The sequence below is a fragment of the Triticum urartu genome, chromosome 3A (genome assembly GCF_056163025.1).
Source record: "Triticum urartu cultivar PI428250 chromosome 3A, HENAU_Tu73, whole genome shotgun sequence".
Taxonomy (NCBI): Eukaryota; Viridiplantae; Streptophyta; class Magnoliopsida; order Poales; family Poaceae; genus Triticum; species Triticum urartu.
The window spans coordinates 77,931,216-78,003,304 of NC_141875.1; the positions used below are offsets into that span (position 1 = coordinate 77,931,216).

The 72,089-nt window shown below is 46.6% G+C and overlaps 2 protein-coding genes across 2 annotated transcripts; both read left to right on the forward strand.

Annotated features, from left to right (window-relative positions):
• The first annotated feature begins 29,971 nt into the window (after nucleotides 1-29,971).
• RH39 lies at nucleotides 29,972-36,582 on the forward strand. Its single transcript, XM_087546441.1, has 9 exons — nucleotides 29,972-30,598; nucleotides 31,682-31,777; nucleotides 31,869-32,057; nucleotides 32,158-32,298; nucleotides 32,539-32,679; nucleotides 34,000-34,142; nucleotides 35,059-35,188; nucleotides 35,282-35,330; nucleotides 35,842-36,582. The coding sequence occupies exons 1-9, from the start codon at nucleotides 30,137-30,139 to the stop codon at nucleotides 36,411-36,413; spliced, it is 1,923 nt and encodes a 640-aa protein (XP_087402567.1). The 5' UTR covers nucleotides 29,972-30,136; the 3' UTR covers nucleotides 36,414-36,582.
• Nucleotides 36,583-36,962: 380 nt separating this feature from the next.
• LOC125542956 (17.5 kDa class II heat shock protein) lies at nucleotides 36,963-37,806 on the forward strand. Its single transcript, XM_048706184.2, has one exon. The coding sequence runs from the start codon at nucleotides 37,086-37,088 to the stop codon at nucleotides 37,578-37,580; it is 495 nt and encodes a 164-aa protein (XP_048562141.1). The 5' UTR covers nucleotides 36,963-37,085; the 3' UTR covers nucleotides 37,581-37,806.
• Nucleotides 37,807-72,089: the final 34,283 nt, after the last annotated feature.

A 72,089-nucleotide genomic window follows, 5' to 3' on the forward strand; every position in this document is an offset into this window, starting at 1 on the left:
CCGTTCCCGCCCCAGCGCAGCAGGCCCGTGCGAGACTTCGCCGGCGACGATGACGAAGAGCAAGACCTCCGCTCTGGAGCGCTCGAAGAAGGCGGCGGCAGCGGGGAAAGGGAAGAGGTCAGCTCGGGGCGGATCTTCCTCCAGGACCGCTCTGCCAAAAGGTTGGATCCAGGGCGACTGGATGCCGTCGGTGCTCCGGCAAGAGGATCTCGACGACATGGTCGAGGGGGGAGTCATTCCCCACGAAGCTGCGCGTCTTCCGGGGGGAGAGATTGAACCTCAACCCCGCGACAGTGAGTGCGTGCTCCTAGCCACCCACATCGACCGAGGGTTTTCTCTGCCACCCCATCCTTTCTTCCGGAGTTTCCTGAATTTCTTCGGAGCGCAGCTCCACCACTTCACTCCCAACTCCATTGTCTACCTTGCTGCTTTCATCTCCATGTGTGAGGCTTTCTTGGGTTGTCGACCCCATTGGGGACTCTTCAAACACATCTTTACCTGCCGTTCTCAATCGGTCAAGAAGGCTAAGTCGAGTGACGAGAGGACGCAGGTGATCCAGCTGTGCGGGGGCCTGGCGATCCAGACGAGGGGGAAGAGTTGTTTTCCATCTATCACCTTCCCGGAGTCGGTCCGTGGCTGGCAGTCGACCTGGTTCTACTGCAAGGACGAGGCGACCCCCGGACAGTCGACTGGTCTTCCTCCTTTTTCCCTCGACCGAGCCGAGAGGCCTGCCTCTCTGAAAGTCGCGCCGGACGAAAAGGCCCAAGTCAAGGTGCTAGCAGGTCGAGTGGTTGAGCTTGTCCGCGAGGGCGTGACTTGTATGGACCTGCTGGAGGTCTTTCTTCAAAGGCGCATCCAACCGCTCCAGGCCCGCGACCACCCGATGTGGCTGTATTCGGGTCTTGACGACACCACTCGGGTCCACCCGGAGGAGGTCACCGACGAGATGGTGGAGGGGTGGCTGTCGAGCATCACGGGGAACAAAGACAACCCCCGAGGAGCCAGGAGGGTAACCCCACTCGACAACTCGTATGAGGTGGACCAGGTATGTCTTTGTGCTCCTGACTGATATCTTGTCTTCTGTATTGGTCTTTTTTGAATAAGTCGATTGACTTTCGTCTTGTCTATTGTTTTTCAGGCGACCACCGAGATGTACTCGACGCCCAACGGGGCACAGGGGTCGACTGAGGAAGGGGAGGCGAGCGGAGGCGAAAGCGGGGACGACCAAGGCGAGTGGGAGTCCGATGGTGAGGGAGAGGGAGGCGACGACATCTTCTCCAGCGAAGGGGAGGAGGAGGAGGTTGAACCTCCCCGTCCGGAGGGGCGATCCAAGCTCACCCACGATCCAGCGCGGGAACGTGGCAAGGCGACTGCTCCTGTTGGGCAGTCGTCAAAACGCCCTCGGACTTCTTCTCCTCCGCCGACTGGGAGGGCTCCCAAGCATCCACGAGCGACGCCATCCAAGCCGCCCAAGGCTCTGCCCAAGATGAAGATAGCTGTTCCTACCATTTCCGGGTAATAATAAGACTTGCTTTCCTTTGTCGGCCGTGGACGGATCCTTGGTCGATTCACTGAGCCAACTGATTGACTTTCGAGATTCGCAGCGGCGCTACTTCTGAGGTCTCCGCCAGGAACGACGACCAAGAGATGGAGGACGTTGTTACCTCCAACCCTGGTATGATTGCTGACGTCCTGCCTTTGAGTCGACTGAACCTTTACAAAGATCTTCGGAAAAGAGACTCTCCAAACAGCATATCATAACAGACCAAGTGTTGAGTCGACTGAACCTTTACCGCGACTCTGGTCGATTGAATGTTTTCCTTGTAGCTCCTCCTCATGTTATCGACCTCCCGGACGATGAAGACAACGAACCGTTGAGAGTGAGGAGGCACAAGAGGGCGTCGACTGACAAGACCCCCCACCAATCCGCTCCGGCGTCTGAGGCCGAGGCTCGGGATGGTGGTGACGCCACTCGGGCTTCAGTGACCTTCGCCGTTCCTCTGGCGAGTGCGCGGCCCTCGTCGTCGACTGCGGATCCGTCTTCGCTTTTTGCCACATACCCCATCCCTGAGGACCAAGCGGCTGCTGCAAAGGAGGCTATACGCCAGGCGGGGATCATGATGGAGCAAGTGAAGATGGCTCGGGAGGCCAGCCAAGCAGCCTATGACGCGAGTCGACTCAACACTTGGTCTGTTATGATATGCTGTTTGGAGAGTCTCTTTTCCGAAGATCTTTGTATCTGTACACCCACTGGGTGTGTCTGCCAATCCTTGGACAAGTGGGGGCGCGCTAAGTGCACCCACTGGGTGTAGTCCCCGAGACTACGGTGGACTGCTAGCAGTCGACTGTAGTCTTTACATTGTGTTGCTGTAGCTGTATTTCTTCACTCGGTTTGGTCGGGCCAGGTCGACTGCGGGCAGTCGACTTTTTCTCTTCTTTTTTTAAACCAGTGGGGGCACGCTGAGTGCACCCACTGGGTGTAGTCCCCGAGACTACTGTCGAATGTTTTTGATTCGGCTGTGGTCTTAGAAACGTCATAATTGTCTCTGAGTTACTCGGAAGCAACTTATCTTGGACGTCTGTCGACTGATTTTTCTTTTTGCAGAAATCTTGCGAACTTGTAGCTCGCTATACTGAGTTGGAGAATCAGTAGATCCAGCTCAACCTTAACTTGCAGCTTGCTCAGGAGAATTTGAAGAAGGCGCAAGAAGAGGCAAAAGGTATGGCTGGTGAGGTTCTCCATTCTTAACAGGTGGCTTTTCTTTCCTGTCCATTTTTGATGTTGGTTCCACTCGACGTGCCGCAGATAAACTGGAGGAGGCTCTGAAGAAGAAGGATCAAGACCTTGCAGAAGCGCTGAAGGAGGCCTCGAGCAAAACGAAGCTCGCAGAAGAGAAGCTGGCTTCGGTCGGGACTCTTGAAGAGGAGAACTCCAGACTGAAAGCTGCTCTTGAGACAGCTAATCGAGATGCCAGTCGACTGAAGAAGGAGAAGATGGCTCTGCACGACAAGGCGGGCGAGCTGGCGGGGAAGGCGAAAGATCTGGAGGCTTATCTCGGAGGGCTCGCCAAGAAGCTGTTCGTCATGCTCGAAGGTAATTATTCCAACCTGACTGTCTTGTAGTTGCCGAGCCCGCGTACGGCCACTGTCTTATTCTTGAATCATGTTCGCAGAATTCTGCCAGAACTTCGAAGAGGAAACTGGTCGAGTGGAGCCAGGCTTGGATCCCGCCAATTCTCTCGTGAAGGACGAGGCTGCCATGAACGTGCTCCGGCTGGAGTCTCGTGTTACCAGCGTCGTTGATTATCTGGCTCGGCTGAAAGTTGCAATGTCGCGGATCGACACATCACTCTGGCCTGGGACGACGCTTCAGAACGACCTCGAGTCTCTGATGGCTCGACTTAACGAAGTCCCAGGTCGAGTGGCGGAATGGAAGAAATCTTCTGCTAGATGCGGTGCTGATGTCGCTCTGTCTCTGGTCCGCGTCCATTGCAAGAAGGCGCGAGAAGAAAAGCTGGCGGCCATACAAGTTGCAAATACCAGGAAGCACAGCTTTCAAGACTTCATGGAGACCTTCATCGCCGCTGCCACCCGTATTGCTGACGGGATCGACTTGGATGAGTTCGTCGCCCCTTCCAGTCCTCCTCCTGAGGAGTGAAAAACTTTAAATTTACCTCAGAATGCCGAGTGGATTTGTAACCGTTAAACTCTGCCTTAAATTTTCCTCGGGATGCCGAGTGGACTTGTAACAGTTAAACTTTGCCGAGCCGCAGGCTCGAGTACTTTGAGGTCTGGGACCTTTTAGGCTTTATCTGAAATCGATTTCTCGTTGGGCATCTTCAAGGTTTGATTCGTCGAGTGGAACTTGATCTTCACTCGGAATGACCTTGTATTTGCGGCGCAATTCCGAAGAGGGAGTTAGCAGTCGACTCACGGATTGGGTCGAGTCTTGAACTTAGGCGAGCACTGGGCTGCAGCTAAGCCCCCGAGTGGGAGGTTTGCTCTCCACTTGGTAGGATTTTCAAACACTTAGGCGAGTGCCGAACTGCAGCTAAGTCTCTAAGTGAGAGAATTTAGGCGAGTGCCGGACTGCAGCTAAGCCCCCGAGTGGGAGGATCGCTCTCCACTCGGTAGGATTTTTTCAAACTTAGGCGAGTGCCAGACTGCAGCTAAGTCTCTAAGTGAGAGAACTTAGGCGAGTGCTGGACTGCAGCTAAGCCCCCGAGTGGGAGGTTTGCTCTCCACTTGGTAGGAATTTTAAACACTTAGGCGAGCACTGGGTTGCAGCTAAGCCCCCGAGTGGGAGGTTTGCTCTTCACTCAGTAGGATTTTTAAACACTTAGGCGAGCACTGGGCTGCAGCTAAGCCCCCGAGTGGGAGGTTTGCTCTTCACTCGGTAGGATTTTTTCAAACTTAGGCGAGTGCCGGACTGCGGCTAAGTCTCTAAGTGAGAGAGCTTAGGTGAGTGCCGGACTGCAGCTAAGCCCCCGAGTGGGAGGATCGCTCTCCACTCGGTAGGATTTTTTAAACACTTAGGCGAGCACTGGGCTGCAGCTAAGCTCCCGAGTGGGAGGTTTGCTCTTCACTCGGTAGGATTTTTTCAAACTTAGGCGAGTGCCGGACTGCGGCTAAGTCTCTAAGTGAGAGAACTTAGGCGAGTGCTGGACTGCAGCTAAGCCCCCGGGTAGGAGGTTTGCTCTCCACTCGGTAGGATTTTTTCAAACTTAGGCGAGTGCTGGACTGCAGCTAAGTCTCTAAGTGAGAGAACTTAGGCGAGTGCTGGACTGCAGCTACGCCCCCGAGTGGGAGGATCGCTCTCCACTCGGTAGGATTTTTTAAACACTTAGGCGAGCACTGGGCTGCAGCTAAGCCCCCGGGTGAGAGGTTTGTTCTCCACTCGGTAGGATTTTTTCAAACTTAGGCGAAACAGATTCGCAGCTAAGTCACCCACTGGGGGATTTCGTATGTAAACAAAAGTGACAACAATTAATGGAACACTCTTGCCTTTGATAAAAACGAACTGCAGGAACTTTTCTTATTACATCTCGTCCAAGGGAGAGCTCAAGTGTAAAAGGGGCGGAGTAGTTCGCATTCCAAGCTCGTGGCTCGTCGATCTGGCGATCAACATTGTAGAGGTGATACGCTCCATTGTGGAGGACTCTGGTGATGATGAAGGGGCCTTCCCAAGTAGGAGCAAGCTTGTGTGGTTTCTGTTGATCCACTCGGAGGACGAAATCTCCTTCTTGGAAGGCTCGACTCTTCACATTCCGGGCGTGGAATCAACGCAAGTCTTGCTGATAAATGGTCGATCTGATCATGGCCATCTCCCTCTCTTCTTCTAGGAGGTCGACTGCGTCTTGCCGGGCCTGTTCTGCTTCATCTTCGGTGTAGAGCTCAACTCGGGGCGCGTTGTGAAGAAGATCACTTGGCAGAACCGCTTCGGCTCCGTAAACCAGAAAGAATGGAGTTCTTCCAGTCGACCGGTTAGGGGTGGTCCTCAATCCCCACAGAACTGACGGAAGCTCGTCGACCCAAGCACCTGCCGCGTGCTTGAGATCGTGCATCAGTCGAGGCTTTAGTCGTTTGAGAATCAGACCATTTGCTCTTTCGGCTTGTCCATTCGACTGGGGATGGGCGACCGATGCGTAGTCGACTCGAGTGCCTTGAGAGGCGCAAAAAGCTCTGAACTTGTCCGAATCGAAGTTTGACCCATTGTCAGTGATGATGCTATGCGGGACTCCATATCTGAATGTTAGCCCTCTGACGAAACTGATAGCAGTGCAAGCATCAAGATTCTTGATAGGCTTAGCTTCAATCCATTTGGTAAACTTGTCGACTGCCACAAGCACATGAGTGAAACCACTTCTGCCTGTCCTCAGCGGACCAACCATGTCTAGTCCCCAAACAGCAAAGGGTCAGACGAGTGGAATGGTCTTCAGGGCTAATGCAGGCTTGTGTGACATGTTGGAGTAGAACTAGCACCCTCCACACTTATCGACTATCTCTTTTGCCATCTCATTTGCTCTAGGCCAGTAGAATCCCGCTCGGTATGCTTTAGCCACAATGGTCCGAGAGGACGCATGGTGGCCACAGGTCCCCGAGTGGATATCATCAAGGATCATCCGACCTTCTTCTGGTGTTATGCACTTCTGACCGATTCCAGTCGCGCTTTCTCTATACAACTGCCCCTTTATGACTGTGAAGGCCTTGGATCGGCGGACGATCTGTCGAGCCTCTTCTTCGTCCTCTGGGAGCTCTTTCCTTAGGATATACGTGATGTACGGTATCGTCCAGTCGGGAGTGATTGCCAAGACTTCCATGATCAGGTCGACCACAGCAGGAACTTCGACTTCAGTCGGATCTGTGGCACTTTTCGGTTGTGGGGCTTCTTCTGTGAAAGGATCCTCCTGGACTGACGGCGAGCGGATGTGCTCCAGAAACACATTGCTGGGAATGGCTTCTCTCTTGGAGCCTATCTTTGCCAGATCATCAGCTGCTTGATTTTTGAGTCGGGGGATGTGATGAAGCTCTAACCCCTCGAATTTCTTTTCTAGCTTTCTCACTGCATTGCAATAACCAGTCATAGCCGGACTTCTGACGTCCCACTCCTTCATCACCTGATTAACCACCAAATCTGAGTCGCCATAGACCATGAGGCGACGGACGCCGAGTGAAATGGCCATGCGCAACCCATACAGAAGTGCTTCATACTCTGCTTCATTGTTGGGGGAATCGAAGTGAATCTGGAGAACGTATCTGAGCTTATCTCCTCGGGGGGAGACTAGAACTACCCCAGCACCGGAACCATTCAGCATCTTAGATCCATCGAAGAACATGGTCCAGTGCTCCGAGTGAACTTGAGTCGGAAGCTGCTGTTCAATCCACTCGGCGATGAAATCTACGATTGCTTGGGACTTAATAGCCTTCTTTGCTTCAAACTTGATATCTAAGGGAAGGAGTTCAATCGCCCACTTGGCCACTCGACCAGTTGCATCTCTGTTATGCAGAATCTCTGACAGTGGGGCGTCGCTGACGACTGTAATGGAGTGGTCAGAGAAGTAATGTGCAACCTTCTTCGTGGTCATGTAAATCCCATATGCAAGCTTCTGGTAGTGAGGGTATCTTTGTTTTGAAGGGGTCAAAACTTCAGACAGATAATAGACTGGGCGCTGAACTCTGAAGGCCTTTCCTTCTTCTTCCCGCTCGACCGTGAGTACTGTACTGACAACTTGTCCCGTGGACGCAATGTACAGCAGCAGAGGCTCTTTGCTGATTGGGGCAGCAAGCACCGGCTAGGTGGAGAGCAGAGCTTTGAGTTCTGCAAACGCTGCGTTAGCTTCTGGAGTCCACTCGAACTTGTCAGACTTCTTCATCAGTCGGTAAAGAGGCAACGCTTTCTCACCGAGTCGAGAAATGAATCGACTTAGAGCGGCCAAGCAACCTGTGAGCTTCTGGACATCGTGTATACGCACGGGGCGCTTCATCCGGAGTATGGTGCCGACTTTCTCGGGGTTAGCGTCGATTCCTCGTTCGGAAACGAGAAAACCGAGTAACTTTCCACCTGGAACTCCGAATGTGCATTTTGATGGATTGAGCTTGATATCATATCTCCTGAGGTTAGCAAAGGTTTCAGCAAGGTCAGTCAGTAGGTCGGAACCTTTCCGTGACTTAACCACAATATCATCCATGTATGCTTCTATGTTCCGACTGATCTGAGTGAGCAAACACTTCTGAATCATCCTCATGAACGTGGCTCCAACATTCTTGAGGCCGAAGGGCATGGTGACATAACAGAAGCACCCAAATGGGGTGATGAAAGCCGTTTTGATCTCGTTAGGTCCATACAGACGGATCTGATGGTACCCTGAATAAGCATCTAGAAAAGACAAACGCTCACATCCCGCGGTCGAGTCCACTATCTAGTCGATGTGGGGGAGAGGGAAATGATCTTTCGGGCAGGCCCGATTGATATGTTTGAAATCAATGCACATGCGAAGTGACTTGTCCTTCTTGGGGACCATGACGACATTGGCGAGCCACTCGGAGTGGTAAATCTCTCGAATGAACTCCGCTGCTAAGAGCCGAGCCACCTCCTCGCCAATGGCTTTCCTCTTCTGGACGGCAGACCGTCGAAGATGTTCTTTCACAGGCTTGAACTTCGGGTCAACTCGCAGACGGTGCTCAGCCAGCCCCCTGGGAACTCCAGGCATGTCAGAAGGCTTCCATGCGAAGACGTCCCAGTTCTCACGGAGGAACTGGATGAGCGCTTCTCCCTATTTGGAGTCGAGCGTCGTCGAGATGTGAGTCGGAGCAGCGTCGGGGTCGGTCGGGTGAATGTGAGCCGTCTTTGTTTCACCGGTCGACTGAAAAGCTGACTCTGAAGCAGGCTTCTTGGCCCATAGCAATTCACTCGGATCGGCAGTCTTTTGGTACTCTTGTAGCTCGACCACTGCCATCTGAGCATCTGCAATCTTTGAGCCTTTCTGAAAGCACTCTTCTGCCTTCTTCCGATTGCCAGTAACAGTGATTACCCCTTTAGGGCCAGGCATCTTCAGTTTGAGGTACACGTAACATGGTCGAGCCATGAAGCGCGCGTAAGCTGGCCTGCCCAAAATGGCATGATAAGCACTTTGGAAGTCCACAACCTCGAACATCAACTTTTCCTTGCGGTAATTCTTTGAATCACCGAAAACCACATCAAGAGCAATCTGGCTGAGTGATTCGGCTTTCTTGCCAGGAATGACTCCGTGGAAGCTCATGTTACTGGTACTCAGTCTGGACATCGGAATGCCCATTCCTTTCAAAGTTTCGGCGTACAGTATGTTCAGACCACTGCCACCATCCATCAAGACTTTGGTCAGTCGAGTGCCTTCGACAATTGGGTCGACCACCAACGCTTGCCTCCCAGGAGTGGCAATGTGCGTAGGGTGATCAGACTGGTCGAACGTGATGGCAGTCTGAGACCACTTCAGATAACTGGGTGTTGCCGGAGCGACCATATTCACCTCACGGTTGATGACTTTCAGTCGACTTTTGCTCTCGACATCGGCAAAAATCATCAGGGTGGAATTGACTTGGGGGTATCCATCGTCACTGTCTTCCTTGTCCTCAACTCTGTCCGACTCTTTTTCCTTGTCTTTGGGCTGTTTGCCCTGAAACTGCTGGACCAGGAGTCGACACTGTCGAGTGGTATGCTTTGGGTAAATGAAATTACCCTCTTCATCTTTCTTGGTGTGGATGTGGCATGGCAGATCCAAAACATCATTTCCATCTTGATCCTTGACTTTCTTGGGCTTCCAGGGGCCTTTGGGTTTTCCCTTGAAGTTTCCCTGGGCTACGGCCAGGGCCTCCCCAGGAGCGGCTGGCTCGGCCTTCCGCTTCTGTTTCCGACTGGAGTTTCCTCCGGTTTCTTGGGCGACTGCCTTGAGCTTGCCGCTTCGGAGTCGATCTTCGTCTTCACCATTAGCGTACTTGGTGGCAATCTCCATCATCCGATTCAGAGACATCTCTCCAGTTTGGCCGAACTTCAAATTCAACTCTCTGTATTTAACGTCTTCCTGGAAGGCACAAACTGCTTGATGGTCTGGCACATTCTCAACCGAGTGATGCAGTGTGATCCACCTCTGGATGTATTCCCTCAGGGTTTCGTTCGGCTTCTGCACGCAAGACCGCAAGTCTGTAAGGCCTGCAGGTCGCTTGCATGTTCCTTCAAAGGTTGTGACAAACACTCGGGAGAGGTCCTCCCAGGTGTAGATGCTGCTGGGTGCCAACTGATTCAGCCACGCCCTGGCTGAGCCCTCTAACATGAGAGGAAAATGCTTCATGGCCACCTCATCATTGCCGCCGCCAATCTGTACAGCCACTCGGTAATCTTCGAGCCAAGTGTCAGGCTTAGATTCACCGGTGAACTTGCTGACCCCAGTCGCCAGCCTGAAATTGGGAGGAATCACTACGGCCCTGATGGCTCGACTGAAACACTCTGGCCCTGAAACACGTGCTCTGCTGCTGGCGGGCGCATCCCTGTTCTGGCCTTCCCGATGAGCCTTGTTCCTGTCAACCAAGCCTTGAATGAGGACAAACCTCGCGTCAAAGCCTGGGTCCCTGGGGTCGACTGGAATCCTCTTCCCGACACTATGAGGGCGTCTGTCATCTTGCCGTCGAGGCGCATATGACCCACTCCGCGGGGGAGGGGTTGGCACTCGACGTCGATCATCACGGTCGAACGGTGATCATACTGCTCATTCCTCCTGTACTGATCATGCCGGTCGCCACGTCCCTCACGCCTCGGGGGCGATCTCGGGCTGTGAGCCGACTCAACTGTACCCGTTGCGACGGATCGACTGTGGATCCTGTTCCACGACTAAGAGACAGCAGAATTCTGGTTTCCCGCCGCCCGGAGCAGTGCTCTGATCTGCAACAAGCCTCTGCCCGCCTCCGACTGGGAGGGCTGAATTGATTCTGCTATACGGGCCGCAGTGGCCAAATTCTGAACTGGGGTTCGGTATACCTGCAGCGGCGGGAAGAGCTGACGCTGACTGGACTCGGGAGCTTGCTGACGTCGACTGGACTCGGGAGCCCGCTGACGCGCTTGCTCGTCGAGTATCCGCTGGAGATTCTCCAGTCGAGTGCGCTCGGCCAGGTTAGCCAAGCGCGCGTCCTCCAAGGCCCGGGCCTCGGGGGTTTCTCCGACAATAGGAGTGTGGAGCGTGTCCATGTTCCGACGGCGAAGCTCCTCTCGCTGTAATGATGTGAGAGGTTCGGGGAGATACTCATCGTGGGGATGCGACGGGTCGCCCCCACCTGCGCCTCCACTAGCGCGAGGGAAACCAGGAGGACTGTGCGTCCCATCGACCGCCAGAACCTCAGCCGCTGGGTCGCTGCTGCCGCACTCGGATGCGGTCTCCGCGGAGCCAGTCGACAGGTCGAACAGGCCGCAGAGGGATTCGTCGGGCTCGATCGCCGCGACTTGCGGGGTGGCCGACTGGCGAGCCACGGCATTTCTCACCCACCTCTGAAGTCTCGACCGACCGGAGCGCTTGCGCCGGTGGGAGGCAGAGCGGGGAGACGATACGGGGGCCGACCGATATTGGGTCGACGGTTGCCGCAGGAGGACGCCACGAACGCATGCGCGGAAATGCGTCGCACCGCGGACGGGGAGTGCGTCAATGTCGAGTGGCGCCTCCTGAAGCCAGGTGGAGTCGTCGGCGATGAACGTGAGCGCGCCGAGACGGATCTCGCGGCCCTCCACCAAAACTCCGCACGAAGCCATGATCAAAGGGGATCGGAAAAATCGCAACTTCTCCAATCAGGCGCTAAGACTGCTGCCCCACGGTGGGCGCCAACTGTCGTGGTTCTAACTCTGACAGTGATGTAGGGGGGTGAATATGGAGAGGCTAGATCTTAGCTATTGGGAAGTTGTTACACGCGAGGTTTTACGAGTTCAGGCCCTTCTCAGAGGAAGTAATAGCCCTACGTCTCGGAGCCCGGAGGCGGTCGACTGGATTATGCGTGTATGGATACAGGGGTGTGAACCCTTCATACTAGGGAGGGGGGTGGCTTATATAGAGTTCGCCGGCCCTCTCCTGCCCTCAGTAACGCAGGGTTTAAGGTACATTTAAGGTTGGGCGTTACTGGTAACGCCCCTAGTAAAGTGCTATAATGACCATAAAGACTACTTAATACCCGACCGTTTGCCTGCGGAGTGACTCCGGTCGAGTGGCTAGCTTCATGGTCGAGTGATAGCTTCTAGGTCGAGTGTCTTGAACCCGTCGAGTGGGATACCTTCGAGTCGAGGAAAAGGTGACTTCTCCTAGGGGTGTCCTAGGGTAAGACCCTTTGGTCAAGTCCGTGTCCCTACCCTAGGTACATGTCTTCATCACCCTTCCCTCAAGAAATTGTGGGCATTGAATTCTTGTTCATTGCCATCGACAAGTTTACAAAGTGGCCGGAAGTGACTGCCATGAGAAAGGTGACTGCTCACCAACTATCAAGTTCTTGAAAGAATTGGTGTGTCGTTTCGGAGTTCCGGCAAGGATCATCACTGACAACGACACCCAGTTCACGAGCCATGCCTTCATGCAATACGTTCATACCCTCAGATGCAAAATCTCATTCGTTTCTGTGGCACACTGATAACCCACAAGTATAGGGGATCGCAACAGCTTTCGAGGGTAGAGTATTCAACCCAAATTTATTGATTCGACACAAGGGGAGCCAAAGAATATTCTCAAGTATTAGCAGCTGAGTTGTCAATTCAACCACACCTGGAAATTTAGTATCTGCAGCAAAGTGTTTAATAGCAAAGTAATATGATAGTGATGGTAACGGTAACAAAACAGTAATGAAAGCAAAGTAATTTTTTTGGTGTTTTGTAGTGATTGTAACAATAGCAACGGGAAAGTAAATAAGCGTAAACCAGTATATGGAAAGCTCGTAGGCATTGGATCAATGATGGATAATTATGCCGGATGCGGTTCATCATGTAACAGTCATAACATAGGGTGACACAGAACTAGCTCCAATTCGTCAATGTAATGTAGGCATGTATTCCGAATATAGTCATACGTGCTTATGGAAAATAACTTGCATGGCATCTTTTGTCCTACCCTCCCGTGGCAGTGGGGTCCTAATGGAAACTAAGGGATATTAAGGCCTCCTTTTAATAGAGAACCGGAACAAAGAATTAGCACATAGTGAATACATGAACTCCTCAAACTACGGTCATCACCGGTAAGTATCCCGATTATTGTCACTTTGGGGTTAACGGATCATAACACATAACAGGTGACTATAGACTTGCAAGATAGGATCTAGAACTCTCATATATTGATGAAAACATAATAGGTTCAGATCTGAAATCATGGCACTCGGGCCCTAGTGACAAGCATTAAGCATAACAAAGTCATAGCAACATCAATCTCAGAACATAGTGGATACTAGGGATCAAACCCTAACAAAACTAACTCGATTACATGGTGAATCTCATCCAACCCATCACCGTCCAGCAAGCCTGCGATGGAATTACTCACGCACGGCGGTGAGCATCATGAAATTGGTGATGGAGGATGGTTGATGATGACGACAGCGATGAATCCCCCTCTGCGGAGCCCCGAACGGACTCCAGATCAGCCCTCCCGAGTGGTTTTAGGGCTTGGCGGTGGCTCCGTATCGTAAAACATGATGATTTCTTCTCTCTTATTTTTTTCTCCCTGAAAGCAGTTATATAGAGTTGGAGTTGGAGTCGGGGGGTCTCCAGGGGACCCACGAGGTAGGGGGGCGCGCCCTAGGGGGGGCGCGCCCCACCCTCGTGAGAAGGGTGTGGGCCCCTTGGTCTTCATCTTTGGCGAGGATTTTTTATTATTATTTATTGTAAGGTATTCCGTGGAGTTTCAGGTCATTTCAATAACTTTTGTTTTCTGCACATAAAACAACATCATGGCAATTCTGCTAAAAACAACGTCGGTCCAGGTTAGTTGCATTCAAATCATACAAGTTAGAGTCCAAAACAAGGGCAAAAGTGTTTGGAAAAGTAGATACGTTGGAGACGTATCAACTCCCCCAAGCTTAAACCCTTGCTTGTCCTCAAGCAATTCAGTTGACAAACTGAAAGAAATAAAGGAAAACTTTTACAAACTCTGTTTGCTCTTGTTGTTGTAAATATGTCAAGCTAGCATTCAGGTTTTCAGCAAAGATTATAATTAACCACATTTGCAATAATTCTCAGGTCTCATGATTACTCATATCAATAACATAATCAACTAGCAAGCCATAATAATAAATCTCGGATGACAACACTTTCTCAAAACAATCATAATATGATATAACAAGATGGTATCTCGCTAGCCCTTTCTGAGACCGCAAAACATAAATGCAGAGCACCTTTAAAGATCAAGGACTGACTAGACATTGTAATTCATGGTAAAAGAGATCCAATCATAGTCACACCCAATATAAATTAACAGTAATGAATGCAAATGACATCGGTGCTCTCCAACTGGTGCTTTTTAATAAGAGGGTGATGACTCAACATAAAGTAAATGGATAGGCCCTTCGCAGAGGGAAGAGGGATTTGTAGAGGTGCCAGAGCTCGGTTTTGAAATAGAGGTGAATAATATTTTGAGCGGTATACTTTCATTGTCAACATAACAACCAAGAGATGGCGATATCTTCCATGCTACACACATTATAGGCGGTTTCCAAATAGAATGGTAAAGTTTATACTCCCCCTCCACCAACAAACATCAATCCATGGCTTGCTCGAGACAACAAGTGCCTCCAACATACATCAGGTCCCAGGGGGAGTTTTGTTTGCAATTATTTTGATTTAGTTTGCATAAAGCATGGGACTGGGCATCCCGGTGACCAGCCCTTTATCTCGTGAGTGAGGAGCGGAGTCCACTCCTCTTGAGAATAACCCGCCTAACATGGAAGATACAGACAGCCCTAGTTGATACATGAGCTATTCGAGCATACAAAACAGGATGATTATTTGAATGTTTAGCGTTTGGCACATACAAATTTACTTGGAACGGCAGGTAGATACCGCATATAGGAAGGTATTGTGGACTCATGTGGAATAACTTTGGGGTTTAAGGAGTTTGGATGCACAAGCAGTATTCCCGCTTAGTACAGGTGAAGGCTAGCAAAAGACTGGGAAGCGACCAACTAGAGAGCGACAACAGCCATGTACATGCATTAAAATTAATGAACATTGGATGCAAGCATGAGTAGGATATAATCCACCATGAACATAAATATCGTGAAGGCTGTGTTGATTTGTTTCAACTACATGCGTGAACATGTGCCAAGTCAAGTCACTTAAATCATTCAGAGGAGGATACCACCCTATCATACCACATCATAACCAGTTTAATAGCATGTTGGCACGCAAGGTAAATCATTATAACTCATAGCTAATCAAGCATGACACAAGCAACTATGATCTCTAATTGTCATTGCAAACATGTTTATTCATAACGAGCTAAATCAAGAATGATGAACTCATCATATTTACAAAAACAAAAGAGGTCGAGTTCATACCAGCGTTCCTCATCTCAGTCAGTCCATCATATATCATCATAATTGCCTTTCACTTGCACGACCGAACGATGTGAATAATAATAAGAGTGCACGTGCATTGGAGTAAGCTGGAATATGCGAACATTCAATAAACAGGAGAAGACAAGGCAATATGGGCTCTTTTGTCAGATAAACAATAATGCATGTAAGAGCCACTTCAACAATTTAATCATGGTCTTCTCCTACTGACCCCCAAAGAAAAGAAAAGAAATAAAACTATTTACATGGGAAAGCTCCCAACAAGAAAAAGAAGAACAGGAAATCTTTTTGGGTTTTCTTTTTAATTACTACTACAAGCATGGAAAGTAAATTAATTAAAAGCTACAACTAATTTTTTTCTTACGGTTTATTAAACACACAAGAAGAAAGCATAAAAGGAAATAAACTAGCATGGATGATACAATGAAAAAGTATGAGCACCGACATCTAGCAATGAGTGTGTGTGAACATAAATGTAATGTCCGTGAGAAATACGTACTCCCCCAAGCTTAGGCTTTTGGCCTAAGTTGGTCTATGGCCACGGCTGGCCTGGAGGATATCCATAATAGTAGTTGTTGGGGTCGTACTGTGATGCAGCGGCTATCGCCTCCTGAGCTGCAGCATGGCGACGAGCGGCCTCCGCTCTCCTCTCGTACTCATCTGCCTTCTCTCTGGTAATAGTATATCCTCCTCTTGCTTGATAGTCAAAGAAAACAGGAGCAAGGAGAGTAATATGGACAGCACGGCGTCTGTCAAAGATTAGTCAGTACTGGAGAGGTGATTCGTTCCTCTCGACAAAATGGTGGGAACCCATAGAATCAAAATCTAAATAAGCAGGAGGCAACTCCATGTCTCCTTCACGAACGTCTATCTCAAGAAATTTTGCTAAGCGGGTTGCATAAATTCCTCCAAAGGAATCTCCATTATGTCTGTTATGATGCAACCTACGAGCTACAATGGCTCCCATATGATAAGATTGGTCTCCTGACACAGCACTCCTGAGAATGCTAAGGTCAGGGACACACATGTGACATGCTTCATCCTTAGCATTTATGCACCTACCTATGAAGAGAGCAAAATAATGTATAGCAGGAAAGTGAATGCTCCCTATGGTAGCTTGCGTTATATCTCTGGATTCCCCTACAGTTATACTAGCAAGAAAGTTTCTAAATTCAGATTTAGGGGGGGTCCCTAACACTACCCCATTGTGGAAGTTTGCAAGCAAAAGTGAAATCCTCTAAGTCCATGGTATAAGATTTGTCATAAAGATCAAACATGACTGAAGGAGAATTACGCGAAGATGAATACTCAAACCTCCTCACAAAAGAGCTTGTGAGCTCATGATACTGGGGGCATTTGTCTGCCTCAAAGTCCTCAAGATCGGCATTACGCAAATATGTGTTAAATTCTTCTTTGATTCCCGCTCGATCCATAAAATTTTCAGAAGGCCACTCACAAGGACGCATTGGAGCATCTCTTGGTGGCTCTTCGTCAGCATCACACATTGCAAGCCTGGGTCCTTGCTTCTTTGAAGAACCACCTTGGAACATTTTCCTAAGCATATTTCTTCCTCTGAAAAATTCTGTAAATTTTTAGTAACTTCAAAATAAAAGTAAACCAAACTCAATAATATTGATAGCAACCACTCCTACAAGTGCCTAGGGCCTATATCATGCATCAAAACTACTTTTGACCATATAAATTTGACATGCAAGCTCAATAACAGGGTCACCTAAGCAGCAAAAATTTGCAATGAATAAAGCACTAGAACAAAAACTAATTGGACCAATGGAGGAGTCACATACCAAGGAACAATCTACCCAAGCAGTTTTGTGAGAGGTGCTTTGAGCAAGGAGATCAAAAATGGCAGTAAAACGAGCTTGGACTTGGGTTTGAGTTGGTTTTTCGTATTTGGGGGAGGAAGATGAAGTGTGTGGTTGAAAGAATAATTGGAGGAGGGTCAGCGTGGGCCCACGAGGCAGGGGGGCGTGCCCTCCACCCTTGTGGCAAGGTGGTTGGCCCCCTGGTGTGTTCATTGTTCCATAAATCCTCAAATATTCTAGAAAAAAATCATATTTAATTTTCAGGGCATTTGGAGAACTTTTATTTTTGAGGTATTTTTATATTGCACGGATAATCAGATAACAGACAGAAAATTATTTATTTTTACTTTATTTCAACTAAATAACAGAAAGTATAGAGAGGGTACAGAAGGTTGTGCTTCTAGATTCATCCATCTCATGCTCGTCAAAAGGAATCCACTAACAAGGTTGATCAAGTCTTGTTAACAAACTCATTCCGATTAATATGGAACCGGAGAAATTTCGAATAACACTAGGTTACCTCAACGGGGATATGCACATCCCCAATAATAAGTATATCATATTTCTTCTTGACAGCAGGAAGAGGAAATTCAAAACCTCCAAATATAATCAATGAAATTTTTCTGATAGAATTGATACTATGAACTTGAGGTTGTTTCCTCGGAAAGTGTATCGTATGCTCATTACCATTAACATGAAAAGTGACATTGCCTTTGTTGCAATCAATAACAGCCCCTGCAGTATTAAGAAAAGGTCTTCCAAGAATAATAGACATACTATCGTCCTCGGGGATATCTAGAATAACAAAGTCCGTTAAAATAGTAACGTTTGCAACCACAACAGGCACATCCTCACAAATACCGACAGGTATAGCAGTTGATTTATCAGCCATTTGCAAAGATATTTCAGTAGGTGTCAACTTATTCAAATCAAGTCAACGATATAAAGAGAGAGGCATAACACTAACACCGGCTCCAAGATCACATAAAGCAGTTTTAACATAATTTCTTTTAATGGAGCATGGTATAGTAGGTACTCCTAGATCTCCAAGTTTCTTTGGTATTCCACCCTTAAAAGTATAATTAGCAAGCATGGTGGAAATTTCAGCTTCCGGTATCTTTCTTTTATTTGTAACAATATCTTTCATGTACTTAGCATAAGGATTCATTTTAAGCATATTAGTCAATCGCATACGCAAAAATATAGGTCTAATCATTTCAGCAAAGCGCTCAAAATCCTCATCATCCTTTTTCTTGGATGGTTTGGGAGGAAAAGGCATGGGTTTCTGAACCCAAGGTTCTCTTTCTTTACCATGTTTCCTAGCAACAAAGTCTTTCTTATCATAATGTTGATTCTTTGATTGTGGGTTATCAAGATCAACAGCAGGTTCAATTTCTACATCATTATCATTACTAGGTTGAGCATTATTATGAACATCATCATTAACATTTTCATTAGGTTCATGTTCATTACCAGATTGAGTGTCAGCATCAGAAATAGAAATATCATTTGGATTATCGGGTGGTTCAATAATAGGTTGACTAGAAGTTTTCACAGTTCTATCATTTTTTTGAGGAACTAGGTGCATCAATTTTATTTCTCTGAGAATCTTGCTCAATTCTCTTAGGGTGGCCTTCAGGATACAAAGGTTCCTGAGTCATTCTACCAGTTCTAGTAGCCACTTTAACAGCATAATCATTTTTCTTACTATTCATCTCATTGAGCAATTCTTTTTGAGCTTTAAGTACTTGTTCTACTTGAGTGGTAACCATAGAAGCATGTTTGCTAACAAGTTTAAGTTCACCTCTAATATTAGCCATATAATCACCTAAGTATTTAATCATATCAGCATTTTGTTTTAATTGTCTACCAAAATAAGCATTGAAGTCTTCTTGCTTAAACATAAAATTATCAAACTCATCCAAGCATTGACTAGCAATTTTAGTAGGAGGGATTTCAGCTTTATCATATCTATAGAGAGAATTTACCTTTACTACCTATGTCGGGTTATCGAGGTCTGGAGGTTCTTCAATAAATAAAGGATTAAGATCATATATTTCTTCATCAGGCGGTAAATTAAGACCATGTATTTCTTCAATAGGAGGTAAATTCTTAACATCTTCAGCTTTAATACCTTTTGCTTTCATAGATTTCTTTGCCTCTTGCATATCTTCAGGACTGAGAAATAGAATACCTCTCTTCTTCAGAGTTGGTTTAGGAATAGGATCATTAATTGGAGCAGGAGCCGCCTCAGGAGGTGCCCAATTATTTTCATTTGTCAACATATTATTCAATAAGATTTCAGCTTCATCCGGTGTTCTTTCCCTGAAAAGAGAACCAACACAACTATCCAGGTAATCTCTGGAAGCATCGGTTAGTACATTATAAAAGATATCAAGTATTTCATTTTTCTTAAGAGGATGATCAGGCAAAGCATTAAGTAACTTGAGAAGCCTCCCCCAAGCTTGTGGGAGACTCTATTCTTTAATTTGCACAAAGTTGTATATTTCCTTTAAAGTAGCTTGTTTCTTATGAGCAGGGAAATATTTAGCAGAGAAGTAGTAAATCATATCCTGGAGACTACACACACAACCAGGATTAAGAGAATTAAACCATATTTTAGCATCACCCTTTAACGAGAACAGAAATATTTTAAGGATATAAAAGTAGCGAGATCTCTCATCATTAGTGAACAGGGTGGCTATATCATTTAATTTAGTAAGATGTGCTACAACAGTTTCAGATTCATAGCCATGAAAAGGATCAGATTCAACCAAAGTAATTATATCAGGATCAACTGAGAATTCATAATCCTTATCAGCAACACATATAGGTGAAGTAGCAAAAGCAGGGTCAGGTCTCATCCTAGCATTTGGAGATTGCTTATTCCATTTAGCTAATAACCTTTTGAGTTCATATCTATCTTTGCAGGCTAATATAGCTAAAGAAGCATCTTGATCAAATAAATAACCCTTAGGAATAACAAGTGATTCTTCATCATCACTTTCATCTTCATAATCAGATTCAATATTTTCAATCTCTCTATCCCTAGCAAGTCGTTCCTCGAGGAAATCACTAAGTGGCATAGTAGTATCATGCATAGAGGTAGTTTCATCATAAGTATCATGCATAGCAGAAGTAGCATCATCAATAACAAGCGACATATCAGATCGAATAGCAGAAGCAGGTGTAGGTGTCGCAAGCTTACTCATAACAGAAGGTGAATCAAGTGCAGAGCTAGATGGCAGTTCCTTACCTCCTGTCGTAGTTGAGGGATAGATCTTGGTTTTTGGATCTCTCAAGTTCTTCATAATGATAAGCAGATATATATCCCAAGTGACTCAAAGAATAGAGCTATGCTCCCGGCAACGGCGCCGGAAATTAGTCTTGATAACCCACAAGTATAGGGGATCGCAACAGCTTTCGAGGGTAGAGTATTCAACCCAAATTTATTGATTCGACACAAGGGGAGCCAAAGAATATTCTCAAGTATTAGCAGCCGAGTTGTCAATTCAACCACACCTGGAAAATTAGTATCTGCAGCAAAGTATTTAGTAGAAAAGTAATATGATAGTGATGGTAACGGTAACAAAAGAGTAATGAAAGCAAAGTAATTTTTTTGGTGTTTTGTAGTGATTGTAAAAATAGCAACGGGAAAGTAAATAAGCGTAAACTAGTATATGGAAAGATCGTAGGCATTGGATCAATGATGGATAATTATGCCGGATGCGGTTCATCATGTAACAGTCATAACATAGGGTGACACAGAACTAGCTCCAATTCGTCAATGTAATGTAGGCATGTATTCTAAATATAGTCATACGTGCTTATGGAAAAGAACTTGCATGACATCTTTTGTCCTACCCTCCCGTGGCAGCGGGGTCCTAATGGAAACTAAGGGATATTAAGGCCTCCTTTTAATAGAGAACCGAAACAAAGCATTAGCACATAGTGAATACATGAACTCCTCAAACTACGGTCATCACCGGTAGGTATCCCGATTATTGTCACTTCGGGGTTAACGGATCATAACACATAATAGATGACTATAAACTTGCAAAATAGGATCTAGAACTCTCATATATTGATGAAAACATAATAGGTTCAGATATGAAATCATGGCACTCGGGCCCTAATGACAAGCATTAAGCATAGCAAAGTCATAGCAACATCAACCTCAGAACATAGTGGATACTAGGGATCAAACCCTAACAAAACTAACTCGATTACATGGTGAATCTCATCCAACCCATCACCGTCCAGCAAGCCTATGATGGAATTACTCACGCACGGCGGTGAGCATCATGAAATTGGTGATGGAGGATGGTTGATGATGATGACGGCGATGAATCCCCCTCTCCGGAGCCCCGAACGGACTCCATATCAGCCCTCCTGAGAGGTTTTAGGGCTTGGCGGCGGCTCCGTATCGTAAAACACGATGATTTCTTCTCTCTTAATTTTCTCTTCTCGAAAGCAGTTATATAGAGTTGGAGTTGGAGTCAGGGGGTCTCCAGGGGGCCCACGAGGTAGGGGGCGCACCCTAGGGGGGGCCACCCTCGTGAGAAGGGTGTGGGCCCCCTGGTCTTCATCTTTGGCGAGGATTTTTTATTATTTATTGTAAGGTATTCCGTGGAGTTTCAGGTCATTCCGAGAACTTTTGTTTTCTGCACATAAAACAACATCATGGCAATTCTGCTGAAAACAACGTCAGTCCGGGTTAGTTCCATTCAAATCATACAAGTTAGAGTCCAAAACAAGGGAAAAAGTGTTTGGAAAAGTATATACGTTGGTGACGTATCACATACCCCCAGAGCAATGGGCAAACTGAGAGGGCGAACGCTGAACTGCTTTGTGGACTCAAAACACGAACTTTTGATACACTGCAGAAGCACGGCAGGCGATGGATCGAGGAGCTGCTGGTAGTTCTCTGCTCCCTCAGAACGACACCTAATCGAGCTACGGGCAGACTCCCTTCTCCTTGGTTTACGAGGCAGAAGCAGTTATCCCCACGGAACTCATTTACGGGTCCCCTCGAGTGCTTACCTACGATGAAGTAGTGCAAGATCAGCACCGGCGTGACGACGCTGTGCTACTCGAGGAAAACCGTCTCCGGGCTGCTATGTGTGCTGCACACTACCAGCAAGCCCTGCATCGCTATCATAGCCGAAGGGTTCATGCCCGGTGTTTTGAGAAAAGGTGACCTTGTCCTTAGGCGCGTTCAGTCCACCAAGGGTACAAACAAGCTGTCACCAAAGTGAGAAGGCCCTTACCGGGTGGTACGAGTTACCAGACCTGGCGTAGTCCGTCTGGAGACCTAATGGCAGCTGGAACTACGTCGGTATTTCCTCGGAGAGGGAGGGATGATGTAGCACAGCTACAGTAGAATATTTCCCTCAGTTATGAAACCAAGGTACCAAACCAGTAGGAGAACCAAGCAACACAATGTAAGCAGCACCTGCACACAAATAACAACACCTCACAACCCGACGTGTTAAAGGGGTTGTCAATCCCTTTCGGGTAACAGCGCCAGGAATTGGTGCGTGATGGTAAAAAAGTTGTAATAGATTGGATAAATAGATCGCAAGTAAAAGAAAGTGCATCAAAGTATTTTTGTATTTTTGGTTTAATAGATCTGAAAATAAATGCAAGGAAAAAGTAGATCGCAAAGGCAAATAAATGAGAAATAAGACCCGAGGGCCGTAGGTTTCACTAGTGGCTTCTCTCGAGAAAAATAGCAAACGCTGGGTGAACAAATTACTGTTGGGCAATTGATAGAACTTCAAATAATTATGACGATATCCAGGCAATGATCATTACATAGGCATCACGTCCAAGATTAGTAGACCGACTCCTGCCTGCATCAACTACTATTACTCCACACATCGACCGCTATCCAGCATGCATCTAGTGCATTAAGTTCATGGAAAAACGGAGTAATGCAATAAGAACGATGGCATGATGTAGACAAGATCCATTTATCTATATGGCGGTTGTCGGTGTCAAAACCGGCGGATCTTGGGTAGGGGGTCCCGAACTGTGCGTCTAGGAGGATGGTAACAGGAGGCAGGGGACACGAAGTTTTGCCCAGGTTCGGGCCCTCTTGATGGAGGTAAAACCCTATGTCCTGCTTGATTAATATTGATGATATGGGTAATACAAGAGTAGATCTACCAATCCGGATAACTCTGAGTAGTAAACCGGATCTGAAAGGTTCAGACTCATTGACTAATAAACCTCTCTCACAAGCAAGATATGAACAAACCCCGTGGGTGTTGGATTCATTGCAATCACATAGTGATGTGAACTAGATTATTGACTCTAGTGCAAGTGGGAGACTGTTGGAAATATGCCCTAGAGGCAATAATAAAATGGTTATTATTGTATTTCCTTGTTCATGATAATTGTCTATTGTTCATGCTATAATTGTATTAACCGGAAACCGTAATACATGTGTGAATACATAGACCACAACATGTCCCTAGTAAGCCTCTAGTTGACTAGCTCGTTGATCAATAGATGGTCATGGTTTCCTGACCATGGACATTGGATGTCATTGATAACGGGATCACATCATTAGGAGAATGATGTGATGGACAAGACCCAATCCTAAGCCTAGCACAAGATCGTATAGTTCGTCTGCTAAAGCTTTTCTAATGTCAAGTATCATTTCCTTAGACCATGAGATTGTGCAACTCCCGGATACCGTAGGAATGCTTTGGGTGTACCAAACGCCTCAACGTAACTGGGTGGCTATAAAGGTGCACTGCGGGTATCTCCGAAAGTGTCTGTTGGGTTGGCACGAATCGAGACTGGGATTTGTCACTCCGTGTAAACGGAGAGGTATCTCTGGGCCAACTCGGTAGGACATCATCATAATGTGCACAATGTGACCAAGGAGTTGATCACGGGATGATGTGTTATGGAACGAGTAAAGAGACTTTCCGGTAACGAGATTGAACAAGGTATCGGGATACCGACGATCGAATCTCGGGCAAGTACTATACCGGTAGACAAAGGGAATTGTATACGGGATTGATTGAATCCTTGACATCGTGGTTCATCCGATGAGATCATCGTGGAACATGTGGGAGCCAACATGGGTATCCAGATCCCGCTGTTGGTTATTGACCAGAGAGATGTCTCGGTCATGTCTGCATTATTCCCGAGCCCGTAGGGTCTACACACTTAAGGTTCGATGACGCTAGGGTTATAGGGAAAGTATGTACGCGGTTACCGAATGTTGTTCGGAGTTCCGGATGAGATCTCAGATGTCACGAGGAGTTCTGGAATGGTCGGGAGGTGAAGATTGATATATTGGACGAAGGGTTTTGGAGTCCGGAAGTGTTCCGGAGGTACCGGGTGATGACCAGCATGACCGAAAGGTGTTTCGGGAGCCCCGACAAGTGTTGGGGGGCTTCATGGGCCAAGGGAAGGGGGGAAACCAGCCCACTAAGGGGTTGTGCGCCCCCCTCACCTATTCCCACGTGACCAGGGGGTTTGGGGCGCCCCATCTAGGGTTCCCACCTCCTGGCTTGCGGGCCAAGTCACCCAAGGGGGAGATCCCATCTGCCCTGGCCGCCGCCCCCCCCTAGGGGAAACCCTAGGGTGCCTCCCCTTGCCCTTGCCCCTATATATAGTGGAGGTTTTGGGGCTGCACAACACACGAGTCTCTCTCTCCCAAGGCGCAGCCCTACCTCTCTCCCTCCTCGTCTCTCGTAGTGCTTGGCGAAGCCCTGCTGGAGTACCGCGCTCCTCCACCACCACCATGCTGTCGTGCTGCTGCTAGACAGAGTCTTCCCAACCTCTCCCTCTCTCCTTGCTGGATCAAGGCATGTGAGACGTCACCGGGCTGCATGTGTGTTGAACGCGGAGGCGTCGTTGTTCGGCGCTTAGATCGGAATCGACCGCGATCTGAATCGCTACGAGTACGACTACCTCATCCGCGTTCTAGTAACGCTTCCGCTTAGCGATCTACAAGGGTATGTAGATGCACTCCCCTTCCCCTCGTTGCTAGATTACTCCATAGATTGATCTTGGTGATGCGTAGAAAATTTTAAATTTCTGCTACGATCCCCAACAGACCATATGAGCACGGAGAACATGAAGGTTGAATATGCATCAACTGACATGTTTGGAGACTACATTTAGTCCCTCAATCTCCTTATTGATCTATTTATTTATGTCCATTTCTGATGTTCTAATATGAACATGATTATTTTTGTCATCATATATTGATATCATAATATATTGTATCAGCAGTTTGATACAAATACATTTGTATGTATTCTATATATCTGATAGTGATTTTCTCGAGAATCTTCATGTCTATATATAGATTTCTACGGGGGTCAATCTGATGAAAGATGATTTGTGCCTTGTGGACATATGCACCACAAACTCTATACTCAGGGAAGTCCAATGTTTCCACTCTCATTGAGAGAAAGGAGATATTTTAAAAGCTAGACGCGATAAGGTATTTGTTGGCTCAACTCGAGTCATATTTACTATCCCTGTGGGTACTCGAGTAATGTCGGGATGCTTTATTGCTTCCCAAGTTTAACTCGTACCCTACTAAACTATGGAGGTATCCGTCAAAATAGTTTTCATAGCGAAACTTATGAAGACAACAAAGAGAAATAACTTCTCTTTACCATATGCAACGGATATGGCAAGCACATTCTTCGTGTATCATCTGGATTGTACTACACATACGACTCAACCCGTAGCACAAGTTCCATACGAGATAGTTTTTCAGAGTGTCTTGTACATGACAAACTTGGCATACTCGCTTTGGTCATCGAGACATTGGGTTGAAACCGAAACTATCAGCAATTCCAATAGTTTATGATTATTATGATGCTATACTCTAACAATATTTGAATTTTGTGTGCAATACACGTGACACATGGAAGCTAATTTTAAGGCTCGTGCAACTTAAAATCTACGTTGAACCACTCAGACTCCTTGAATGCATCAAGTTGAGGTAAGTGGCTCTTCCCATCCATTGACTAGACTATTCAGGTGTTTCATGGTTCTAAAAGACACATCTATATGATGGTCCCAAGTGTGGTTTTTCCACATGAAACCATTGGCTCATTATCCTGACATCGATTTCAAGCAAATCAAATGGATAACATTGCAGAACTCTTCTTGAGTGCCTTCTCTTGGCCCTTGGATTGAAGTTTAGCAATTTGTCATAATGTCTAGACTCAAAATGGTTTGGTAGAATCCTATATCTAAAGAATTAAGCTCATTGCATGATCTTTACTTTGGAATTGCAACTTACCAACTTTACGTTGGAGTCATGTAGTTTTACACGCTCATGACAGAACTGCAGAATATTATTCCCCTCTATCTTTAATATGTAGATATCTACCAAGTATTTCCTATCTACAGTAATTCAGTTGCATACCGATATCACCACCCCGGCATACATCATTGGCCCCTCATCATATAGTTGGGATCTATGTGAGGAATAACTGTATTTCCGTCAATACCTCAAGCCCCTCACATGGGGAGTTGTTCAAGGCCAGCATGCTGATTCAATGAGGAACATTTTCAGGCATTAGGGGGAGATTTCAAGTACCATAAAGAATGCCAGGGAATTAGTGGAATGTTCAACACATTTCTGCCTCAAATCCACGTACTCAAAGATCTGAACCATGCGTTCAGAAGGTTTGCAAGATATTGCAAATAACCTGCCATATTCATTTACTGATATATAAAGGTGTCACACAATCCTACAATCTTGTAAAAGTATACCTGAAAGAGTGGAGGTACCAACAAAATCCACTCCACTCCCCGTTCAAAGCAATGGGAGGAGATGTATGGCAGAAGTACATCAGGATTCAGCTTCTCGCAAGCAAGGATATCAAGGCCTATGAATCAGTAAATGCAAGTCAACTTCACGTTGACAGACACCTAATGGGTAGTATACACCCAGTGGATGGGAAACCTCCACCAACCCAGGTCATAGTGCACACAATGACCGGGACATCGGAATACCCGACTCAATCGCATTGGGAAATCGCGAGCAGTCACTATGGGTAACGATATTTCCATCAACTATATATTAATCTATAGATTCTGGAGAAACATATAACCAAAAGTCTACAATTGTCGACATACATTTCTCAACTAGATTGAAAAAACCTTTCGAGTGATTCAGATCCGAAGACCATGGCCATGGCAAAGTGTGAACAACACTCGGACTGAACTCAAGCAAAGGGTATAATCTAGGTAGAAATAATCTTGCTCAATAATAAGAAGGTATTCATAAGCACTAACTACACCAGTTTTCTTCTGGAAACGGAATTGAGAACAACGAGATGGCGAAACAAAGAGCAAGTATTGTAGCACAAGGGTTCACACAGATACCCAACTATTCTCCAGAGGTGGAATCTCTTTCCGATAACTTATATCATTGGCTGTACAAAAATCATCTATCTCTACAGTTGATAAATGTAGTGATTACATATCCATGTGGATCACTAGATTCAGACATATATGGTTGATTCCCAATGAAATCTCACTTCTGAATCGAAATGCAATATGCAACATACATTGTGTAAAATCAATAAGTCACCATATGGCTTATTGTTGTTGGTACATTTGGTACAACTGACGTAGTGAGTTCCTTATACACAAGGATTACTCCTACAATGATGATTATCCATGTTTGTGTGTCTGCAATGACGACACATGTAATCATCTAAATGACGGAGTTTAAAATGAAGGATTTGGGTAAACCAAAACATCGCTCATGACTACAAATTGAGCACCTTCATTCATACATTATGGTATACTATGTTGTCTATATCAATAATATATTGGAGAAATTCATTGTGGACAAATCTTATCCATCCATAACTCTTATGGTAGTTCATTCTCTAGACGTAGAGAAAGATCTATTTAGACCAAGAGATGATGGAAATGAGATACTGGGACTCAACGTTCCATAATGCCATTGGATCGACCAAACACAATTGGTTGGTACTCAAGAATATCTTTTGATATCTCCAAGGCATCAAACATCTTGTCCTGTTTTTTCAGTTTCACAGAAATGTGAACACCGATATCATTGGATGCATCGATCAGATCCCCACTATGTCAGATCGTAGACAAGCTTAGTGTTCCTACTAGGTGTGGTAGCCCTCTCATGAAGAGTCTTCGAAACAAACCTCATGGCTACATCCACCAACCATTATCTCAACGATAATGTTTCTTGTGTTGCCCGGAAGCAAACAGGTTATATAATAAGCAATATCACTACATTGCATATCTTGCAAGTTAAATCATGCTACTGATTTGTTCACCAAGTCTCTACCAATTTTTACATTCCAGAAACATGTTCATGGAATTGGTATGTGACGGTTTTGGAATTTGGAAGAGTGAGTATCTTCCTAAATTGTTCCTGTTCAATGCATCATATTATACTTTTTCCCTTCATGAGTTTACTATACAGGTTCTCATAAAGGTTTTTAATGAGGTAATATCAACATGAGATCATATGTCATACTTTCTGTTTTTCCCACCGGGGTTTTTGGGAAAGTATATACGGCATATTTATTGCCCTCTGAACTCTATGGGTTTTCTCATATTGAGTTAAAAGAGGCAATAATCATTATATGTTGCATCATTTTCTCCTTATTTTCCCACTGGATTTGAAGGAGTTTTAGCAACATATCAAACAATATACTCCTCATTTTCCCACAGGGTTTTGGAGGAGTCTCTAATGAAGATGATGATATTGCACTAACAAGCATAGATTAGGGGGAGTGTTAGGATTTAATTAATCACATTAATCCATGCTTAAGGAATAGATGGCGGTTGCCATATGGAAACCGACATCGGTTCCTAGCGCCTCCTCAAACAGACACCTTTTCACTTGGTGTCTTTTGTAACCCTATATATAGATGTATTCATCATCAATAAAGATGACCCCGATTCATTTGTCCGACTCTCTTGTTCTGTTACAATCGATCTTTCACAAATTTGATGATCAGACGACAGGAAACGTTAATGGCCTGAGAGAACCGGGAAAGTGTGCAGTTTTAATGTCTCTATAAATGCCATGAAACATATCAATACTAGTGGCCACTCACGCCTCACACAACAATTCATTATCCTTGATGGAGAAATTATGTCCCCTCTTCTTATTTGGGTTGGCACCCGACGACCAGTAGTCGTCCGGATCCATGTTCATCTATTGGGTGTCTGGTTGTGGCTTTTCCTCAGGTTGGGAGTCATCCACTTGTCTGTCTTTATGGCCACCTCCGCCGCGGACCATGTTCATCATCTACTGCTCGTTTTACTGTCATCGCGCTTGGTTGAGACATTCTGAAGTGACGAACATCGACGGACGAGAGCTCCGCAGTCGACATCCTTGATCGAACAAGCGTCGACGACTCCGTGAACACGTAATCGGTGTTGAGGTCAACGTTGAACATCATTGAATGGTTGGAGGTGAAGGAGGCTAGGATGGGCTGCTGTTGCGTGTCGGGCTAGTCCAAGCTGATGGGCGGCGTACTACTAGGACGCCTTCAGCTGGGGTGGACCGGGATTGCGATTGCCCGGGTGGCACCGACCTGACTTTGTGCTTTGGCTTACGCACTCCGTCCTGACCGACCATCGTCTCTCTCGCCCTCTCCTTCGCCTTGATGTGTTGGTCGTTGCGTTCCGCAGATCGGATCTTGCCGAAGGCCAAATGACGGATCGGGTCGGAATAGTAGTGGTCGACAGCGATCGGGGCCGAGGCAGTGGGAAAGGGAGGACTTTCATGTGAAAACAATGATGAGATTGTCCAAATGCGCAGGCTTCGTCTTCGTTTTGGATAGGTTCTTATTATGTGAGTTCTACATGGCGGATGTCCAAACGCCCGCAAATCCTTTTGTCTAATGCCGGTTTGATGGATTTCAAACTTTGATTCGGACAAATTTAATTAACGTTGGTCGAAATATTTGAACCGTCGAATCCAAACATTTGTGGAAGGTTTGTTGATCGACATTGAAGTTGCCCTAAACTCTAGGGGTTCGATTTACCGGGACTGGTGGTAGTGAAAAACGTCGAGGCAGCGGCGGACGGCACCCTTCGTTCATCAGCAGCAAACCCGCTTGGCGCTCAGCCGCCGGCCCACCGCAGACTGCTTCACCTCGCACTGCGCTTGCGCTCCTTATCCGCCGCGACCTCCCCTTCCCTTCCCCTCGCCCTCCCACTCCTCTCGCAAAACCCCTCCAATCTAAACCCTCGCCACCGCAATGGCGATGGCCGCCGCCGGGCGGTGCCTGCTCCTCTCCCGCCCCTCCCCTCTCCGCCTCCGCGTGCTCCGCGCCGCCCTCTCCACCGTCGTCCCCCCTTCCTCGCCCGCCCTCGCCGCCCCCGCGCCCCCTCCCCGCCACGAGCTCCTCCTCGAGCGCCTCCGCCTCCGCCACCTGAAGGACTCTTCGCCCCCCGGCCCCCCGAAGCCGCTGAGGGAGAGGGCCAGGGGCGGGGAGAGGGGCTCGCCGCAGCAGCAGCAGCAGAGGAGCGTCGAGGTGGAGAGCTTCGAGGAGCTCGGGCTCGAGGAGGAGGTGCTGGCCGCGATGCGGGAGGCCGGCATCACCAAGCCCACCGAGATCCAGTGCGTCGGCGTGCCCGCCGTGCTCTCCGGCACCAGTGTCGTCCTTGGCTCGCACACCGGCTCCGGGAAGACGCTCGCCTACTTGCTGCCTCTCGTTCAGGTACTTGGACCGACCCATCTTTTCACATTAGCGAGATATGTGCCTGCAGGTATATTTGCACCGATGTTACTAATAACTAGAACAAAAAACCGCGTTGTAAGGGGCAATATTGCGGCATATGTCTAGTGAACCCGGGTGCATTTTGTTCCATTTCCAAGCGAGAGCAAAACAATTCATAGAGCGTGTCATAATTTCATGATCGAGTAAGAGAACTATGCATACTCCCTCCTTCCATCTATATAGGTCCTAATGCGTTTTTCGAGGCTAACTTTGACCAAACGTTAAAGCAATAATATATGACATGCAACTTACACAAAGCATACCTTCAAATTTGTATGTCAAAGGAGCTTCCAATAATATAATTTTCATAGTATACATCTCATGTGCTATTAATCTTGTCAATAGTCAAAGGCTATCTTGAAAAACACATTAGGCCCTATATAGATGGAAGGAGGGAGTAACTCATATCAGAGAGGCTTATTTCAAGCCAGTGACAGCGCACCGTCCAAATTACAGAGGAGGGCCAATGTAACGTTCATGCTCGCTGCTTAGTATTAGACACCATTACAAGAGTGAAAGAGTTTAGTGTTTGATTAGGGTGCAAGTGGGGCTAATTAGCTGATAGGTCTCGAAAGAAAAGGAAGGTGTTGTTTAAGAATAGTAACTGGATGAGACAGATGGTTTGAGCTAAAACCTGTAATAATTCCAATAAAGTTTAGGTAAAATTAAAGATTTAGAGAAAAAAATCGATTAGTCATATATAGGAAGTTGCCGGGGGTTCAGGGATATTTAAAACCCTGTGGGTCTCTCTGCATCTCGCGGTAGTTGTGAAATGAGACTCTGTCTAGCTTAGTCTTGCATAGACCCCCTCCTCCTTTGGCAGTCAGGCTCATGCCCTGGATCTATTTTTCATAAAAATAAAATAAAGGAATGGTAGAGTCCAATCAGGCGAAATGAGCGTTTTCTCTCACCATATTTAAATTTGCGTACATCTTCAACCGATTATGGTCTGTGAATTAAGATATTCTTTCTAAGTTCTAACCAGAAGGTTCAGTAACCATGGTAGGTCTGTGATTTATGTAGCTACTGCGTCATGATGAAGCGACACTGGGTATGTCAATGAAGCCAAGGCGGCCAAGAGCTGTAGTTTTATGCCCAACAAGAGAGCTGACCGAGCAGGTAAGCAGCACTTTCAAAATATTATTATTTTGAACTATGATTTGATATCTGTGTTATTGACTGTCGTTTATGTGATAATCTCAAATGACAGGTCTTCCGTGTTGCAAAGTCCATAAGTCATCATGCACGTTTTCGGTCAACGATGGTTAGTGGAGGCACCCGTCTAAAACCCCAGGAAGATTCTTTGAACATGCCTGTTGACATGGTTGTTGGCACACCTGGAAGGATCCTTGATCATATAAAGGAGGGCAATATCGTTTATGGCGATATTAAATATCTGGTGTGTTCCTGAGTTATGGGCAAAGAATTACTACCCTGCATTTTTTTTGCTGATGCCATAGTTTATCACTTGGAATGAGTTTCATTTATCTGCATTGCAGGTTCTGGATGAGGCAGATACAATGTTTGACCAAGGGTTTGGAGAAGACATACGGAAGTTTCTTGCTCCTTTGAAGAATCGTGCTTCAAAGCCTGGTGATCAAGGGTTCCAAACCATATTGGTGTCTGCTACCATGACCAAGGTATTATTCTAATCAGGCGTCCAGCAAATCCTATCTATCTTAATAAATAAATGATATGCTGTTGTCTTACCTTCAAAGATCTTGCATGTAGTATTCTAAAACAAACTTCTCCTATTTTTCTCAAGAACCATCTTCTCAGCTATTCCAGATTATATATTACAGATGCTCAAGGCCTTAGTATTTTCCTATGCATGATTTGTGAACCTTTAATATCCTTTATTGACCACCCTTCTACTTCAGGGAGTACAAAAGCTGATTGATGAGGAGTTCGAAGGTATTGAGCACTTACGGACATCAACCTTTCAAAAGAGAATTGCAACTGCACGACATGACTTCATCAAACTTTCTGGTTCAGAAAACAAACTCGAGGCTCTCCTGCAGGTTATTGAACTCTGTTTCTCCCCCCGTCCTCTTTGTATGCGCATAAGTGCACGCATTTGTCCTGGTGCAAGCTGGAGTAATGTCCATTAAATTCTCCATTTGCTTATCTATCTTGTTCTTGGTACAGTTTAATGGAGTTAACAATTGGCTACTCGATATCATAAATGTCATTTAATCAAGTATAGTACATATGATACTGTATCTGGAGAGTTTGATCACTTAGGTGATCAAACTTCTGTTAAAAAAACACCTTGGCTTCTTGGACCTGTGGCCTGCACTTGTCAGTCAGGATAGAACCATTTTGTGCTTTGGGCACCAGAGGGGCCCACAAGGGAGCCTCACTCTACCACCTGCCACAAGGGACTGAGTCATCAGTATACAAAATAAACTTTGTAGCCGAATATAGACGCCTCTTCCCCCCCCCCCCCCCCCCCCCCCCCCCACATGGATAAAAGTAAGTAAACAGGAATTAATTCTAACTCCCACATGATAAAAAAAAAGAGTAAAAGGTCTTGCGAAGAAAACAATCCTATTTAACCACTATACATTGCGAGCATCAGGAAATAGAATAATCACGAATTCCATGTAATTGGCCAAGCTGCTAAAGTAGCTAAAGTAGTGATAAATCCTGTCAATAAAATAGATCCTAATGAAAGTCCATCGATTCCCAATCTCCAGTGGAAATCGAAGACATCTATCCATTTATAATCCTCCTTTAATTGGATTATGAACAGCTCAGTCTCTAAGTCAATCGGAGTCGGTTAGCCAATCAGGATTAACCCTTTTTATTTAAACAAGCCTTACTCTGTTAAAAATCCTAGGTATGAGAGTTATATTAATTAGCTGTACTCAGTTATGAGTCCTAGAGATGAGTTGAACTTGGTACTATGGAAACCCATAGGGGGTAGTCTGTCGAAGCAAGCAAGTAACTAATAGGATTGTTCACGCATTTTGCCGTGCCCTCTCTTGTTTAAGCATCAACCTAATCCTCACGAGCTAATCCTGCCCTATAAACTCAATTTCCATAGATCAACTCATAAAAATAACTTCTTCGTGCAAACACAAAGCACACTTTGTGATGGCATCTGTGGCTTGGGTTAATGTTCAAAAGACACATAGAGGACATAGCCAAAAGCCCAAAACAAGAGTTAAGATAAACAGACCTGTGATGTGTATCTTTGTTTCAAAATTATTTTTCAAGATCTCACGTCTTCACTTTCTTGAATTTTTGCTCCGAAATCAGTAGTGTACACTTGATGGCAACTCCCTGCTCTGTATTATGCCAAATGCACGGGATACTAAAGGATTTTGTTCTTGCAGGTTCTTGAGCCAAGCTTAGCAAAAGGAAACAAAGTTATGGTGTTTTGCAACACTTTGAATTCAAGTCGTGCGGTGGACCATTTTCTTACTGAAAATCATATATCTACTGTGAACTACCACGGAGAGGTCCCTGCGGAGGAGAGGTCTGTCAGTTGCCTAACATGTTCCTGCCTTACGATATAATTTTTAACAAAATGTAGAGGATAGATCTAATGTAACTTGGTAACTGTCCCAACTCCCAATTTCCTGTGTTCACCTTCGATGGGGATGCAGTGAGTACAATCATTTGATTTGAAATTTTCAAGATCATATTAGTCACTGGCCTGACTGCCTAATTATATGCCGATCATGCCTTATGATATTGATCTTTTTCAGTAAATACATCACCACACATACATCATAGAAGCACAAGATCAGAGTGCGCTTAAGTTTGTATAGGCGAATTTCACTGATATGGTCAGTAAGACAACAAAATTTGATTCTGGGATAACACATCAAGTTTCTATTTAAAGCCATTTGTGTAGTTATGGTGGTAGTATACCAACTGCCTTAATTTTATGACCTAATGTGTACAGTTTTTTTTTTTTGGTAATAAGAATGTGTGTGTTCGGTGGTTACTATTCTTATGATCTTGTTATAGCTTGATTAGGCTGCTAATAACTACTCCCTCAATTCACAAATGTAAGATGTTTTGGATATTTTAATGTGGACCACATACGGACTGAAATGAGTGAACAAACACATTAAAACATGTCTATATATGAGAAATTGGATCTTTTGCCCCAGTTTACTTCTAACTTTGATAATTTGCCCCGAGAATAATGGGTGGGGCCGGGGCCACTAGTCATTGAGACAATGCTCGGGCAAATCATCAAACCCCATGTAAAGTGGGGCAAAAGATCCAATCCCCTGTCTATATACATCCAATTCAGAAAAATGTTACAACATCTTATATTTGTGAACGGATGGAGTATTTACCAAGCTATCCACAAAGAAGAAGAAAATTTGCAAAACTTTACTTGAATTATGCTGACTGTTTCTAGCTTTAACTTTTTGTAGAGTTGAGAACCTAAACAAGTTCCGGAATGAAGAGGGTGATTGCCCAACATTAGTCTGCACTGATCTGGCAGCTAGAGGACTAGACCTGGAGGTTGACCATGTCATCATGTTTGACTTCCCAAAAAACTCTGTACGTCTTAGTTGCATATTTCTTTAATTTCTGCTGTGAATAAATTCACAAAAATCTCAAGGATTCTTATTCTAGAAATTTTTGGCACTACAGATTGATTATCTCCACAGAACAGGGAGAACAGCGCGTATGGGAGCCAAAGGTATTAATCACTTCTTTGCTGTAACCTGGAACAGACACATAATCGTTTTCATTTGTTGTATGGGAGCCACTGCACACACTATGAACTCTCTTAACCTTACATACGTAATACGTATAAAATTTGCATGCATGCTCTGCTGTGAATTCTTAAAATTCTTATTTCAGTTTGCATGCAGTAATCAGATATACTAATCATCTAAATGTTAGCCGAGTCTAATCATGATTTGCAAATCTAGAGAAAGAGATGGCAGCAGTTAGTAGGAACTTCTGATTTTAGTGTATTATATCGGACAATGGTCTGCAGTTTTTTTTTTAGTATTTTTTAGAAATGAGATGATGGGAGATGGTCAAACAAAGATATGTTATTTGTGGCAATCTGACAGATTTGTGAACTGTACTTGTAACTGTGAACTGTACTTGTAACTGGGTAGTCTTTGGGTAAAGAAGCAGGTACTACGTGTTTCCACCTTTCATGCTGATACTCACGTATTGTCATTTCCCGCCTGATGCAGGGAAAGTTACAAGCCTTGTCGCAAAGAAAGATGTGGGTTTAGCGACAAGGATCGAGGATGCCATGAAGAAAAACGAGAGCTTAGAATCGCTGACGACTAGCAATGTCAGGAGGGATTCCGCCAACTCTCAAAACCCAAGCACCAAGGGAAGGACTTCTGCAAGGTCGGCAAGGAGTTCAGATGCTCCGAGGGGTAGGTCGGCAAGGAGTTCAGATGCTCCGAGAGTTGCTAGCCAGAAGGGTAACAAAAGGGGAGTCACACTGTCGAGAAGGTCACCAAAGGTCGCCGTCAAGGACACAACTTCGACCAGAAAGCGGTCGTCGACCAAGAGCCAGCCATCTTCGTCCAGGAAGCACTCGCCGTCTAAGAACCCGCCGAAGGCCAGGCTGGCAGAGGCCAGAAAGGCCAAGCCGGTGAGAGCTGGGAGCAGCAAGGGCGGCGAGAAGGCCGGGAAGAGCAGCAGAGCCAGGCCGGAGGGTGGGAAGGGGGATGCTCTGAATAAGGTGGGAAGTAAGCTGAGCGTGGTTGGGTTCAGAGGGCGCAGCACCGGGAAGTCGGCGCAGGCTTCATGATGGTCGATCTGAGATATTTGATCCTGTAACCTGTAAATATCAGTGACTTGGTTTCTGCCATTTTTTGTGCTTTTCGGCTTACAATTTTGATAAACTTTTTTAAAAGAGAAAGAAACAATTGAGATCTTACCACGGCATCCGGAATAAAAAAAAATTGTTTGTGCTTTTATTATTTGTATATACACGAAGAGTGTGGAGCATTGTCTTGCCCTAAATCTTTGTTACTACACATCTTCGTTATTTTGAGGTGACTGACATTTATCCGAGTTTGTTCCTGACCATGTTGCGATGCTCCTAGTCCCTGAATTCGACACAAACCAGCAGTGATCGCAGATATGCACGGGAGGATTGGAGAAGTTTCTGGAGAACGGATCATCTTTCCAAAAATAAAAGTGAAAGGAAAATGTCTCTGCTCCTAAAGAAAGACCGTGATGGAGCTCTGGAACTTTCCGCGTCGCCGCATCCCGCGCGTTCCACCAAGTTTCAGAAGCTTCCGTCACCTTCCAGAATCCGGACTCCCCGCCCCACGTCACCGATATAAACTCCCTCCTCCTCCCGTCGCATCATCACCAAGGCATTCCACAAAAAAAATTAAAAAATCAGCAGACAATCCAACGCAGTCCAATCCGAGGAGACCGACCGATCGAGCTCGGAGGTCAGCAGCGAGCGAGAATGGAGGGCAGGATGTTCGGGCTGGAGACCCCGCTGATGGCGGCGCTGCAGCACCTGCTGGACATTCCCGACGGCGAGGCCGGCGGGCCCGGCAACGCCGCCGGCGAGAAGCAGGGCCCGACGCCGACGCGTGCCTACGTCCGAGACGCGCGCGCCATGGCGGCCACCCCGGCCGACGTGAAGGAGCTGCCGGGCGCGTACGCGTTCGTGGTGGACATGCCGGGGCTGGGGTCCGGCGACATCAAGGTGCAGGTGGAGGACGAGCGGGTGCTAGTGATCAGCGGCGAGCGGCGGAGGGAGGAGAAGGAGGACGCCAGGTACCTGCGGATGGAGCGCCGCATGGGCAAGCTGATGCGCAAGTTCGTGCTCCCCGACAACGCCGACATGGAGAAGGTCTCCGCCGTTTGCCGCGACGGCGTGCTCACCGTCTCCGTGCAGAAGCTGCCGCCGCCAGAGCCCAAGAAGCCCAAGACCATCCAGGTCCAGGTCGCCTGAGAGATGCATGGATGGGACGACCGAACCAGAGAGTGGTCCTTTGCCTGCACGCCGGATCGAAGCTGCTGAGTGGGTAGTGAACTAGTGATCGATGCTTAGGGAGTGAGTTTCCTGAGATGCGTGATGTGTCTTGTGTTTTCTATCTCTGCTCGTATGGTGTTCGAGAGTGTTGTGTGACTAGTTTTCGATTTCAGTGCACAATTTCAATGAAATTTCTGAAATGTCATCAACTTTGTTTCAAACTTACCGGCTCAAAATAAGTGACTCAAGTTTGTACTAACTTGAAGTGTCTCTTTAATCTTGGGGGTGCACACAACTTCAAATAATTCTAAATCATCTTTTTGTTTTTTCAAAATATTTGTTTGGATCCCAAAATCAAATTTGAGTGGACATAAGTCCCCTGTCTGAAATGAAAAACAGAGCCACTGGATTTCAATGGAAGTCAGTTAATTCGCCCATGGTTGAAAGGTGTCTGTTTGTGGTGGTTTTTACTACGTATATAATCAGAATTTTAGAGTAGAAGATAGATTGGTACTCCCTCCGTCTCATACTGTAAAACGTTTTTGACACTAGATAATTAAGCATTACGTTTATACATACTCTCTCAGTTTCAGCGTCCCAAAATTCTCTTTGACTATGTTGGGGAATGATCATGGTGATGTATAGCAACAAGAGGGGAGCGTATCGTCTATATATTCTTGTAGACCGTAAGCGGAAGCGTTATGACAACGCGTTTGATGTAGTCGTACGTCTTTACGATTGACTAATCCTAGTACCAAATGTACGGCACCTCCACGATCTGCACATATTTAGCTCGATGACGTCCCGCAAACTCACGATCCAGTAGAGCTTCGTGGGAGATTTTCGTCAGCACGACGGCGTGATGACGGTGATGATGTTGCTACCGAAACAGGGCTTCGTCTAAGCACCGCTACGATATAATCGAGGTGGGTTATGGTGGAGGGGGATACCGCACACGGCTAAAAGATCAACTGATCAATTTGTGTGTCCATGGGGTGTCCTCCTCCCCCGTATATAAAGGAGTGAAGGAAGGGAAGGGCCGACCCTCTTTATGGCACGCCCTGAGGGAGTCCTACTCCCTTCAGGAGTATGATTCCTCCTCTTTCCTAATAGAAGTAGGAGCCCTTGCAAGTAGGAGTAGGAGAGGAAGGAAGGAGGACAGAGGGAGGAAGGAAAGGGGGGCCGGCCCCCCTCCCAATTCGGATTGGGGGGTGTGCCTCCCTCCTTTCCCTTCCCTCTCCTCTATTCCACTAAGACCCAATAAGGCCCATATACTTTCCGGGGTGTTCCGGTAACCTCCCGGTACTTCGGAAAAATGCCCGAACCATTCGGAATCATTCCGATGTCCAAATATAGGCTTCCAGTATATCGATTTTTACGTCTCGACCATTTCAAGACTCCTCGTCATGTCCGTGATCAAATCCGGGACTTCGAACTACCTTCGGTACACCAAAACACATAAACTCATAATACCGATCGTCACCGAACGTTAAGCGTGCGGACCCTACGGGTTCGAGAACTATGTAGACATGACCGAGACTCATCTCCGTTCAATAACTAATAGCGGAACCGGGATGCTCATATTGGTTCCTACATATTCTATGAAGATCTTTATTGGTCAAACCGCATAACGGTATATGTTGTTCCCTTTGTCATCGGTATGTTACTTGCCCGAGATTCGATCGTCGGTACCTCAATACCTAGTTCAATCTCGTTACCGGCAAGTCTCTTTACTCGTTCCGTAATGCAACATCCCGTAAGTTCAATCTCATTACCGGCAAGTCTCTTTACATACATTTGTCATCCATGTACTAAGTTTCCGGTTAATACAATTCTAGCATGAACAATAAACATTTATCATGATATAAGGAAATATAAATAACAACTTTATTATTGCCTCTAGGGCATATTTCCTTCAGTCTCCCACTTGCATTAGAGTCAATAATCTAGTTCACATCGTCATGTGATTTAACACCAATAGTTCACATCTTTATGTGATTAGTTCACATATCCATGTGACTAACACCCAAAGGGTTTACTAGAGTCAATAATCTAGTTCACATCGCTATGTGATTAACACCCAAAGAGTGATCATGTTTTGCTTGTGAGAGAAATTTAGTCAACGGGTCTGCCACATTCAGAGCCGTATGAATTTTGCAAATTTTCTATGTCTACAATGCTTTGCACGGAGCTACTCTAGCTAATTGCTCCCACTTTCGATATGTATCTAGATCGAGACTTTGATTCATCCAGATCGGCGTCAAAGCTTGCATCGATGTAACTTTAACGATGAACTCTTTGTCACCTCCATAACCGAGAAACATTTCCTTATTCCACTAAGGATATTTTTGACCGCTGTCCAGTGATCCGCTCCTGGATCACTATTGTACCCTCTTGACAAACTTAAGGTGAGGTACACAATAGGTCTGGTACACAACATAGAATACTTTATAGAACCTATGACTGAGGCATAGGGAATGACTTTTTGATGTGGAGCATCCTATGGAGTTCGTTTGGCGAGTGACACGTGCGACATCTACTTGACATACCCAAAGGTGAATCATCTCCTTTACACGTGCTCACTTGACCCCTTCGAGGATGGTATACTACTTGACACACCTCTCATGTGCATGCATAGGTATTGTCGAAACACTACGGACGACGGGGAGGAGTGCAAGCGCCAAGGAACAACTACACCATCCGCGAGGGAAGCATGGAAGCGACGATGGAAGAAGACGGAGACAGCTCCCAGGACCCGGACATCCGGCCCCTGGAAGTGTCACCAGCAGCAAAGGAGCCAGTGGCCAAGTCTATAGGGCCCGAACATCCGGCGACCAGCCCGGACATCCGGCGCGTCTCGAGCTCCCGGACATCCGGCCTCCAGCCCGGAAATCCGGACCCCGCCATTCCAGAGAGCAACAAGGCTGGACACTGCGAGCCCGGACATCCGGCCCCAGCGCCCGGACATCCGGCGTCTCGGGAAGGCCTGGACATCTGGCCCGATGCCCGGACATCCGCCCCTGCCTGCATGCAGCGCACCTGGGCCGTGGCCCATGTACCCCTTCGCCCCTTAGACTATATATACTCTCCCTCCACCTACGTTTTAGGGTTAGCATTGGTTTAGCTCATATTTAGAGATAGAGCATTGCTCATCCACATCGGATCTACTCCATGAGAGAGACCGCGGCCCCTCTTCGGAGAAGATCCCTTTGGATTCAAGACCTCCTTGCGGAGAAGGACATCAAGACCCCCTCTTGGGCGGCCCCATCAAGACCTCCTCATGGAGAAGAACCGGTTACCCTATGTATCATCCGTTGTTGACTTTGGATCTTGTATCTTCCTTTGTGTTCATGGATCTAGCGCATGTGTGATCATACTTGTTGGTTTGAGTGTTCTCTTGTGCTCCCCTTGTGATTTTCCCCTCGTTTCCCTCCTCGTGTTCTTCGCAGGATCCGCTCCTTTCGTGAAAGATCGGCCCCTAGGGTCCCCACCCTACATCATATTGGTATCAAGAGCCACGTTGATCACGATTTTGGAGCCTCCCCGTTGTGTTGCTAGCCTAGTTTTTATTGATTTTGTCCCTAATTCAAAAATTCCCCACAAAAATAGCCCCCATTTTTTTGTGATTTGTTTTGTTTGATGAAGTTTTGTTGGATTCGATCCGCGGATTTCGTGTGTTGCAGGTAGATCTATCTTTTCATCCACTTTTCCCCAATTTCCATCCACAAAATCTCTCCAATTTTGCCCCCAAAATTATCAATTTCCGCCCCCAATTCCAAAATTTCCACCCCAAACGAGATCTGGAATCGTCGTGCCGGACATCCGGGCCCAAGCCGGACATCTGGCTCCTGGAGCGCAAAATCTGCACGGTTCTGTACACTGACCCCCGGATATCCGGCCCCTGGCAACTCAGCCAGTTCCGTTTCACCGTTTTGTCCATAACTAATTCATCTGGAGTCCGTTTTTCGCGTTCTTTAGCTCGTTGAAAAGCACTTGACATCCCCCTTCCCACAAAAATACTACCATCGCCATTTGACTCCATCAAATGTTTTGTAACTTTGGCATCTTTGCCTAGGGCTTCCACCACAACCTCCGCATAACCACCACCGACTTCCGCAACCTAATCAATTTTGTCCCCCATAGTATTTGAGGTTGTTTGAGTTGTGATTGAGTCTCCTAAGGTGTTTAGGCTACTTAGGGACAGTCGCTTCTTCATCAACCACCACCATAACTTCTGCATAGGCTTGCCCACCATACACTTCCACCACCCCAACTTAACCCAATTTTGTTAGTGTTGTGAGTTGTGTCTCCTAAGGTGTTTCGGCTACTTAGGGACCGTGCTTCCAACTCCGACACCGTGTATAGTCCACCACCTCACCCTCCATTTCCGCATTGCCTACTCGCAAAACCCATCATTGCATTTCCGCAATCCCATTGAGCTTCCGCAACCACCACCGCTTTCCCGCTACCACCATTTGACATTTGACGTTTGAGATTTTGAGTTCGCGGTTTTTCCGTTTCCTAAGGTGTATCGGCTACTTAGGGACGAGTCTCCATCATCTTGGTATCTCCATCAAGATCATCGCCACTCATCATCGCCAAGGACGATAACCTCCATATCATCTTGGTATCGGGGTATCCCTCCATTGTATATTCCCTTGCCATTGCATTGATAACCCCTAGCCTATTTTGCGTCACTTGCCTATCAAGACTAGACATTTGAGTATTCCCAGCAACGTTACTTGTGCACATTAGTGATCTACACCATACATTGCATACATACCATATCATATTGGTATCATCATATCATCTCTTGTGCCACAAGTTTGTTCCCATATATACCCAATTGCTACCTTGGTTTGTGCATTTCGCATTGTGGCCATATAAAAAAAAGAATAAGCTTTTAAGCAAAGAAAAAGAGTGAACACAGAGCTCGTAAGCAAGTGCCATAGCATCATACCACATTGCATAAGATTGTCATATCCGATCATCTTGGATCATACCACCGGAACATCATATACATACCATACTTGGGATAGAAGTCGTTGCATTTTTGTCTCCTATAGGTTGTGCACAAGTGTCGTATCCGCCTATTGAGCAATCGTGCTAGCGTCTCTCTAGAGCTGTGCAACAAGAGCATTTTCCGTGGATTCCACATTTTGAGCTCATTCCTTGGTTGCACGACCCCATTTATCTATCCGTGTGTGCGTTTCCGTGTGCCATTCATTGCTATTGGTCTACTTGTTTCACTTGCGAATTTGTGAATCTCTTTCAACATTATTGACTCTTGCTAACATTTCGCATCAAATTTTTGTGCCACTATCCTCACCAAGCTCCACCATAAGCCTTATTTGTGTAGGTGTGAGAAACTGACAAGAATTGGTACCAATTGTGCTATTTCCTTGTTACATCATTGAGTGATCATTGATCCATCTTCAACGTCGGTCAAGGTACATTTGGTATAGTTCTTCTCTTTCTCCCACTCATATTTGCTCGAGCCTTGTGATGGATAGGCAAGGCATTTCATCTTCGGTCTACAACAACAACGGCGAGTTCGATGCCACGAACAACTCCACCGATGCCAAGATGCAAGCTCAAATGGAGGAGATCAAAGCCCTCATCAAGTCCTACAAGCGGTCTTCCTCATCTCCAAGAAGACGCTCAAGAGCACATGCCTTCGAGAAACCATCTCTGGCAAGGTCACATCGGCATCGACACCATCACCATCACGAACGTGAAGGTCAAGAGCTCAACACCAACAACCGCTCAACGACTTCACCATCTCCCTTGGCATCTTTGCCAAGCGACTTCAAGGCATCTTTGCCTACGGACATACGGCATCTTCGCCCACAAGCACCTCAAGAGAAGCTCCCCAAGCTCAAGTCCGCGACTTCCACGAGCTACTACGACCTCGACATTGACCACGCAATTCCTTTCTATGGGACTCAAGAACCCGAGGAGTATCTTGAGTGGGAGCGTTTGATGGACGACTACCTCAAGCTACATCAAGTTCCTCCCAAAGATTAAGTGAAGTGCGCCACAAGGAACTTCCACGACTACGCGTCCACATGGTGGCTTCACACACCTTCGGAGACCTACAACATGAGTTGGCCCAAGACGAAGAGAGCTTTACGGCACGAGTTCGTGACTCCAACCTACATGGAACAACTTCTATGCCAATTGGAGAACACCACCCAAGGATCCAAGTCCATCGACGAGTACTTCAAGGAGATTAAGAAAGCCTTGCGATGAGCCGGCGTGGACGACCCCATTCCGATGAAGTTCCACTTCATGATGGGATTGCACAACGACATCTCCAAGACTCTCTTCCTCGAGAACTACAAGTCCCTCGACGACTACTACATTGGTGCTCTCAAGGCGAAACAAGAACTCATGAAGGCCAAGGATTCTCCACCCCAAGCACACTTCTCGAAGACCAAGCTCCAAGAAGGCGAGCATGAGGATAGTACAACCAAGATGTCCAAGCCCGACGAGCTCCAAGACGATGCTCCCAAGTTCGACTTCATCGCCATCCCTCTTTGTGGCATTGATGGTGCCGAGTCTACTTCGACTCTTTTTCAAGACGGTGTTGCGACGACTACGACTATGGAGCCAATCAAGGAACATGCTTTGGAGGCATGCGACATGGTGACGAGCACGGAGGATGCTTCCATCTTAGGAGGCGAGAGTGATATGCCATCTTCGGCCTTCATCCACAGCGACGACAACAAGATGGTTGAGCATGGGATTTTCCCTTCGACCACGGCGACATATGTTGAATTGTGTGACTTTAGCCACCATATTGAGAGTGAAAGTGACTTCACCACTAGCCCGATATATGATGTTTTGCCACAATTCCCATGTGAGGAGAGCCACAACCCCCACCACTTGAGTGAGATGAGTGACTCCACCATATGTGACATTGAGTGCACCTACCTTGAGGGAGTGAGTGAACCACCACATAAAGAGAGTGATGCCACTATGATTCCTAACAACTTAACCTCTACCTCTATTGTGTCTTCTCATTTGGTGTTAGGTCCCATATATGATGACGCGCCGATTCTCGATGACTTCGTCCTACCTTTGGACAAGACGATGGCCATGGTGGAATATGATGCACCCCCACATTGTTCAATCAAGATGATGATATTGACCACCATTTGGTCTTACCCACCTCACCTACACCACTTGAGTGGAATGAACAAGGTAAAATAGGTGAAGGTGATGCTCTAGTCCCACTAGTGGACATTCTTGACATTGATTGCTTGCATGATGTTGATCAACCTATGACCATGCTTCATGCTAGTGCGGCTTCCTTATGTGATGATTTCTTGCCCATTTATGATGAGTATGATGATTCTCATGTGGAGTCTATTAGTTGTGATGCTATGTTACATAGGATTTCTTGTGATAATTCTCTAGGTCACATCATGTTTGACAATCCGCTTGACTTGTCATATGCTATGCATGAGATCAATCATATCTCATATTTGCAATATCATCGTAGTGACTATGCATATGCCATTAAAATTAACCCAATTTGCACTTATGGCATAGATGAAAAGCCCATGGTTATTGGCATTTGTTTTTCTTGTGATGATATTGATATGCTCCCTTTGCATCATTTATGTCATATGCCATGCCATGACCACCTAGCTTCGGATATGCATTGTTTTGGATGTTGTCCATTTTCTCCGTATGATGTTTCCATTATTTCTCATGAGGAGACCCCCATAGTTTCCTCATACATTTTAGGAGATTTTGATCCATCCAATCCATTGCATGATCCTCATACTTATGTGCACAATATGCTCCCCATGTACGGACATGATATTGATGTCCCATATATTTGTATGCTCAATTTGCATCCCCATCATGTTATACACAATAACTATTCTTTCATGATGGATGACATGTTCTTATACCATGCATCAAATTTCTTTGAGTGATGCTTATCTTGTCCTAACTCTCACGTGCACATACACATCATGGTGGATGATGTGTACATTTACCACACACACAATTTCTTTCGTTTGTGTCTCTTTTGTGTAGGATACTTGGACCTTGTGTCGACTTTCGCTTCACATGAGTTGACCATTCGAGCTCTTGAGAGCGAGCCTCATACATTCGACCACGACTCACTTCTCCAACACCTTTCCTACCACTTCGGCATTGTGAAGAATGCACAAGGACACGCCTTCAAGGTGACATCTTTCTTGAGTATGGATATTGCGGATCATACTACTTCCGTTGCTTGCACCATGAGACTTCTTGTTCATATTGGACCACTTGATTGCACACATGTTAGAGATCTTGCTTTGACTTGTCATTTTCACCATTCGATGCATCATGATATATATGCCTTGTGGGTTGCATCCAATTCTTGGATTACATGCTCCTCTCATATGTTTGGTTGCAACAATGTCATCACTTCACATATGTCGTGTCCCATTGATTGCTACACGTTTGACTTGATTGCCTCGCACATGATGAACAATTGCTCTTTCTATTGTGTTGAGTGCCACATTATCTTCACTACACCCTATGCATGTTATGCTTGGATTGTCTTACACTTGTTCCATGTGTTTAGACACTTCATTTTATTTGGTGTTGTGAATGTTTCTTATGCCTACCATCGACCATTTGTCGAGTTCTTTATGCATGATTGCTATGATCTTGAGGTAGATGCTTGTTCACTTGTCAAACATATTTGCATCTCTACCTCAAAATTGCATACTTATCCCCATGATTTCTTTGCTTGTGCTCGATTGATATGCTTACATGCCATGTCACAATCCTTTGTCACACCCTATGCTATGCTTGATGACGACACTTGTTTGGTGAACCATCTCTTGAATGCTTGGTTTTGCACTAACGCTAACCACATTTGTTTTTCCAAGTGTTTGTTGTCCTTGCTCTTTTTGAAGGAATCACTAGACGGTGCGACATTGGAGAGTGCCCATTTCGAGCTTCAAGACAACGAGTACTTGGTGAACGTCCACTTCTACACGGCGAAGCCATCTCTTTCCCATGGTGATTTGGTTTCGATCTGAGGTCGGATCTTTCCCAGGGGGGGGAGATGATGCGGAGCATCCTATGGACATCACCATGGCAAGAGTCCGTTTGGTGAGTGACACATGCGACATCTACTTGACATACCCAAAGGTGAATCATCTCCTTTACACGTGCTCACTTGATGTAACACCCCGGATGTAACTTTCCCAATTTGTACTCCAACTCTGCCGTTTCCGGCGTTAAATTATAATTATTTCCTCGGGTTCGGGTTTTGTCTCCGTGTGTTGTTGTCGTTGTCATGCATCTCATATCATGTCATCATGTGCATTGCATCTGCATACGTGTTCGTCTCATGCATTCGAGCTTTTTCCCCGTTGTCCGTTTTGCATTCCGGCGCTTCGTTCTCCTCCGGTGGTCATTTCTAGATTTCTTTCGTGTGTGGGGATTAAACATTTCCGGATTGGACCGAAACTTGCCAAGCGGCCTTGGTTTACTACCGGTAGACCGCCTGCCAAGTTTCGTATCATTTGGACTTCGTTTGATACTCCAACGGTTAACCGAGGGACCGAAAAGGCCTCGTGTGTGTTGCAGCCCAACACCCTTCCAATTTGGCCCAAAACCCACCTAACTCTGATCCATCATCTAGAGCGTTCGATCACGATCGCGTGGCCGAAAACCGCACCTCATTTGGACTCTCCTAGCCCCCTCTACCTATAAAACTAGCCCCTCCTCCGAAATTCCGGACCCCCCTCTCCCCGAAACCCTAAATCCCAGATCCGCGCCGGCCGGACACGTCCGCTCCGCCGCCCGCGCCCACTCCCAGGCCGCCACGTGTCCCGCCGCCGGCCCGGGAGGCCCGTCCCCGGCCCCCGCGGGCCCATCCGCCGCCCCGCGCCTCCCTGCTCCCCGCCGCCGCGCGCCGCCTCCTCCTCCGAGCCGCAGCCGCCGGCGCGCGCCGCCGCCGCCGCCGCCGCCTCCGCCCACCAGCCGCCGTCGCCGCCTCCGCCCACCAGCCGCCGCCACCGCGCCGCGCCGCCACCACCAGCCGCCGCCACCGCGCTCGCCGCCGCCTCACGCCGGCCCGGCCCCGCGCCGCTGAGCCGCGCCCGGCCGCCCTCGCCGGAGCAGCCGCCATCCTTGACGGATCCGTCCTCGGTTTGCGTGCGTGAACAGTAAACCCTAGATCCGGTGGTAAATTTCGTCTAAGTCCCTAAGATTCCAGATCCATGTGCCCTTCTTCCTAGCCCCGTAACTTTGCATCCGTAGCTCCGATTCATGCATATAGCATATCAAAATGTTCATCTCAGAGAGTACATCATTTCATTCCATTGCATTATTTTCATTTGAGTTCATCTTGATGCCCGAAATGCTGTTAGAAGAGGGCTACTTGAGATAATTGTCAGATCTGCTACTCCATTTAGGTTTTTTTCATTTTTGCCATGATTAATGTGTGTATGCTATGCCCTGATGCTCTAAATGTGTTTTGTTAAGGGTTTTGTCATCTTTCCAGAGGTGCAACCCATGTAGTTTTGTGATGTGTGTGGTGACTAGTGCAAGCTTGCAAAGTGGTGCACTTAGTAATTCTGTTTTCAGGGACTTAGCAATTCCACTAAGTCCTTGTTCTGTTTATCTCATGATCCATATGTTCATGTTGTTTCCTAGTGATCCGTGCCTCTTTTGAGGATGATCAATAAGGATGTTTTGTTAATATTGTAGTGCTCTATCTATCCATGTCTTTGTTTGCAATTATGGAGCACACTAGCTTGAGTCAATCGAGCTCTACTTTTGCTACTTTGTGAATCTGGGCAGATTGTCAACTTGTTTGCAATTTTACCGATGATGTTGTAGTTGATCCGTGCATGCTATGCTATTGTTCTTTCCATGTCTAGCTTTAATTTTGTGCCTTCTTGATGGGTGTATGCTTTTCTTGCCTTGACTTGCACCATAGTGAGTGCATCGAGCTCGTAAACATGCCTACTTGAGTTATATTTCAGCATGTGTCAGTTTTTCACTAAGTCTGAAAACTGATTATGTTTTTGCTATGTTCACATGCTTGCAATTGTATTTTCTGATCCCTTTTGGCTCAAGGTCACTAAGGGACTTTTGTTAAGCTCTTTGAGTAGCTCCATACCATTCTTTACTTTGCCATGTTAAGATCCTGTAGCATGTAGTTTTGTTGCTCCGAAGAGGGCTACCTGATCTGAAATTCCAGACAAGTGTTAATTTCACTAAGTCTGAGATCTGTTTGTCATATGCATTTTTGCCATGCTTGTTTGAACCTGTTAATGGATGAATTGGCCGTAGCTCAGTGCTAGACTTTTGTTAAGCATCTTGAATGCATCACTGCCATGTATTTTATTGTCTTGTTTGGGTGCTGTAGCATGCTCATGTCGTTGCATTTATATGGCTACTTGCTGTAAATCGCACACCGGTGTCATTTTTGAATCGCTTGCCATTTCCAAACCGTAACTCCGATTCCGGCGTTCTTTATATCGTTTTCTAGCGATTTCATCTCATCTTTCTAGTGGCACACTTGGTTTTCTAAGTTGAGGCCAGGTTCATGCATTTCCTATCATATCTTACATTTTGCATCCCGCATCGCATCCCGCATAGCATATCATCATTGCATCATATTGCTTGATCCTTGCACGTGGTTGATTGTATCCTTGTTGCTTGTTTGTCTTGTTTGGGTAGAGTCGGGATACGAGTTCGCTAACGAGGAGCCCGTTGAGTTTGCTTTCGAGGATCCAGTCAACTCTGACAACTGTGCAGGTAAGATGATCATACCCTCGAAATCACTACTATCTTTGCTATGCTAGTTTGCTCGTTCTTTTGCTATGCCAATGCTACGATGCCTACCACTTGCTTGCAAGCCTCCCAAATTTCCATGTCAAACCTCTAACCCACCATGTCCTAGCAAACCGTTGATTGGCTATGTTACCGCTTTTCTCAACCCCTCTTATAGCGTTGTTAGTCGCAGGTGAAGATTGGAGGCCGTTCCTATTGTAACATTTATTTACTTGTTGGGATATCATTATATTGCTATGTTATCTTAATGCATCTATATACTTGGTAAAGGGTGGAAGGCTCGGCCTCTCGCCTAGTGTTTTGTTCCACTCTTGCCGCCCTAGTTTTCGTCATATCGGTGTTATGTTCCCGGATTTTGCGTTCCTTACGCGGTTGGGTTATAATGGGAACCCCTTGATAGTTCGTCTTGATTAAAGCTTTTCCAGCAATGCCCAACCTTGGTTTTACCATTTGCCACCTAGCCTTTTCTTTCCCTTGGGTTCTGCAGACTCAAGGGTCATCATTGTTTTAACCCCCCCGGGCCAGTGCTCCTCTGAGTGTTGGTCCAACTGTCAGCCGCCGGTGGCTACCAGGGGCAACTCTGGGCTGGCCTACCGGAAGTTTAGACAATCTGAGTGTGCCCTGAGAAAGAGATATGTGCAGATCCTATCGGGATTTGTCGGCACATTCGGGCGGTCTTGGTGGTCTTGTTTTAACCTGTCGAAGTGTCTTGAATTACCAAGATACCGAGTCTGATCGGAACGTCTTGGGAGGAGGTCTATTCCTTCGTTGACCGTGAGAGCTTGTCATGGGCTAAGTTAGGACTCCCCTGCAGGGATTTGAACTTTCGAAAGCCGCGCCCGTGGTTATGGGCAGATGGGAATTTGTTAATGTCCGGTTGTAGATAACTTGTACCTTAACTTAATTAAAATGAATCAACTGAGTGTGTTACCATGATGGCCTCTTCTCGGCGGAGTCCGAGAAGTGGACACGGTGTTGGAGTAATGTTTGCGTAGGTTGTTCTCTAGATTCTCGCTCGCGCTTTGCCTCCTCTTCTCGCTCTCTTTTGCGAATAAGTTAGCCACCATACTTGCTAGTCGCTTGCTGTAGCTCCACTCATATTTACCTTGCCATACCTATAAGCTTAAATAGTCTTGATCGCGAGGGTGTGAGATTGCTGACTCCCTGTGGCTCACAGATTACTATTACACCAGATGCAGGGCCTGATGATTCCGCTCCAGGAGACGCGTATGAGCTCAAGTGGGAGTTCGACGAAGACTCTCAACGTTACTATGTTTCCTTTCCCGATGATCAGTAGTGGTGCCCAGTTGGGGGTGAACGGGACCGTGTCGCATGTTGGGTTATCTTTTATTTTGGCGCCGTAGTCGGGCCATGAGTGTTTGGATGATGTAATGTTATTTATGCACTTGATTGACGTGGCAAGTGTAAGCCAACTATGTTATCTCCCCTTTATTATTCATATTACATGGGATGTTGTGAAGATTGCCTAACTTGCGACATATGCCTTCAATGCGATTATGCCTCTAAGTCGTGCCTCGACACGTGGGAGATATAGTCGCATCGAGGGTGTTACAAGTTGGTAATCAGAGCCATCCCCGACCTTAGGAGCCCCATTGCTTGATCGTTTTTAGCAGCCGAGTTGTGTCTAGAAAAATGTTTTGAATCTTTTAGGAATTATATATCGGAGAGATTAGGAATTCTTTTTACTTCCCAGTCTCCTCATCGCTCTGGTAAGGCATCATGATGTAGAGTTTTGACTCTTCTCTTCTCAAATTTCACTAAATTTTTTTTTAGGATCACACGAGTATCTTGGAATCGTTCCAATGGTTTTATGATGAGAACATTGTCTTGGTGCCTCCTGTCAGGGGTTTAGTGGAAGTGTCCCGGGGAGTTGAGCTCTGAGGTGTTGTCATCATAATTTTATCGTTGCAGTTCTGGAATACCTGAGTCTAGTACGCCGACATCGAAAATCTCTTTTATGCAGTTCATTGGTGAGATAACCTCGACGCCACCCAGTACTGGGGCGGGAGTTCGGGAGTATCGCCATAACTTGTATAACGGATGCTTTTCAAAGGTTGAGGTAGATGGTTTTCGAAGGTTTCTTGGTTATGTGTTGAAGGATGGATACAGCTGGATGTAGGATTTGCTAGTTTGGGTGAGATATTATGCTTCCCCTGTATCCCCAACACCTGATTGCATAACCGGAAAGGTTCGGGAGTTTCATAGGTGGGAATTCTAGTAGCTCTAGTTCTTCTTCCACGGATATTGGTTTGAGATTGGGATTTCTTACCGATTATTCGTTCTTGATCCGTACCTTGTTGAATTATTTCTCTACCTTAATTCTACGTGGCTTCTCAATTTATGGATTTGTGACCATTTCAAGAGGAATGCATTCGTTCATTCTGTTCGGATGTGAAGACTATATGTTGCAATTTTCATTCCGTTGGATTCAGCTTCAATATTTGTCTATCAATGTGCTAATGGTGGTCAACCTCTTCAGGATGGCTCCTCCAACGCGCACGACTCCGAATCCTAATTCGCCACCACCTCCACCTCCTCCGGAGGCATGGCAAGCTGTGATGGCCGCAACCAATGCAAACACACAGTTGATCATGCAAATTCTTCAAGAGCGCAATCAAGGCAACCAAGGGAATCAAGGCAGCAATCAGAATCACTTTGCTTCACTCAACCAGTTCCTTGCTAACGGGCCAAAGACTTTCAGCAATTGTGTTGAGGCAACCGATGCTGACAATTGGCTTGTGGATCTGTGTAAGCATTTCGAGTGCAGTAACGTCAGGCCTGAGGACTTTGTTAAGTTCGCTTCCTTCCATCTCAAAGATCAAGCTGCAGAATGGTTCCAGCAGTACAAGGACTCCAGAGGTGGACGTGTTATCACTTGGGATGATTTCCGTCGAGATTTCCGAGCTCATCATATTCCTCGAAGCGTGGTTGAAAGCAAGCGTGAGGAATTCCGCAATCTGAAGCAAGGCTCTTTGTCTGTCTATGACTACAACAAGTTGTTCCAGAAGCTCGCATGCTTTGCCAAGCAGGACGTCCCTGATGAGAAGAGCATGATATACCAATTCAGGGGTGGTCTCAGAGAAGAAATCCAGCTTGCTCTTGTTCTCTTTGAGCCCTTGAGATACGATGAGTTCTACAACATGACACTGAAGCAAGAGGCTGCTCAGTTGAGGTGTGATGCTTCCAAGAAGCGAGCCAGAGATGTTACTTCTTCTTCCTCTACTCAAGTGGCCAAGCAGCAGAAGTATTGGCTTCCTCCTCCTCCGTTTCGTCAGCCGTATCAGCAGAAGAGCAAAGGTGGCAGTGGTTCTTCCCACCCACCCAACCCTGGCTTTCAGAACAAGACTTCGTCTCAGGCTCCAAGATCGAGTGCTCCGTATCACCGTCCGCTTTCAAAGGTTACGTGCAACAAGTGCCAATAGAAGGGTCACTATGCCAACAAGTGTTTCAACCAGAGGCGTCTTCCTCCTCCTCCTCCTCCTGTGCGGTCAAGCATAACCCCAAGTACGCCAAGGTCAATATGGTGAATGCAGCTCAGGCAGAGGATTCTTCAGATGTCATCATGGGTAACCTTCCTATTAACGATGTTCCTGCAAAAGTTCTTTTTGACACTGGTGCATCGCATTGTTTTATCTCGAGACCTTTTGCATCTAAGCATGGCTGGTTTTCTCAAGTTATGCATAAGCCATTAGCAGTTGTCTCTCCGGGTAGATGCTTGCTTGCTAACTACGAAGTTCCGGATATTTCTATCTCGATGGGTGATTTCAAGTTTCTGGCTTCCCCAATGATCCTTGGTAACTCGGATATTGATCTTATTCTCGGAATGGATTGGCTTTCTAAGCACAAGGCACGTCTTGATTGTGCTGCCAGGCAGATTCAATTGACTCATCCGTCTGAGGATGTAATTGTCTTTGCCGCTCGTGATGATACCATCCGTCTGTTTTCTCTCAATGAGAAGGGTGAACTGGATGCTATCTCGCAAATTCCAGTCGTTTGCGAATATCAAGACGTCTTTCCAGAAGAGCTCCCAGGAATGCCTCCGCACCGGCCAGTTGAATTCGTTATTGATCTTGAGCCTGGCACGGAACCTGTGTGCAAACATCCTTACAAGCTCGGACCTGAAGAGTTGAAGGAGCTGAAGAAGCAACTCGATATTCAAGAGAAAATGGGTCTCATCCGGCCTAGTTCTTCTCCGTGGGGTTGTGGTGTTCTTTTTGTGAAGAAGAAGGATGGAACGGACCGACTTTGTGTTGATTACCGTCTAGTTAACAAGAAAACCATCAAGAACAAATACCCACTTCCCAACATCAATGAGCTGTTCGAACAACTCAAAGGTGCCCAAGTATTCTCCAAGCTTGATCTCCGTATGGGTTATCATCAGATTCGAATCCGTGAGCAAGATATTCCCAAGACGGCTTTCAGGACAAGCTTTGGTTCATATGAATACACTGTCATGTCTTTTGGCCTCGTCAACGCTCCTCCGACGTTCTCTCGCATGATGAACTTCATCTTCAACGCCTACACCAATGACTTCGTTTTGGTCTATCTCGATGACATTGTGGTTTTCTCCAAGAACAAGGAAGATCATGACAAGCACTTGCGTTTGGTGCTTGATAAGCTCAGGGAACATCAGTTCTACGCCAAGTTCTCCAAGTGTGAATTTTGGCTCGATGAGGTTCTTTATCTTGGTCATATCATCTCTGCCAAGGGCATTGCCGTGAATCCTGAGAAGGTGTCTGCAATTGTGAATTGGGAACCTCCTCAGAACGTGAAGCAACTCCGTAGCTTCCTCGGTCTCGCAAGCTATTGTCAAAGATTCGTTGAAAACTTTTCTAAGATCACGAAGCCTCTCTCTAATCTTCTTCAGAAGCACGTCAAGTTCGTTTGGTCTCCGGAGTGTGACATTGCTTTCAACACTTTGAAAGAGAAATTGATCACTGCTCCAGTTCTGACTCCGCCTGATGAATCCAAGCCATACGAGGTCTTTTGTGATGCCTCTCTCCAAGGTCTTGGCGCAGTTTTGATGCAAGAGAAGAGAGTTGTTGCTTATACATCTCGCCAGTTGAAGCCTAATGAGAAGAACTACCCCACTCATGATCTCGAGTTGGTGGCAGTTGTGCATGCTCTTTTGACTTGGAGACATCTTCTATTGGGAAGAAAAGTGGACATTTTCACTGATCACAAGAGTCTCAAGTACATCTTCACTCAGCCTAATCTCAACGTCAGGCAAACTCGATGGGTCGAAATGATTCAAGAGTATAATCCGAGTATTGAGTATACTCCAGGCAAGGCCAATGTGATCGCTGACGCATTGAGCAGAAAGGCTTACTGCAACAGTCTGATTCTTAAGCCTTATCAACCCGAGCTTTGTGAAGCTTTCCGCAAACTTAATCTTCAAGTTGTTCCCCAAGGTTTCCTCGCCAACCTTCTAGTCTCTCCTACCCTGGAAGACCAGATTCGCCAAGCCCAGCTTCTTGATGCTATGGTGAAAAAGGTGAAGATTGGGATTGTCAAGAGTCATTCCAAGTACAAGTGCTACCGCCTTGATGACAAGGACACTCCTTTCTTCGAGGATCTTATTGTTGTACCCAAAGGTGACCTCCGTAAAGTGATCATGAACAAGGCTCACAATTCTCTCCTCTCCATCCACCCTGGGAGCACGAAGATGTATCAGGACCTTAAGCAAGCTTATTGGTGGACCCGAATGAAGCGCGAGATCGCTCAATTTGTGAATGAATGTGATGTCTGCAGAAGAGTGAAGGCAGAACACCAAAGGCCAGCAGGTCTCCTCCAACCTCTTTCCATTCCAGAATGGAAGTTTGACCACATTGAAATGGACTTCATGACTGGGTTTCCAAAGTCCAAGCGTGGCAATGATGCTATATTCGTTGTCATCGACAAACTCACCAAAGTGGCTCATTTTCTGCCTATCAAAGAGTCGATCACTGCAGCTCAATTGGCAGAACTCTATACCTCTCGAATTGTCTCTCTGCATGGTATTCCTCAAGTGATCTCTTCAGACCATGGCAGCATCTTTACCTCGAAGTTTTGGGATTCTTTTGAGAAGGCCATGGGCACGAACATCCGCTTCAGCACAGCTTTCCATCCTCAAACTAGCGGTCAAGTCGAGCGTGTCAACCAGATTCTTGAAGATATGCTCAGGGCTTGTGTGATCTCCTTCGGCATGAAGTGGGAGGATTGTCTTCCTTATGCTGAATTCTCCTACAACAACAGTTTTCAATCAAGTTCGGGCAAGGCCCCATTTGAAATTCTGTATGGCAGGAAGTGCCGTACCCCTCTCAACTGGTCTGAAACCGGTGAACGTCAGCTTTTGGGTAATGACTTAATCACAGAGGCAGAAGAAATGTGCAAAGTCATTCGTGATAACCTCAAAGCAGCCCAATCCCGTCAGAAGAGCTACTATGATAGTAAGCACCGTGATTTGGCTTTCGAGATCGGAGATCATGTTTACCTCCGCGTCTCTCCTATGAAAGGTACTCGTCGCTTCGGTATCAAAGGGAAGCTTGCCCCTAGATACGTGGGACCTTTCAAGATTGTCAGCAAGAGAGGTGATCTCGCCGATCAACTCGAGCTTCCTTCAAACTTTGCAAATGTTCATGACGTGTTCCATGTCTCTCAGCTTCGAAAGTGCTTCAGGACTCCTGACCACACCGTCAACTTCGAGGACATTGAGCTCCAAGAAGATCTCTCCTATCATGAGCACCCAGTTGCTACTCTTGAAGAGACTGAATGCAAGACTCACAACAAGTCAATCAAATTTCTCAAAGTCAAGTGGTCACACCATTCCGACCGTGAAGCTACCTGGGAACGCGAGGATCACCTCCGTTCTGAGTACCCGGCGTTCTTTCAGTCCTAGATCTCGGGACGAGATCTTTTCGTAGTGGTGGAGTGTTGTAACACCCCGGATGTAACTTTCCCAATTTGTACTCCAACTCTGCCGTTTCCGGCGTTAAGTTATAATTATTTCCTCGGGTTCGGGTTTTGTCTCCGTATGTTGTTGTCGTTGTCATGCATCTCATATCATGTCATCATGTGCATTGCATCTGCATACGTGTTCGTCTCATGCATTCGAGCTTTTTCCCCGTTGTCCGTTTTGCATTCCGGCGCTTCGTTCTCCTCCGGTGGTCATTTCTAGCTTTCTTTCGTGTGTGGGGATTAAACATTTCCGGATTGGACCAAAACTTGCCAAGCAGCCTTGGTTTACTACCGGTAGACCGCCTGTCAAGTTTCGTATCATTTGGACTTCGTTTGATACTCCAACAGTAAACCGAGGGACGAAAAGGCCTCGTGTGTGTTGCAGCCCAACACCCTTCCAATTTGGCCCAAAACCCACCTAACTCTGCTCCATCATCTAGAGCGTTCGATCACGATCGCGTGGCCGAAAACCGCACCTCATTTGGACTCTCCTAGCTCCCTCTTCCTATAAAACTAGCCCCTCCTCCGAAATTCCGGATCCCCCTCTCCCCGAAACCCGAAATCCCAGATCCGCGCCGGCCGGACACGTCCGCCCCGGCCAGACGCGTCCGCTCCGCCGCTCGCGCCCACTCCCAGGCCGCCACGTGTCCCGCCGCGGCCTGTCCCGCCGCCGGCCCGGGAGGCCCGTCCCCGGCCCCCGCGGGCCCATCCGCCGCCCCGCGCCTCCCTGCTCCCCGCCGCCGCGCGCCGCCTCCTCCTCCGAGCCGCAGCCGCAGGCGCGCGCCGCCGCCGCCGCCGCCTCCACCCACCAGCCGCCGCCGCCGCCTCCGCCCACCAGCCGCCGCCACCGCGCCGCGCCGCCACCACCAGCCGCCGCCACCGCGCCGCGCCGCCGCCTCACGCCGGCCCGGCCCCGCGCCGCCGAGCCGCCGCCCGGCCGCCCTCGCCGGAGCAGCCGCCATCCTCGCCGGATCCGTCCTCGGTTCGTGTGCGTGAACAGTAAACCCTAGATCCGGTGGTAAATTTCGTAAGTCCCTAAGATTCCAGATCCATGTGCCCTTCTTCCTAGCCCCGTAACTTTGCATCCGTAGCTCCGATTCATGCATATATCATATCAAAATGTTCATCTCAGAGAGTACATCATTTCATTCCATTGCATCATTTTCATTTGAGTTCATCTTGATGCCCGAAATGCTGTTAGAAGAGGGCTACTTGAGATAATTGTCAGATCTGCTACTCCATTTAGGTTTTTGTCATTTTTGCCATGATTAATATGTGCATGCTATGCCCTGATGCTCTAAATGTGTTTTGTTAAGGGTTTTGTCATCTTTCCAGAGGTGCAACCCATGTAGTTTTGTGATGTGTGTGGTGACTAGTGCAAGCTTGCAAAGTGGTGCACTTAGTAATTCTGTTTTCAGGGACTTAGCAATTCCACCAAGTCCTTGTTCTGTTTATCTCATGTTGCCATATGTTCATGTTGTTTCCTAGTGATCCGTGCCTCTTTTGAGGATGATCAGTAAGGATGTTTTGTTAATATTGTAGTGCTCTATCCATCCATGTCTTTGTTTGCAATTATGGAGCACACTAGCTTGAGTCAATCGAGCTCTACTTTTGCTACTTTGTGAATCTGGGCAGATTGTCAACTTGTTTGCAATTTTGCCGATGATGTTGTAGTTGATCCGTGCATGCTATGCTATTGTTCTTTCCATGCCTAGATTTAATTTTGTGCCTTATTGATGGGTGTATGCTTGTCTTGCCTTGACTTGCACCATAGTGAGTGCATCGAGCTCGTAAACATGCCTACTTGAGTTATATTTCAGCATGTGTCAGTTTTTCACTAAGTCTGAAAACTGATTATGTTTTTGCTATGTTCACATGCTTGCAATTGTATTTTCTGATCCCTTTTGGCTCAAGGTCACTAAGGGACTTTTGTTAAGCTCTTTGAGTAGTTCCATACCATGCTTTACTTTGCCATGTTCAGATCATGTAGCATGTAGTTTTGTTGCTCCGAAGAGGGCTACCTGATCTGAAATTCCAGACAAGTGTTAATTTCACTAAGTCTGAGATTTGTTTGTCATATGCATTTTTGCCATACTTGTTTGAACCTGTTAATGGATGAATTGGCCATAGCTCAGTGCTAGACTTTTGTTAAGCATCTTGAATGCATCCCTGCCATGTATTTTATTGTCTTGTTTGGGTGCTGTTGCATGCTCATGTCGTTGCATTTATATGGCTACTTGCTGTAAATCGCAGACCGGTGTCATTTTTGAATCGCTTGCCATTTCCAAACCGTAACTCCGATTCCGGCGTTCTTTATATCGTTTTCTAGAGATTTCATATCATCTTTCCAGTGGCACACTTGGTTTTCCAAGTTGAGGCCAGGTTCATGCATTTCCTGTCATATCTTGCATTTTGCATCCCGCATCGCATCCCGCATAGCATATCATCATTGCATCATATTGCTTGATCCTTGCACGTGGTTGATTGTATTCTTGTTGCTTGTTTGTCTTGTTTGGGTAGAGTCGGGATACGAGTTCGCTAACGAGGAGCCCGTTGAGTTTGCTTTCGAGGATCCAGTCAACTCTGACAACTGTGCAGGCAAGATGATCATACCCTCGAAATCACTACTATCTTTGCTATGCTAGTTTGCTCGTTCTTTTGCTATGCCAATGATACGATGCCTACCACTTACTTCAAGCCTCCCAAATTGCCATGTTAAACCTCTAACCCACCATGTCCTTGCAAACCATTGATTGGCTATGTTACCGCTTTGCTCAGCCCCTCTTATAGCGTTGTTAGTTGCAGGTGAAGATTGGAGGCCGTTCCTGTTGGAACATTTATTTACTTGTTGGGATATCATTATATTGCTATGTTATCTTAATGCATCTATATACTTGGTAAAGGGTGGAAGGCTCGGCCTCTCGCCTAGTGTTTTGTTCCACTCTTGCCGCCCTAGTTTCCGTCATATCGGTGTTATGTTCCCGGATTTTGCGTTCCTTACGCGGTTGGGTTATAATGGGAACCCCTTGATAGTTCTTCTTGATTAAAGCTTTTCCAGCAATGCCCAACCTTGGTTTTACCATTTGCCACCTAGCCTTTTCTTTCCCTTGGGTTCTGCAGACTCAAGGGTCATCATTGTTTTAACCCCCCCCCCCACCGGGCCAGTGCTCCTCTGAGTGTTGGTCCAACTGTCAGCCGCCGGTGGCTACCAGGGGCAACTCTGGGTTGGCCTACCGGAAGTTTAGACAATCTGAGTGTGCCCTGAGAAAGAGATATGTGCAGCTCCTATCGGGATTTGTCGGCACATTCGGGCGGTGTTGCTGGTCTTGTTTTAACCTGTCGAAGTGTCTTGAATTACCGAGATACCGAGTCTGATCGGAACGTCTTGGGAGGAGGTCTATTCCTTCGTTGACCGTGAGAGCTTGTCATGGGCTAAGTTGGGACTCCCCTGCAGGGATTTGAACTTTCGAAAGCCGTGCCCGCGGTTATGGGCAGATGGGAATTTGTTAATGTCCGGTTGTAGATAACTTGTACCTTAACTTAATTAAAATGAATCAACTGAGTGTGTTACCGTGATGGCCTCTTCTCGGCGGAGTCCGGGAAGTGGACACGGTGTTGGAGTAAGGTTTGCGTAGGTTGTTCTCTAGATTCTCGCTCGCGCTTTACCTCCTCTTCTCGCTCTCTTTTGCGAATAAGTTAGCCACCATACTTGCTAGTCGCTTGCTGCAGCTCCACTCATATTTACCTTGCCATACCTATAAGCTTAAATAGTCTTGATCGCGAGGGTGCGAGATTGCTGAGTCCCTGTGGCTCATAGATTACTATTACACCAGATGCAGGGCCTGATGATTCCGCTCCAGGAGACGCGTATGAGCTCAAGTGGGAGTTCGACGAAGACTCTCAACGTTACTATGTTTCCTTTCCCGATGATCAGTAGTGGTGCCCAGTTGGGGGTGAACGGGACCGTGTCACATGTTGGGTTATCTTTTATTTTGGCACCGTAGTCGGGCCATGAGTGTTGGATGATGTAATGTTATTTATGCACTTGATTGACGTGGCAAGTGTAAGCCAACTATGTTATCTCCCCTTTATTATTCATATTACATGGGATGTTGTGAAGATTGCCTAACTTGCGACATATGCCTTCAATGCGATTATGCCTCTAAGTCGTGCCTCGACACGTGGGAGATATAGTCGCATCGAGGGTGTTACACTTGACCCCTTCGAGGATGGTATACTACTTGACACCCTCTCGTGTGCATGCATACGTATTGTCGGAACACTACGGACGACGAGGAGGAGTGCAAGCGCCAAGGAACAACTACACCATCCGCGAGGGAAGCATGGAAGCAACGACGGAAGAAGACGGAGACAGCTCCCAGGACCCGGACATCCAGCCCTAGCCCGGACATCCGGCCCCTGGAAGTGTCACCCACAACAAGGATCCAGCAGCCAAGTCTACAGGGCCCGGACATCCGGCGACCAGCCCGGACATCCGGCGCGTCCCGAGCTCCCGGACATCCAGCCTCCAGCTCGGAAATCCAGACCCCGTCATTCCAGAGAGCAACAAGGCTGGACACTGCCAGCCCGGACATCCGGCCCCAGTGCCCGGACATCCGGCGTCTCGGGAAGGCCCGGACATACGGCCCGACGCCCGGACATCCGGCTCCCCTTGCCTGCGTGCAGCGCATCTGGGCCGTGGCCCATGTACCCCTTCGCCCCTTAGACTATATATACTCCCCCTCCACCTACGTTTTAGGGTTAGCATTGTTTTAGCTCATATTTACAGATAGATCATTGCTCATCCACATCGGATCTACTCCACGAGAGAGACCACGGCCCCTCTTCGGAGAAGATCCCTTTGGATTCAAGACCTCCTTGCGGAGAAGGACATCAAGACCCCCTCTTGGGCGGCCCCATCAAGACCTCCTCATGGAGAAGAACCGGTTACCCTATGTATTTTCCATTGTTGACTTTGGATCTTGTATCTTCCTTTGTGTTAATGGATCTAGCACATGTGTGATCATACTTGTTGGTTTGAGTGTTCTCTTGTGCCCCCCTTGTGATTTCCCCTCGTTTCCCTCCTCATGTTCTTCGCAGGATCCACTCCTTTCGTGAAAGATCGGCCCCTAGGGTTCCCACCCTACATCACTTTTCATTCTCTTTCTATGTTCTGCCGTGGTCGGGTTTTGAGTCTTTACTCAACTTCACACCTTGCAACACAGGCAAGAACTCCTTCTTTGACTGTTCTATTTTGAACTACTTCAAAATCTTGTCAAGGTATGTACTCATTGAAAATATATCAAGCGTCTTGATCTATCTCTATATATCTTGATGCTCAATATGTAAATAGCTTCACCGAGGTCTTTCTTTGAAAAACTCCTTTCAAATACTCCTTTATGCTTTCCAGAAAATTCTACATTATTTTCGATCAACAATATGTCATTCACATATACTTATCAGAAATACTGTAGTACTCCCACTCACTTTCTTGTAAATACAGGCTTCACTGCAAGTCTGTATAAAACCATATCCTTTGATCACTTTATCAAAGCATATATTCCAACTCCGAGATGCTTGCACTAGTCCATAGATGGATCGCTGGAGCTTGCTCACTTTGTTATCACCTTTAGGATTGACAAAACCTTCTGGTTGCATCATATACAACTCTTCTTTAAGAAATCCATTAAGGAATGCAGTTTTGACATCCGTTTGCCAGATTTCATAAAATGCGGCAACTGCTAATATGATTCGGACAGACTTTTAAGCATCGATACGAGTGAGAAAATCTCATCGTAGTCAACATCTTGATCTTGTCGAAAACATTTTGCGACAATTCGAGATTTGTAGATAGTAACACTACTATCATTGTCCGTCTTCCTCTTGAAGATTCATTTATTCTCAATGACTCACCGATCATCGGCAAGTCAATCAAAGTCCATACTTGGTTCTCATACAAGGATCCCATCTCAGATTTCATGGCCTCAAGCCATTTTGCGGAATCTAGGCTCATCATCGCTTCCTCATAGTTCGTAGGTTCGTCATGGTCTAGCAACATGACTTCCAGAACAGGATTACCGTACCACTCTGGTGCGGACCGTACTCTGGTTGACCTACGAGGTTCGGTAGTAACTTGATCTGAAGTTTCATGATCATCATCATTAGCTTCCTCACTAATTGGTGTAGGAATCACTGGAACTGATTTCTGTGATGAACTACTTTCCAATTCGGGAGAAGGTATAATTACCTCATCAAGTTCTACTTTCCTCCCACTCACTACTCCTTCTCTAGAAAGGATCCATTCTTAGCAAGAAAATATCTTTCCTTCGGATCTATGATAGAAGGTGTACCCAATAGTTTCTTTTGGGTATCCTATGAAGACGCACTACTCCGATTTGGGTTCGAGCTTATCAGTTTGGAACTTTTTCACATAAGCATCGCAACCCAAAACTTTAAGAAACGACAGCTTTCGTTTCTTGCCACATAGTTCATACGATGTCATCTCAACGGATTTAGATGGTGCCCTATTTAACGTGAATGCAGCTGTCTCTAATGCATAACCCCAAAACGATAGTGGTAAATCGGAGATATCATAGATCGCACCATATCCAATAAAGTACGATTACAACGTCCAGACACACCATTACACTGTGGTGTTCCAGGTGGCGTGAGTTGCGAAACTATGTCGCATTGTTTCAAATGAAGACCAAACTCATAACTCAAATATTCTCTTCCACGACCAGATCGCAGAAACTTTATTTTCTTGTTATGATGATTTTCCACTTCACTATGAAATTCTTTGAACTTTTCAAATGACTCAGATTTATGTTTCATCAAGTAGATATACCCATATCAGCTCAAATCATCTGTGAAGGTAAGAAAATAATGATACCCGCCGCGAGCCTCAACACTCATCGGATTGCATACATCAGTATGTATTATTTACAATAAGTCAGTTGCTTGCTCCATTATTCCGGAGAATGGAGTTTTAGTCATCTTGCCCACGAGGCATGGTTCGCAAGCATCAAATGATTCATAATCAAGTGATTCCAAAAGTCCACCAGCATGGAGTTTCTTTATGCACTTTACACCAATATGACCTAAACGGCAGTGCCACAAATAGGCTGCACTATCATTATTAACTTTGCATCTTTTGGCTTCAATATTATGAATATGTGTATCACTACGATCGAGATTCAATAAACCATTCACCTTGGGTGTATGACCACAGCAGGTTTTATTCATGTAAACAGAATAACAATTATTCTTTGACTTAAATGAATAACCGTATTGCAATAAACATGATGCAATCATATTATGCTCAACGCAAACACCAAATAACATTTATTTTAGGTTCAACACTAACCCCGAAGGTAAAGGGAGTGTGCGATGGTGATCTTATCAACCTTGGAATCATTTCCAACACACATCGCCACCTCGTCCTCAACTAGTCTTTGTTTATTTTGCAACTCTCGTTTCGAGTTACTACTCTTAGAAACTGAACTAGTATCAAATACTGAGGGGTTTGCTATAAACACTAGTAAAGTACACATCAATAACATGTATATCAAATATACCTTTGTTCAATTTGCCATCCTTCTTATCCACCAAGTATCTAGGGCGGTTCCACTTCCAGTGACCATTTCCTTTGAAGTAGAAGCACTCAGTTTTAGGCTTGGGTCTAACTTTGGGCTTCTTCACGGGAGTGGCAACTTGCTTTCCATTCTTCTTGAAGTTCCCTTTCTTTCCCGTGCCCTTTTACTTGAAACTATGGTCTTGTCAACCATCAACACTTGATGCTTTTTCTTGATTTCTACCTTCACCGATTTCAGCATCGTGAGGAGCTTTGGGAATGGTTTACGTTATCCCTTGCATATTATAGTTCGTCACAAAGTTCTAGTAACTTGGTGATAGTGACTAGAGAACTCTGTCAATCACTATCTTATCGGGAAGATTAACTCCCACTTGATTCAAGTGATTGTAGTACTCAGACATTCTGAGCAGAGGCTCACTCGTTGAGCTATTCTCCTCCATCTTGTAGGCAAAGTACTGTTAGAGGTCTCATACCTCTTGACACGGGCATGAGTATGAAATACCAATTTCAACTCTTAGAACATCGTATATGCTCTGTGGCGTTCAAAAACATTTTTGAATTCCCGGTTCTAAGCCGTAAAGCATGATGCACTAAACTATTAAGTAATCATCATACCGAGCTTTGTCAAACGTTCATAACGTCTGCATTTGCTCCTGCAATAGTTATGTCACCTAGTGGTGCATCAAGGACATAATTCTTCTGTGCAGCAACGAGGATAATCCTTAGATCACGGATCCAATCCGCATCATTGCTACTATCATCTTTCAACATAGTTTTCTCCAGGAACATATCATAAATAAAACGGGGAAGCTACACGCGAGCAATTGATCCACAACATAGATATGCAAATACTATCAGGACTAAGTTCATGATAAATTTAAGTTCAGTTCATCATATTACTTAAGAACTCCCACTTAGATAGACATCCCTCTAATCATCTAAGTGATCACGTGATCCATATCAACTAAACCATGTCCGATCATCACGTGAGATGGAGTAGTTTTCAATGGTCAACATCACTATGTTGATCATATCTACTATATGATTCACGCTCGACCTTTTGGTCTCCAGTGTTCCGAGGCCATATCTGCATATGCTAGGCTCGTCAAGTTTAACCTAAGTATCCCGCATGTGTAAAACTGGCTTGCAGCTGTTGTATGTGAACATAGAGCTTAACACACTCGATCATCATGTGGTGTCTCGGCATGACGAACTGTCGCAACGGTGCATACTCAGGGAGAACACTTATACCTTTAAATTTAGTGAGAGATCATCTTATAATGCTACCGCCGAACTAAGCAAAATAAGATGCATAAAGGATAACATCACATGCAATCAAAATATGTGACATGATATGGCCATGATCATCTTGCGCCTTTGACCTCCATCTCCAAAGTACCGTCATGATCTCTATCGTCACCGGCATGACACCATGATATCCATCATCTTGATCTCTATCAACATGTCGTCACATGGTCGTCTCGCCAACTATTGCTATCGCATAGCCGTAAAGTAAAGCAATTATTTGGCGCTTGTATCTTATGTAATAAAGAGACAACGATAAGGCTTCAGCCAGTTGCCGATAACTTCAACAAAACATGATCATCTCATACAACAATTTATATCTCATCATGTCTTGACCATATCACATAACAACATGCCCTGCAAAAACAAGTTAGACGTCCTCTACTTCGTTGTTGCAAGTTTTACGTGGCTGCTATGGGCTGAGCAAGAACCGTTCTTACCTACGCATCAAAAACCACAACGTAGTATAGTGATTGCTTTTTGATATTCAGAAAGAACCCTGTTCATTGAAACCGATTCAACTAAAGTTGAAGAAACAGACACCCACTAGCCACCTGTGTGCGAGGCACGGCGGTAGAACCAGTCTCGCGTAAGTGTACGCATAATGTCGGTCTGGGCCACTTCATCCAACAATACCGCCGAATCAAGAATCAACTAGTAACGGCAAGGAATATGTATATACTCACGCCCACAACTCCTTTGTGTTCTACTCATGCATATAGCATCTACGCATAAACCTGACTCAGATGCCACTGTTGGGGAATGTAGTAATTTCAAAATTTTCCTACGCACACGCAAGATCATGGTGATGCATAGCAACAAGAGGGGATAGTATCGTCTACGTACCCTCGTATACCGTAAGCGGAAGCGTTATGACAATGCGGTTGATGTAGTCGTACGTCTTCACGATCGACCGATCTAGTACCGAAAATACGGCACCTCCGCGATCTGCACATGTTCAGCTCGGTGACGTCCCGTGAACTCATGATCCAGTAGAGCATCGAGGGAGAGTTTCGGCAGCACGACGGCATGATGACGGTGATGATGTTGCTACCGGAACAGGGAATCGCCCAAGCACCGCTACGATATTACTGAGGTGGATTATGGTGAAGGGGGGCACCGCACACAGCTAAAGATCAATGATCAACTTGTGTGTCTATGGGGTGCCCCCCTCCCCGTATATAAAGGAGTGGAGGAGGGGGAGGGGGCCGGTGAGGGAGTCCTGGATTAGGGGGTCTCCGGACAGCCGGACTATATCCTTTGGCCGGACTGTTGGACTATGAAGATACGAGATTGAAGACTTCGTCCCGTGTCCGGATGGGACTCTACTTGGCGTGGAAGGCAAGCTAGGCAATACGGATGTACATATCTCCTCCCTTGTAACCGACCTTGTGTAACCCTAGCCTCCTCCGGTGTCTATATAAACTAGAGGGCTTTAGTCCGTAGGACAACATATAATCATACCATAGGCTAGCTTCTAGGGTTTAGCCTCTCCGATCTCATGGTAGATCAACTCTTGTACTACTCATATTATCAAGAATAATCTAGCATGACGTAGGGTTTTACCTCCATCAAGAGGGCCCGAACCTCGGTAAAACATCGTGTCCCCTGCCTCCTGTTACCATCCGCCTTAGACGCACAGTTCGGGACCCCCTACCCGAGATCCGCCGGTTTTGACACCGACATTGGTGCTTTCATTGAGAGTTCCTCTATGTCGTCACCATTAGGCTTGATGGCTCCTTCGATCATCGATAGCGATGCAGTCCAGGGTGAGACTTTTCTCCCCAGACAGATCTTTGTATTCGGCGGCTTCGCACTGCGGGCCAACTCGCTTGGCCATCTGGAGCAGATCGAGAGTTACGCCCCTAGCCACCAGGTCAGGTTTGGAAGCTTAAACTACACGGCCGACATCTGCGGAGACTTGATCTGCGATGGATTCGAGCCCCTGCCGAGTGCGCCGCACGGTCACAATGAGCATGATTTAGCTCTACCATCGGACAGTGTTCAGGAGACCGCACCGGCAACCACTCCGACCCTCAATTCGGAGCCAATTGCGCCATCGATGGACGGGTGGATAGACCCCGCCATAGAGGCCGTATTCTCACGATGATCGAGCTGAATATCGACCTTACCCTTCACGGGAGCCGTGACGCCGAACTACCGGATTCTTCCCCGGTCACGGACTCCGAACCGCCTGCGCCCGTGCCTATCGAATCCGACTGGGCGCCAATCCTGGAGTTCACCTCCATGGATATCTTTCAGCACTCGCCCTTCGGCGACATAGTGAACTCATTAAGGTCTCTCACCCTGTCAGGAGAGTCCTGGCCGAACTATGTTCAGCAGGATTGGGATGCGGATGACGAAGAAATTCGCCACCCACCCGCCACCCACTTGGTAGCCACTGTCGACAATTTGACCGACATGCTCGACTTCGACTTCGAAGACATCGACGGTATGGACGACGATGCGGGAGATGAAGAGGAACCACTGCCCACAGGGCACTGGACAACCACCTCATCATATGATATATACATGGTGGACACACCCAAAGAAGGCAATGGCGACGAGACAACGGAGGATGACCCCTCCAAGAAGTAACCTAAGCGCCGACGTAAGCAGCGCTGCTCTAAGTCTCGCCAAAGCAAAAGCGGTGACATCGGCACAGGAGATAATAGCACTCCGGACAGTGCCGAAGACGACAACAATCCCCTCTAGCAAGATTTAGAGCAGGAGGATGGAGAAGCCAGCCCTCCCGAGAGAGCGACAGATGGAGAGGCGGAGGATGATAATGACATGCCTCCCTCCGAAGACGAGGCAAGCCTCGGCGATGACGAATTTGTCGTGCCGAAGGATCCCATCGAGCAAGAGCGCTTCAAGCGCCGGCTTATAGCCATGTCAAATAGCCTTAAGAAAAAGCAGCAGCAGCTTCAAGCTGATCAAGATTTGCTAGCTGACATATGGACTGAAGTCCTTGCGGCCGAGGAATATGAACTCGAACGCCCCTCCAAGAGTTACCCAAAGCGCAGGTTGCTACCCCGACTAGAGAAGGAAGCATTAAAACCTACATCTCCAGCATATGATGCGGCTGATCGGCCACCTCGTGTCCGCGACAGAGAGGCATTTCAGCCAAAAACTCAGCCCGCACCCCGACGCCACTCAAATAAAAATGACAAGGCACGGGGAAACACGCTAGACATGCGAGACGTATTGGAGGACAAAGCAAAACACGCAAGATCGATCTACGGATCACGGGGTCGCGCCACTACGCGAGACGATAATTGTCACGCCGGATATAGTAAAAGTAAATCTGGCCGGGCCGAACACTACGGACAAGACTCATTCGAGTTGCGTCGTGACATAGCCCACTATAGAGGCGCCGCACACCCCATATGCTTCACAGATGAAGTAATGGATCACCAAATCCCAGAAGGTTTCAAACCTGTAAATATCGAATCATACGACGGCACAACAGATCCTGCGGTATGGATCGATGACTTCCTCCTGCACATCCACATGGCTCGCGGTGACGATCTACATGCCATCAAATACCTCCTACTCAAGCTCAAAGGACCAGCTCGGCATTGGCTCAACAGCCTGCCAGCAGAATCCATTGGCTGTTGGGAAGATCTGGAAGCCGCGTTCCTCGACAACTTCCGGGGCACTTATGTGCGACCACCAGATGCCGATGACTTGAGCCACATAATTCAGCAGCTAGAGGAATCAGCCAGGCAATTCTGGACACGGTTCCTGACAAAGGAAAATCAAATCGTCGACTGTCCGTGTCAGGACCCCGATTCCAAATCACATCGATCTAGCCGGTAACACCTCATATCACTTTGCGGCCTCACGCACGGTATTCCCATGGGTGTCGCCTTACCATGGCCCGGGACCGTTTGCGCCTTTTGGCTCACGTATATGATAGTGTCGCTAGCATCCATATGACAGAGAACCCGGGCCGACATGACTAGTCGTGAACCCAAAGTGGCACTAACTTACGGGGATAGGCATACATGAATCAACATCAAGCATGTCGGTCAGCAGCGTGCGAATCCGGGCTGTAGCACTGGGCTAACAGGACTCCGGTGAACCGGGCTGTAGCAGGCTAGGCAGGACTCTGGATGTCACCGCGTGACATTTCCCCGAAGGGACAGACACAGGAACGAAGTGAATCACATGCCGGCCAGTCAAGTGTTCCGGAGCAGTAGTGCTGGGCTAGCAGGACTCCGGTGAACCGGGCTGTAGCAGACTACTATGGCTCATGGAAGCACAAGACTACATTTCCCCATAAGAGAGGCTACCAAGGATAAACAACTAGGTTGTCGGATCCCACACATACCAAGAATTTCAATCATACACACAATATGCTCAATATGTGCAATACAACATGGCATCACAACTAGACTCTACGACTCAGAGTATTTATTCATTAGGCTCCGAGGAGCCAAGTATTACAAACATGGGTCTCATGACCCAACATATAGAGCATACAAGCAACAAGCATATGCGGAAGCTTAACTTGTCTGAGTACAGACAACTACAAATGAAGAAGGCTCAGAAACCTGACTATCTACAAGACCCTCCCAAGGGTACAAGATCATAGCTGAGGTAACAAGCTAAACGTCAAAGTCCATGCGGAACTACTAGCGAGACTGAAGTCTCTCGGCAAAACATAAATTAAGCAAACGTGAGTACAAATGTACTCAGCAAGACTTACATCAGAACTAACTACATATGCATCATTATCAACAAAGGGATGGTGGGGTTTAACTACAACAAGCCAGCTTTGACTCGGTGGCTATCCTGAACTACGACTGCAAGTAACTCTTTTGAGGTGGCGCACACGAGTCCACACATTCACCATATCAATACTCCACTATGGATCCGCTCCCGTCTCCCTGCGAGAACGCCATCCATAGCACTCACACTTATCTTGCGCATTTTAGAGTATCCACTTTCACTTGTCTATGAACTATGCAAGGGGTCCAAGTTTCCATATCCGAGGAATCCGGCTATTCGAATAGATAATGATAACCCTGCAGGGGTGTACTTCTTCACACACGCTCTCGCCACTTATCACCCTGTACACGTCATGTACCTCGGCAACCTTCAAGCGGAAACCGGGCGAGGGAGTCGGCCACGACCTGACTAACCAACAAGTCTCTAGTCCAGGTTTATCGCCTATTCGGGTTCCATCCGCAAGGAGATCCAGCCGGGGTGTCGCTCACGGCCCCAAACGATATGTGCAGGGTTCCCAAGCCCACCATCCGGGTGCCACTTGGTACACCGTGCCACTGTGCCTAGTCTGTACCAAGCCCACCTGTACCGGGTGCCACTTGGTAGACTACTAACACTACCTACAAACACCAGAAACTAGTTGCAACTCCTGGACAGAGATCGAGTTGATTAATAAGCCGAGAGGGGCCGATTTACTGGAACCCAATGTGTGGTAGTAACTATTCATGGATCACAAACACAGAACTCAGTTCCTGAGAACAGCTGCAATGAGACAACCCACCATGTACTCCTACATGGCCTCTCACCACTACCTTTACCAAATCGTGTTCACACACTTAGCTCTCAACAGTAGGACATGTTCACCACATTCCAATTCATCCCCGATGAATCAGACCTGACTCAACTCTAAGCAGTAGCAGGCATGACAAACAAACATGAATGAGTAGGCACATCAGGGCTCAAACAACTCCTACTCATGCTAGTGGGTTTCATCTATTTACTGTGGCAATGACAGGTCATGCAGAGGAAAGGGGTTCAGCTACCGCAGCATGTACAGTTGAAACGTTGTTGTCCTAATGCAGTAAAAGAGAGCCGCAGGAGCGAGAGAGTAGGATTATATCGGAATGAACAAGGGGGTTTTGCTTGCCTGGCACTTCTGAAGATATTATTGCTCTTCATCGGTGTCATCGAACTCATTGTCGGAAGCACGTCTATCGAGAGGGGACGAATACCGGCAACAGAGAGGGAGAGCACAATCAATGCAATGCAATAATATGATGCATGATCATGACATGGCAATATGCTGTGATTTGGGCTAATGCAACAGAAAGTCATTTTAATTGAAGTGGAATTCAAAACTATATCAAATTCCAACTCCAAACCTATTATGAAATTTGCCCTAATCATGTTTCATCCTAAACAGTGAGGTTAACTTGCTCAAACATGCATGAAAATGGTACAGATGGATTCCTTGAATTTTTCTGATAATTTTTCATATATAATTTATTTCATTTGGAGCTATAGATTAATTTCTATGATTTTTCAAAGTTTTGGATATTTTCTGAAAATAATAAATCATTTAAGATTTATTTAAATTCCAAAAAGGAATTATTGCGTCAGCATGACCTCACAGTGATGTCAGCAGGTCAACGGTTCGGTCCAGGTCAAACCTGACGTGTGGGGTCCACACGTCAGTGACATAGTTAACTAACAAGGTTAATTAAAATTAAACTAAACCTAATCTAGTTTAGTTAAGGCCTGGGCCCACATGTCAGAGGCTAATTAACTAACTAAATAATTAACACTAATCTGGGTTAATTAGCAGGGCTAGCCCCACGCGTCAGTGACCCAGGGTGGTCAAACCCTGGTCAGACGGGGTCAAACCCCCGGGTCAACTCGCCGGAGTTGACCCACGGCTCGTCGCCGGCGAAGCCCGAGACGGCGGAGGGGCTCGGAATTTGCCCACGGTCGACCAATTCGGCCGCGGTTTGGTCCTACGCGTAGCTGGGGCTCGCGCGCATCTGGTAGGGCATGCGGGAGGAGCTGGGGTGGAGTGAGCTCGCCAGAGTTGAGCT

Coding starts and splice junctions, on each gene's coding strand:
- RH39 (XM_087546441.1), top strand. CDS start 30,137: ATGGCGATGGCCGCCGCCGGGCGGTGCCTGCTCCTCTCCCGCCCCTCC. Junction 32,299..32,538: donor TGTCTGCTACCATGACCAAG/GTATTATTCTAA, acceptor CTTCTACTTCAG/GGAGTACAAAAGCTGATTGA. Junction 34,143..35,058: donor GAGGTCCCTGCGGAGGAGAG/GTCTGTCAGTTG, acceptor AACTTTTTGTAG/AGTTGAGAACCTAAACAAGT.
- LOC125542956 (XM_048706184.2), top strand. CDS start 37,086: ATGGAGGGCAGGATGTTCGGGCTGGAGACCCCGCTGATGGCGGCGCTG.